A 72,089-nucleotide genomic window follows, 5' to 3' on the forward strand; every position below is an offset into this window, starting at 1 on the left:
GTATGTATGCATATAAACTAGTTCACATAGTGAACTAATATACATATATACATGCAAATATACATACAATCATCATAATCAGTTATCCTTGTATCTAACCAAAACTATTATTTATGAACAAGAGATACATGTTTAGAAGGAAAAAAAGAACATTTACATAGGTACTTCATCTCCCCTTGAAGAAAATTGTAGAGCAATGGCACAAAGATCACAAGGGCACAACGTGACAATGAAATGCAATGATCACAAGGGAACAAAAACAAAATCCAAGATCTCCACTGATCTCCACCAACATTCAAATATTTCCACCCTCGTTTGGAGCTCTCCACCTTCTTTCGCGTGAAAATCTCCACAATCAATCAAAACAAATGGGGGATGATTAATGTTGTGTTTAATTTTCTTTTTTGTTTATAATCCATAATCCACAATCCTGAGATCTCTTTGTATACATACATACATACATACATACATAGACACATGATATATATACATATACATATGTATATATGTATCTACATAGATAGATAGATAGATAGATACATACATACATATATACATACATACATGAAAAAAACAATGCACTTTCTAAGAGTTTACAATTGTTCAACAAAATTAATGTTTTAGAAGAAAATGCACTTGAAGAACTATTAGCTCAGAAGCAAGAACATGGTTTTCAAACAGTACAAAAAGTGCTTGACATGAGAGGTCGACAAGTGAGGTTGTTGACCAATCTTGAAAACTTGAATGTTGAAATGAAAGCTATCAATGATCAAACACCTATGCCAGAGTTACAACACAATGTGAAGTTGATTTTAGATAAGGTAGAGGAAGATATTCAAAAGTTTGATAATCAAAATTTAAGGCACAAGAGTGAAGGAGAAGGAGCAACTTTAGAAAGAGAAGGAGAAGGAGTGACTTTAGAAAGAGACTGCATGATAGCAATATCAGCTAGAAACAACTCCTTACACTTAACTCTTCATTGAAGTTATACTTCAACTCCTTGCATATACAATTTTACCACCTTGGAAAACTATATTTGATCTTGCTAGCTGGGAACAACTGATTATTCATCTTATTGTACCTAATTTGATGACAATTCTATAGGAATTTGTAATCAACCTAGCTAATTAGCAACTGGACCCATTTAACTGGTTTATGGCTAGTTTCTTTCTAAAAATATATTCTATGAAATGTTTTTGTAAAATTTCTTTCAAACTCTACCTATTTTTCCTGGTCTACATTATTTTTGTGGAGGATGTTGAGGTAAATCACTTAGCATGGGTTGAGTGAGTTTTATTGTTTTATTATTTGGATTCTGGAATATGTATGTAGATGGATCAATTTTTCTATTGTGCTAAGATGTAATAATAACTTTAAAAAACATCTCTAAATATACATATTTAGAAGGGAATATAAAGAGATACCTGTTTAGAAGGAAAATACATGAACATTTACATGGCCCTTGATGAAAATCATAGATCTAGGGCACGATAATAATCTAGGGCATGATAATGAAATCGCAGAGAAAGGGCATGACATGGAAAAAAAATCATAGAGAAAGGGTAGGATAACAAAATAATAGAGCAAGGGAATGAAAAAAAAATGTAGAGATTACAAGGGCACAAAAATAGAATCATAGAGCAAGGGCACGACAATGAAATACAAAGATCACAAAAATGAAATTGTAGAGTAAGGGCACATAAACAAAGTGCAAAGATCACAACAATGAAATGCACTGAACAGAAGGGCATGATAATGTTTAGAGATCTCTACCCTCATTCAGAGCTCTCCACCCTCTTTCGTAAAAAACTCTCCATAGTAAAACAAATGGAGAATCATTTATGTCATGTATTTTTTTTTTCATTTTTTTTAATACTCACATGGGTGTTGTAATTACAATGGCAATGTCAGTATTGCAATGCCGTCAGGGAAAATTGCAAAAAATAAAACAAAAATCACCACAAATTACATTACCATCAGAAATTGACCCCAAATGTTGTAGTGTGTGCAAAAGTGAGTAGAGTGTATGCCCCCACATCAAAGAGTTTGTAAATACCCCAACAAGAGTAATGGATTTAACAAAAGCACACATGCATCCACTAGAAATCTTTCCACTATGAATTTCCCCCAAGAGAACACTTCAAAAGAAATAAAAATATGAAAAGAGAGAGAGCACAAGAGTGATCTACCAACTACGGGGTCAATATGATTGTATGATAATATGTATAATATTAATATATGACAAATATGAAATGCCATCATTCCCCAAAGGAAGTAGAACTACAACAAAATGGAGGAAAAATACATAAGAGATTCAAAGAAATGTATTTTTGGGATGGCATCACAAAGACAAAAAAGTAATTGGTGCTACTATGTCATCGACATCCAAATAGACTACACAAGGACACATGTACAAAAAATTGAATATATACAACACAATATGTAATGCTATATAGAATAAAATAAATAAAAGTATAAAAATGTGTACAACATGGTCTATTAATTCATCACCTTGTGTCAATGGAGCAACAAAGATTGTTTAAAGTAATCTAGGCTAAACATAGAATGAGCATCACAACACAGGCGAAAGACAGTACAATAAACAATCAGACAAAGACTAGCATGTTAGAGAAGTCACTCAAGCATAACACCTCTCCATCCTTGTTTTGTATTATTAGAGAAAGGTGGGAAACTTTCAAGAGGGATACTATCCAAAACATTAGGAACAATAACCATATCCAACCAAAGAATCTAGTGGGAGTAACTTGTTGTCGGTAAAAACTATATTGTAGCTGACTAGATTAGAGTTAGTATCTAAAAGGTTGTGTGACAGTTGAGTCACCCCTTTTGAGAAGTATATGTACATTGTTTGAATGGATTTATGAATCATCATTATAATTGGAATTGCATATTGTCTTATATAAATAAAGTATCTTATTCTGTGTTACATTCTAATCCCTTAATGTGATAAACATCTATTTATCCTGTACAGTAAACATTTGGCATCACTGCTAGGGAAATACCCTAACTTTTTTTCTTCACACAAAAAGACAAAAGAGATGACAATTATGCACTCATCCAGGAAGAGAGCTTGGAGGAAGAAGTTAGACAATTTAGTAATTAGGACAAACATGAACAAAAATGTGAAGAATTTTCCCTTGCAAGAGGAACAAGCATATACATAAGTAAAAAGAAGGTCAAACAGGCAACACAACTAGTTACACTTTATCACCACACACCACATAATTTTTCCTTCAAAGGTCTGAATGGAGAAAAATGTAGGAGACACCTAAGAACCATCTGATGAAGAATATCATCTGGAAGGCGAATGGGTGATACAAATGCCAATATTTTGTATTCAAGATTATGAGGGATTTCTACGCACCATGATAGAGACCTACAATCAGTTCTCTCAAACTAGTTCATTTTCTTATCTTGGGTGTGACGTAGTAATCTCATTCAGGGCACCAGATTTCATGTGGGTATTTAGAATACCTGGCCATGTCTAGGGGGAATACAATTGACAACAAGCAAAAAAAGTTAAATCGAATGGTGAAGGCACAACTGATACAACTAGTATGTGGTGACCTATTGCAAGCAAAAAAAGAGGCTCCAATGGACACTTTGAAAGGAAGAGGGATGAAGAAGTCCAACGTTTAGGAAGGGCATTAGCACAAACTCATGGACCTAGTGAAGAGAAGACTCACAAGATTATTTCCACATGTTATGATGATGAATGAGATATTGAATTGGAGAGTGTACGATTAGGCTGCACTACTAATAGAAATGATGTATGAGTTCATGACACTTTAGCATAAGACCTTGTACATGCCTCACTATGTGATAAGGTTATTCCTTGATGCAATAGGGTAGATGATTCTTTCTGACAGGCTAGAGGTCAAGCCTAGCCCACTTGTGCCAAGTGAGCCCTCTATTATGCAATGGGGACACCTAGACACACTTGACAACAAGACCATAGTCAGGAAGAAGTGAGCGAGATAGGATGCATGATATACAAATAGTGGTCGGTAGGAGAAATCTTCTAATGAAAGTAGGATTGATGGAGAGGAGGAAGAAGATAATGAAGAGGTCAAAGTTATTACAACAACAATATTACTATTTCTATGACCTACACTTTCGGTGACCACACATTTGATTTTGGTGGGTATGCAAGGTTCACATATTCTAGGGTTTGGACAATTCAGATAACTAGTGGACAATAGTAGCTTAGCCAATTACAGAGACCCCGACCATTTCAAAGGTCATGACTATAGTTGGGATAGAGTCATATACATCACCAATGACAACCTTTCCAGAGGACATGATGGATCTACCTATAGCGGAGGTTCACAAGAGTTTGGGGACACCACAAGTTAGATTGGAGGTAGTGGGATCTGATATAGTGGTCAGAATAGATGATGCATTATTGGCCACTAGTGAGGATGCTACAGTCAAGGATTTAAGTGAGGACTTGAGTGGGTAATTAGGTAGGAGATTCAATATTAGACTGGTAGTACTAACACTTCTCACTATCTCACCCATGAGAGAAGTACGTGAGGTGACAAATCGTCTAGCCCTAGTAGAGAGTCATCCTACCATCTCAATGGAGCCACCACCACCCCCACCTCTAACATGGAGTATGATTGAGAGGATTTTGGAAGTGTTAGAGATAATAATGGCCACAAATCATACCACATCATTTGACACTTCAACAACTATAGAGGAGGAGAATGTCAAGATAAACTTAGTAGATGTGCTGAGTTGAGGTCGATGAGTAGTAGTCTCAACACATAGACATTCTTTGGAATCAGTGGTATGGGAGTTAGAGAAGGTCTTGGCATTTATGTGGGTTGGTTGTCTAATGACCTTCTTAGTATATTTCAAGGAGAGAGGATGACCAAACATAGAGACCCTAGAGATGTGGTAGGAGTGGAATACTTAGGAGTCTGTGGTGGAGAGAAATGTTGAGCAGCTCATGCAAGGGATAGTATAGGTCTATCAGAGGGCATATTGTGCTCTGCGCAAGAGTGAGGTAGACTAGGTAGTAGTAGTAAGGGCTTAGGAGGAGACAACTACCAAACTAGCCATAGTGGAAGTGAGTGTGGCCACCCAACAGGTAGCTTGGGAGAAGGAGCAAGAAACACTCATTGCTGAGAAGGAAGTAGTTGTATCTTAGTTGGGGATGCGAAGAAAGAGTCAAATACAAAGGAAGTGGAGCTCTAAAGGATAACCAACACGATGAAGAGAGCATTAGAACTCCAGATGCAAGCCAAACTAAATTTGGATTCTCAGACACAACAAGTGCATGAGTTGTAGGCACAACTAAATGAACTTCAGGCATAAAGAACATCTACTAAACCAGCTGTACCAGGGATGTAACACTCTACTTCTTAGTTTATTTTGAGTCTTGATGTACTTAGTAATTTAAGTTGTCTCTATTTTTTCATCTAGAGATGACTTTTCTTTTGGGGGGATGATGTTGTCGATAAAAACTATATTGTAGCTGATGAGATTAGAGTTAATATCCAAAATGTTATGTGACGGTTGAGTCACCCCTTTGAGAAGTATATGTACATCATCTAAATGGATTTATGAATCATCATTATAATTGGAATTTCATATCTGGTTATATGAATAAAGTATCTTGCTCTGTGTTACATTCTAATCTCTTAATGCGATAAACATCCATTTACACTATATAGCAAACATCACTGTGCTTGATACAAGGAGTAATTGTTAACTATTCAGAAATCATGTTATAAGGAAAATTATAATCAACATCAATAGTCTCATAATTATCATTACTAACATGTGCATTATAATCAATAACTTCATCATCAATAGTATCTTCCTAATCAAGCTTAATCACAATAGTATCATCATGTTTATCTATTTTTATGTTATTATTATGATTTACTTCCTCAAAAAGCTCAATCATGGGTCAATCAAAGGAAGGAAATGATTGAGAAGATGATGCAATTTGAGAAGCAAGAGTACACATTTTAGCTTTAGCTTGATGGTTCTTATAACACTTATGTGCATGTTGATTATGAATGGTTTTAAGAGATAATGTAGGAGTGGGATCAACAAACATAGGTTGTAAGATAGGAATAATGATGGGTTGAGATATATTATGTGAATGAGGAATAGCTAGAGTGGGTAAAATGACTTGTAGAGGATCAATCTTATGCTGAATAAGATAAAGAATTGTTAGATTTTTAGGTAGCTCTACAACACCCCAAGGATCAAATCAAAGACCATGATAACTTCTATAAGAGGCTAGAAAGACAATTGTATTAGGATGTATAAATTCTATGTTATTGACAATGGACATGATTGAAATGCACATAATAGGCCTCCTTATATAGGAAAGGCAATAAGAAATAATGATAAGGAGAAGATAAGCTATCACCTACACAAGGTGGAATCACATGTCCACTAGAAGTGGATCATCCTCCATTATTCAATGAAGTATGTGAAATGATGATGATGATAATGTATTATGTGCTAAAGGTGGATTGAGATAATAACTATTACTACCTAGAATGGAATTATCCTACACCATGTGCTTAATTGAGGTGCATACTCCAAGTTGTCTCAATGACAAACTACTATGGAATGTATTATCATAAGAAATATTAACTATGTATAATTAGTGAATATTTAATTACACCAATAACCTCATTAAGCACAACTTAGGGGAATACACTTAAACTCATGATGCAAGATGGATCTTGGCTACTAGACCATGTTAGGTACCCAAGTACATTGTACAATGCAATGCATGAAATTAAATCTCTCATATAGAAAGGAAATAGAGAAAACCTCATTGGAAAAGCCTCCTCCAAAAAGAGAGATAAAAATAAAAATGAATGGATGGATGGATTACTCAAGACCTCCCAAGAACTACATTAATCATGTATATACAAATAATGATTCCCCTATAGGAAGCATGATAGAAGATATGATATCCCCCCCATAATGCAGAAGCTCCTATACGAATAGTGGGTGTTTGAAGAAAAATAAATAGTGCAATGTCTACAAACAACATTTCTCCCATTGGGAAGAAGATGGAACAAGTTCAAATGTAGGAATGCTTCCCATTCTAGATGGGAACTAGGAAGTGGGATCCAAATAAAGTATGATGATGATGCCATAAAACAGTCCATATCCAAATGAAAGGAGGAAGAATATGAAGATGAAGATCTCTCTAAGAAAAAATATTCTATCACATGATCAAGCTAAACCATGAAATATGGAAAACCAAGTGAAGAAGAAAAATAAAGAGTGTCAATCTCCAAAGAAGATGAAGAAGTATCTGCAACTATGATTCTATCACCAAAGAGAAGACAAAACCACTCAAGAATGTCTCCCAAGTATGAAATGTGACTCCACAAATAATGAACCAATAGCTAGCAAGTAGGAATCCCCATCAGGAAGACAAATAGATATTTATTGTAACGAGTCTTTGAAATCACCAACATGATATGAATGTGTGATCTCAACTGGAGAAGTAGAAGCTACAAGAGGAGTCACTAGATCATCCTTGATCTCAATATATTAATTATACTCAATATCATATAATGTATCATCATTATATGCAATATTATCTGCATCATCAAATGGAGTGAGACTGTATAGGGTAAAATATGGTTGATGAATAGGGTTTAGAATAATGAACATGAAAGAGACCCTAAAACCACATTTTACACATAAATATAGATTATTATGATATGAGATGTAAATATAGGATATTAACATTGAAATCAAGAAAATAAAAAGTACTTGCCTCCAAAAAAGAATTGGTCCAAAACCTTGTCAAACGATCTAAAAAATTGTCAATTTTCACATGCCTAAATTGAAATTATGAGATCTTCAAAACCCAACAATCCTTTTATTTCTAAGGGTAGGTCAACCTTGACCTAGTTAGCCGACACAATTGTACCTCAGGGGACAATTATGCCCCAAAAAGTTGACCTTGACTTGCATTGCTCTGATGAAATTTCTATTTATGGATCCTGCAAGTTCAACAAAAAGGTTATCCAAATTTGCACTGATATTCATTGTTCCACATCTGTACCTACAAGGAAAAGGGTTTTGTTTGTTTTAAGGTGGTTTGACTTAGTCAAACCCTAGTTTGGGATCAACCTTGAAATGCAATTGAAATTGTAATATTAATAAACAAAGAAAATGGAACTATTCACCTTGCTTATGTAGAAATTCTTGTGGAGGATTCAAATCCTTGAATCCACAAGTATAGATGATCCAAATAAATGTAGAAATGAATGTAAGATGTCTCAAATCAATGACATTATATATTCAAAACCAATCTTGAATGGATCTTGGATTAGGAAGAGACTTGAATGAAAATGGATGAATCTTCAACAAGAGGACTCCATAGAGCTTGAATCCTTCAATGGCTACTAATGGATCTCCTTGATGAATTAAATGCTTGAAGATGAATGCTTTTTAAAACTTGATAATGGTTGAATTCTTGATGGAAAGTAGATCTTCACTTTATAGAACTTGTGACTGTAAACTTCATAATAAGTGGATGCACAAGATAATGGTTAAATGAGAGAGTAAGGCTTCCTTATATAGAGATCTAGGGCACTAAATCCTAGATAAGGATGACGTAGGAGAACTAAATCCTATTTAACCTTAGTTTCTAGGAATAGAACTAGATTAAATGTAAATTAAGAGTTTACTATTTCAGAGACCAAAACAACCGACCCAGAAGTAGGAAAACAATTCTTTCTGAAACCTGACATCCAAAAATCATGGAACTTTGAAATTTGAACCTAGGGTTAGGGTTGAGGTCAACCCTAACCTAAATGGTTTTCCTTGACCTTGAAGTCATCCTTGACCCAAAAGTCAAGAATCTCAGGATTTTTAGTCCAGAATGCCAGAAAAGTGTAGAAATAAAGTGGAAAAGGGGGTAGAACAGGGGAAAAATTTAGATCCAAGTCAAAGACCCATTCAAGGCACTTGAAATGACCCTAGACCACTTACTTGAAGGAATAACCACTCTTAACATGGAAGTGCTTCCATTTTAAGAAAATATAGAGACAATATGAAATAGGATCATTTGGGAATGGAGGAACATATGGATCTCCGAAATTCTCCCAAATAATTTTCCAAGTTGTGTATGGGCAATAAATATCCTAGATTTTGAAATAAATAGGATGGTGTAAAAATGAAAAGATATCCATACCAATCATTCCTTTAATATGAAAGTGTTATCATCCCAAATATTTTATAATACATTGTCTTTGGATTGAGAATGAATCCATAAAGATAAGACAAGAGATTAAGCCATCTATAATGTGTGGTGATTCCTTTTGTCGATGACTCATAATTATCCCAAGTCAAATATATTATAGAAGCATGTATACCATATCCCATAATCACACCAATGATATACTTCTAATATTACAAATTGAGATCACAAATGATTAATAGCCCACAATCATGCTATAGTAGACTTAGATCACTATGCAAAGGACCAAATAAGGCCTATGCATTACAATTACAAAACTAAGCCAAATTTTGAAAGTACAATAGCTGATCATATTCAATAAAAATGGATATCATATATGGAAAATATAGAAAAAAATTTGTAGTTTCAAAAAAATTGCACCTAAGAAGGAGTTCATATGAGCTTGATCAAGGTCTTAGAATTTATAAAATATAGGATTTACAATTTAAAAAAAATAAAAAACAAAGATCCCAAATCACCTAGACCATGGTGTAGATCATAGAATTATACCCCAAAGAAAAAAATATTTCTTTGAAAAAGGAGTCTGGATGACTAAGATATCATTGTTTGAAAATTGCCTCTGAAATTATATTTTCTAGATCATCGTTGTTGCACTTCCAAATTCAAATAGCTCTAGATTTGGCCTTATATGCCCGATTTGGATGAATTTTTTTTTGATTTAGGGGGTTTTGGATCTTCTCTATATAATTCTAGCCTCTTATCTTCACCAACAAGTTCCAATTTTCACTTGCAATAGAAAGCCACAAAATACAAAAGCCTAAATTTCATCCAAATTGTGATGAAATGATGATGCTCAAATTGTCAAATGATGCACCCACAATTGAATCTACCCAAGATTTCTATCTTGAGAAGAGGTCTTCACACCTTGAGAGATATGATACCATGTTAGCATTTCTCTCATACCATGTTAGAGTTTTATGTGACTCTTGAACATCCCTAGGATCAAATGAAAGACCAAGATAACTTCCATAAGAGGTTGGCAAGACAATTGGATTAAGATGCGAGAATGCTATTATTGATAATAGACTTGACTAAAATGTACATAATAGGCCTCCTTATATAGGAAAGGTGATAAGAGACAATGATAAGGAGAACATAACCTTTTGAAAGTCTATTGGGAAAGTTGGATACTGAGAGAGGTGCTGGGTAAATTAGGATCTATGAAAATTTTACCCTATGAAATAAATATTCAATATGATAGCTTCACCACATATCCTTATGTTAAAAATATCGTGAATCACATCAACATTTATTGAAATTATGTATTAGATCTAACTATTAATCACATCAAATAAATAAGAAAGTAAATGATCAACACATAACACAAAGATTTTGGTTACTCAAAAACCCTCCAAAGTGAAATTAAAAATGGGGTGGGAATAACACCCACAAATATTCACTATTCCAATAATAAAGTTTTCTTGTTAGGGATACAATTTTGATCACTTCTAATGATCTACCCTATGAGGGGTTTGCCCTATTAAGAGCTTATAAGACTTATCTAGTCTACCTTGATTAAAGGATTTCAAACTTACAACTTACAACTAGTTTGTCTTGTGCCCATATCACGTTTCCAATAGTAGGAAAATAATTTTGAACATAAAAGAATATATACATAACAAGTGTTCCAAACTTACACATTGAGTTCTATGCCTTGCGAATTGAAATTAGGTTTTCTTCTAATTGGGTCCATTGCATCTCATCAAGGTCATATTCATGACCTTTCAACAATATTTTCCATGCTTGATCAACTGAAACACAGGCTACACTATTCAGTCAACTTGACTGGTAAAACTTATTTGAAATCACATGTACAAAAAACTCAATGAGAAGATCTTAAATACTTGTTATCGTCATCCTTTGACTATTCCATATTGTCTAGGTGTTTGCCTCAATGACCTCTCTTCTTTGGCATCACATTGTCTTCATTCAAATGGGGTATCCAATCACAACATGTATGAATTCCTTAGTTATCTTGTTTGGTCTTGTCTCCAACCACAATTACATATTGTGAGTTCAACTTAAGACAACTTTAATTCACTTGACTTCAAAATTTATTGGGAAATCAAGGGAAAGAGTTAACCCTTCCTTGGCTATGAATTTAAATTCTTCCTTCAAATTTCCTTCTTCACAAAGCTTCTCATATGCCATCTTGATCTCATACTCACAAACTTTGTCAATTTTGTAAATATAACAACTTCTAACATCATGAATCATAATGAACTTGGGTGGAATTGATGATAGGGAACCCATAGAGTTTCCCTTCATTGCAATCTCTAGCACATCCTTGTACTTTAGAGGTGGACAAACATCATCCTTAACTAGCTATGCATTACTCACCTCAAATTCTTGCTTCTTTGTAGTTGAAAATATATTGGTTTCCATATCATTGATCTAGGGTTTCATTTTGCACTTTTGAAGAACTTAGAAACAAAACTCTTTTATACTTCAACATGATTTGTCCATGACACACTTGAAATATCCTTGAAATTATTCTACTCAAATTTCTTTAAAAGCTCTTCTCTTGAAACTCAAATGCAAGGTGTGAAAAATGACTCCAAAAATTCACTATTTACCTCCCATTAAATTCTTTGTACTTATGTAGGTGGCATATAGTTTTCTCAACTAACACCAGATAACTCAGGTGCTACAATTCACTTTACTTGCTTGGTTAATACCTTGAATTGGTCACAACTAAACTCTTATTCTTAATCAAATCTCAATCAAACATATCCACTTTTTCGATATAGGGCTCAATCCACACTATAACTTAGTCACTACTAACATCAAGATTGATACTCGACACCAATTATGTATATGTATACTTTTCTCAGTTCTTACATTAAACCTATCCTATTGCATCTTATTTTATGCAAATATGGACTTTAACACACCATATGTTAGGAACTTATGCAAGATATAGAATTTAAATGTACAATTACTTACACACCATCTTTGCTTAGTTTGAATTGGTGTGATCACTTGATCCATTGGATTGGCTGACCTTAGCTTAATTAGTTCCATTTCTACTTGTTTCTTCCTTCTTTCTCCATGTTTGATTCATCTAGTTTCTTGTTTATTCTACATCAACAATACCTTTACCTTTGTTCCATTCATTACTAGCTGCTAGTTCTTGGGTCCTACAATTTTGGTCATATGTCAAATCTTGTGATTGCTATAACAAACCAAACTTCCATTAATCTAACTCTTGAATTTATCTCTAAAATGTGTTCTTATACAATTTACAACATCACCGTACTTACCACATAAATGAAAATTGTACTATCTATTGTAATCCCAATTCTATGAATTACCTTGCTGAGGTCTATTTCCTCACTTCTTGGGTGTCCATTTAGGGTTTTTCCTTTGATCTACATTCTTGAGCTCTATGTCTATACTTTTGACAATTATAGCAGTACACTTCAAATAAAGGTGCAATTAGTGTATTGCTAGCTTTGGATCTACACTCATGTTCTTGATGTCCTTGCTTCTTACAATTATAACAATATCTATTGAATTTTGGCTTAGGATTTGGCATGCCAATCTTGTTTCTGTAGAATTTTTTTGCGTTACCTGGCTTTCCACAATGATAACATGTAGGTTTTTTGTTCTTTGGCTTTGCATTCCTTTTTTTTGCACTCTTTGATAATTCTCCTTCCTCGATAGATGATAGATGCTTGGTGTAACCTATCTTAGATGTATCATTAGGCCTTCTTTGCAATCTTGTCAACTTTACATAGTATCTCACAACTTCTTTGGGTTTATTCAACCCTTCAATGAATTCCTTTTTAGATCTCAACTCATTCCTTAGATGATCATCTTTTGATCTCAAATTGGCAATCTCCATATCTTTCCTATTCAGTTCTTGATTTTCACTTAGTAGTTGGTTCAACATATCAAATTGCTTGTGTGTGAGTTTCTACACATCAAATGTCCTTTCATCAACTCTTGTGGCCATTTGTCTCTTGTCTTCATCAACCTTATCTTATCTTATTTAGCTTAATTTTTTTGTTCATTCACTAAACAAAATCTTATTGATTGGATTTCATGTCCTTTCTCCATTCCTCTAATCTCTTCATTCAATGTATTGTTCCGCTCCAATACATCTACAATAGTTGCATCACTGTCACTAGAATTTCAATCATCAAATAGATATTCAATTTCTTCCTCTTGATATTGTGTATCATTCTTTTGGATTTCCATCTCCTTCCTTCTTTTTAATGATTTCTTCAACTCCTCTCTTGCTGCTTCAAGTTGTTGTAGTGCAAGCTTCTCATTTTCAATGATCTTTTCAAACTTATAGGCCTCCATCTCCAAGATCTTGACTCTCAAGTGCTTAGAATTATTTTAAGAGAACAATTCTTTGATAATAATCGTTAGAAGTGTATTTGGAAAGTTAGATACCTAGAGGGGGGTGGTCTGAATTAGGATCTATAAAACTTTTACCTGATAAAATAATTATTCAATTTGATATCTTCACTACATATCCTTATCTTAACAACACCTTGAATCACATAAACATTTACTACAATGATGCATTAGATATAAATACTAATCACATCAAATAAATATGAAAGTAAGTGATCAACACATAACAAAAATATTTTGGTTACTGAAAACCCCTCCAAGGTGAAGGTAAAATTGGAGTGGAGATGACAATCACAAATCTTTAATACAACAACAATAAAGGTTTCCTATTAGGGCTAAAATTATGATAATTTTGATGATATGCCCTATGAGGGGTCTACCCTATTAAGAGATTACAAGAATTATTTAGTCTACCTTGATTAAAGGATTTAAAACTTACAACTAAGTAAGCACTCTATTAGGAGATTTACAAAGGTCTATTAGGACCACATTGTTAATAAGTTTACCCTAATTTTCTTTGCCAAAATGTATCAGCACCCAATCCTTAGATTTTCACTTCAAATGCTGATACCAAATATTCTCTTTCCAATCTCTAATATGATGTTTCTATATTCTTCCTTTCATTGCTATGATTTTTCACTCTATTTACTTTCACCTTCCAAACTTTTCTTGTAGCTTCCAAACTTTACTTATCTTGCATGCATATGAAATTTGGGTTAAGATCCTTCTTTTATAACCAATTGTAGAAGTTTCTAGATCAAAATCAACAATCTAGATCCTTCACTTTTGTTGCTTATACTTTCCATTTTTAAAATTGGTTGATCACCATCCATAGGGATTAATGACCTTAAGAAAAATGTGTAATCATCTCCTTAAATGACTCTAAGATCATTAAATCATGCATCCATTCGGCTAAAATGATTTACCTCAGTGTTTGTGTCATTCCATGAACATTCTGATGCTCGATCATAATTGATATCCATGTTGTCCCTCTGGTTCTTTCTTCTCAACATGAACTGTATGACTCAAGATGAACTAAATCTAGATACCTCGGCTTATATAGTGTTCTAATCAAATTAACAGATATAGGTGTGCTCAATAACCATAGAATTTCTTGGTACTAATTACAAAACTCGGCTTCAACTAAAATATGAACAAGTCCTATATACAATACTCGGCCTTTATAGGATGGCTTGGTCAAAGTGATGGCTAACCAACTTTTCTATATGAATGAGTAAGTGCTTGACACTAATATACAACAAGGCTTATGGATCACCAATAACCTATCACCCACACAAGGTGGAATGACATGTCCACCAAAGGTGAATCATCCTGCATTATACAATGAATTATGTGAAATTATGAGGATTATAATGTGATATGTGCACTAAAGGTGGAGTGAGATATCAACTATCACCACCTAGAGTATAATTCTCCTACACTATGTGCTTAATTGAGGTGCATACCCCTAGGTGTCTTAATGATAAAATATAATGCAATGCAATTCCTAAGTAAGATTAAGTATATTTAATTAGTGAATATGTAATTGCATGAATGAAAAATCTTTTGAATTTTAAAGTTTTGATAGGATCGATAAAGATGATCAAGATTAGTAAGTGCTTTTTTAAAAGTAAATAAGGCCAAAAGAAGTTTGTTTCAACACATCTCAAGGGTGAGAGGGTTGATGAAGAGAATGATTAATAGTGATGACATCTCTATTGTGGAGAAATGTAAGGCATCTATGAATGAGAGACGTGATAAATTTAAAGAGGAAATCAATGAGACACCAAGATTAACTTGAAATCGATCAAAAGTAATGATGAAAACAAAGGTAGTGTCCACAACTTTACCACAAAGAACCACAAGAAGAGATATAGAATATGAAGAATGATAAAGGAAAAAATTACAAGTTTGAATCCAAACTTTAGATGTGTCATCAAATTTTTTATGAAATTATTTATTGTAAAAATATTCTTCCTAATAACGTTGACCATGGAAGAAGGATAAACTAAAATAGATGGGAAGGGATATGAGAAACCCCAAAATAATGGAAAGAGGAATATTGGACACTTTAATAATCTCATAATGATCAAATATGATAGAAAGTAAAGATTTAGGTTCATGTGGAAGAAAATTTAGAGGTTGAGATCAAGATTCAAAATGATTAACCACATGATTATTTTTTTTGCCTTGTCATCATAATTGATATTTTTAACAAGAGAAGAAGGTTGATTAATAAAATTTTTTGAATGAGAGGTTAAAATGTGGTGTAAATTTACAAGTTTTAATTAGGAGGTACAACAATATTTTTTCTACTATTAACCTCAACATCAATGGATCTTGGATGGTATCTTACAAACCATTAAAGTCTTCTGTATCATGGTCAGACTGATGATGGTATTGAAAAAAAATAAAATTTTGATCAAATGATTTGGGCATTGATTTTTTAGTATCTACAGGATGGATGAAAGGAAGCTTAATAATATTAGCATTAATTAACTTCTACATCACAAAATGTAAAGGTTCAAATGCAAATTTTTTCTTAGGATTAGGATGATACATATAAGAAAAAGTAGCATTACCTTTAGATGCGATAACAACTTAATTATCTACTATGTTTTTTGTTTTTTTGATTTTTATGTAGTTATCAAGTTTTAAAAAATTATTCTATTGTGTGTCGACATCACTTTTATCAACAATCATAAGAGCCATTGGAGTGGTTGTCTCAAGCTTGGTCACTTGTAATTGATAATGTTGAAGCACTATATAAAGGTGAGAAGGAAGTATAATCAGTAAATAGAATCTTATCTCTAATATCTTTTTGTAAATTATAATAAAAAATATTGTTAAAGTCTTAGGTGGCTCTACAAAACCCCTATGATCAAATGAAAGATCAATATAACTACCACGAGATTGACAAGATTATTTTATTAAGATGCAAGAATTATATTATTAATAATGAATGTCAATGTATTATTGGACATTACATTGAATTATGTAAGTGTACATAAGAGACCTTCTTGTATAGGAAAGATGATAAGAGACAATGATAAGGAGAAGGTAACCTATCACCTATACAAGGTGGAATTACATGTCCACCAACCTCCATCATACAATAAATTATGTGCAATGATAAGGATGATAATTTTATATATACACTAAACGTGAATCTCACACATAAAAAGATGAGATAACAACTATCACCACATAGAGTGGGATTCTCCAACACTATCTGTTTAATTAAGGTGCAAACTCCTAGGTGTCTCAATGAAAAACAAGTATGCAATGCATTATCCTAAATAAGATTAAGTAAATTGTAATTAGTAAATATTTAATTACAATAACACCCTTCCTTAAGTAAAACTTATAGGAGTGAACTTAAACTCAAAACACACAATGGGTTTTGGCTATTAGGCCATGCTAGACACCCATGTGCATGCAATGCAATACATGAAATATGATATCTCATAAAGCATAGAAAGAGGGAAAACCTCATGGGAAAAACTCTGCGTCAAAATAGAGATGAAAAACAAGATGCATTGATGGATGGAGTAATCAAGACCCCCAAGAACTACATAAAATCATGTATATACAAAGAATAATCCCCTCATAATAAGGATAACAAGAGACATAATATCATCCTCATAATGAAGAATATCCTATAAAAATTGTGAGTTATTGAGGATAAAACATAGTCAAATGCCTACAAATAATATTTCTCCCCATTGGCAAGAAGATAAACCAAGTATAGATATATGAATGCTTCCCATTCTAGATAGGAACTAGGAAATGGAATCCAAATGAAGTATGATGATGCAAAAATCAATCCACATCCAAATAAAAAGAGAAAGGTTTCCAAGTATACACCTCATAATAATGAATATGTCTCTCCAAGAAAAAATATTCCATCAAATCATCAATTTGAACTATGAAATGTGAACTTGTAACAAGTAAAGGACATAATAAAGACTGCCAATCTCTAGAGAAGGTGATAAATTATAAACTTAAACTATGATGAAAATATCATCAAAGAGAAAAATAACTCCTCAATTATTTCTCCCAAATATAAAATGTGACTCTACAAATAATGAACCAATATCTAGAAAATATGAATCCCAATTAGGAAGACAAATAGATAACTCTTGTAATGAATCTTTGGAACCACAAATAAGAGATGAATGTGTGATCTCAATTGAACTAGGAGTTGCAAGAGGAGGAATTGGATCATCCTCACTCTCAATATATGAAAATTACTCAATCTCCTATAAGGTATCATCATCATAGGAATACTATTTGCATCATCAAATAGAATGAGGCAATCTAAATTAGGATTATCTGGGAATGGAAGAATATGTGGATCTCAAAAAATCTCTCAAATAATTATCTGAATTATATGTGGGCAATAAATATCATGAATTTTTGAGTAAATTGGATGGTGTAAATATGAACAAACACTCATGCCAATCAATCCTTCAATATGACCATTTTTATCTTCTCAAAACATTTTCTTCCACTTAGTCTTAGTATTAGGAATGAGATAATAAAGATGAGGCAAGATATTAAGCCATCTAAATTGTGTGATGATTCCTTTTGCCCATGAACCATAATTATCTCTTCTCAAATATATTATAGAAATATGTGTTAGAATCTAAAAAGATTAATAACCCAGAAAACTAGTGCAAAGAGTAAATATCTAAACTATGAATGCAAATGATACAAAATCAAAATAGCATCATAGAGTTAGTCTCCAAGAGAGTAATGCAAATGCTGGAAGCAAAATAGCATTAAGAGGATGCAAAAACAAGAGATGCAAATACAAGCCAGGTAGCATGCTTATATAGGCTAGGAAGAGGGAGGAGGTGACAACACCAACCAATGAGGAGCAACCATCTATCAGACTAAAGATAGCAAAGTATCTTCCCAAGATAGCTAATGGATGCTCACATGTAGGAAGGTGACACCTCACAACCATTCACCTAATAAGACATGCTTTATTAACCTAAGTGAGATTATTAAAAGTGTAGGAAAAACCTAACAAAATAGGAAAAATAAAAAACTACACTAACACCCCCCCATAAGTGAAGCTTAGGTGGATGTAGAAATGGGTTCTGGCAAGTCAAGCCTGATGAGGTACCCATGTACATAAAATTCCCCCAAAAGAGAGAGAAAAGAGACTCCCCAAAGAAAATTAGGATTCTAAGTGAGAGGAAGAGGCCTCCCCAAAAGATGTAGCATCCCGCACCTCCAGCAAAGCTTGCAAATTTTGTCTGGTAGATCCACTTGCATCGAACAAGTTTTCTTCCCTTAGGAAAAAGGACAAGATCCCAAGTGTGGTTCCTCATCAAGGAACTATACTCTTCTTGCATAGCTGTATCCCACTCAAAAATACCAGAAGCCTCATGAAAGGACTGTGGATTTGAGGCAGTAGCAATGAAGATATGTAGAGCATCCTGGAATTGTGAACGATTCTGCTTGGTGTCTGATGGATCCCCAACCCAATCACCTGTAAACTGCAAGGTCTGTCTAGCCCAAAGTGGATTGGAAGATGGAGAATCTAGAGGAGAATCATCAACCTGTAAATGATGACTAGGAGAGGAAGGAGGTGAGTCCTCTGAATCACTCTCTGGATCAGAAGTGGAGGTAGAAGACTGCTCAAGTGAATCTGACCCATTAGAATATCTATCATGTATTCCAAGTGACTCCAATGTCAAAGTAGAAGGCAACCCTGTTTCCATGCTCTACTGGTTAAGCTGATGCAAGTAGTGGAAGTTAAGATGGCCAAACCGCTCATGCCATAATTTTCTCACATCATTAGAGTGAATGAGTGAAACATTCAAAGGAGGATCAGGAACAAAGTGAGAAAACATATAGAGTCGTGACTGATGATCTGCTCTCCCAACTGCAACTATAGAATCATTGTGCAACTCACATATCTCCACTAAACTAGGAGTGAACTCAACCCGCTTGCCTAAACCTGTGTGAGTGATCTGGTGTACCGATTGGAGATTAGTTGATAATGAGGGTACATAAGGAACATCATGGAATGTACCATCCCCCACATCAACAGACCCTCTCCCACACACCTCAACAAGAGTGTTAATACCCATCAAAATAGAAGGCATAGTACACTGCTCCAAGGATGCAAGTTCTTCCTTAGATGAAGCCATTTGGTGTGAAGCACCCGAATCAAGAACCCAAGTGGATGGTGATGAAGCAACTGCAAAAAGGGCCTTGCCCTTTCCTTTCCCCTTGCTGTTTTCTTTTTCCTTGTTAGACCCTTCATTAGAACTTTGTTTGATAGATTCAGGAACACTGATATTATTCTTCTCAAGAATGTATGTCAAGTGATCAAGTTGTTTCTGCAAACATTTATGTTCATCATGACCAGGTCTTTCACAATAAGCACATTTGACCTTTTCTTTCTTAGGCTTATCGCCCTTGGAAGATGGTGTATCAATAGTTGCTTTTGAAGAAATCGGCATCTGATCCTTCTTCTCCTCGCTATTCTTTTGTTTCTTGTCCTTACTATTGTTGTTACTACTTTGTCCTTGTTGTTCTTTTGTGCCTTGGTTAGGATCCAAGGCTTGTGACTTAGAGGACTTAAGAATTCCCATCTGGATTAGCTTGTCCTCTTCTCGAGTGAGATTGACAGCAAAATCATCTAAAGATGGCATGGTGAATTGAGTACCAAGTGCACCCTTAGTAGCATAGAAGGTAGAGACAAACACAGAATATTCTGAACTTAGCTTAGAGAGAATACTAAGAATCAGTTGTTCATCTTTCTTTTCAATTCCACATTGTTTTAACTGCAGCCTTAGTGATTTCAATTTGGTGAAGAAATCTTGGATTGTGTTGAAATTGCCTGGACTCAAACTAATTAATTCATTTTCCAACATATGACCCCTCATTGAATCTTGTGTGCCAAATAGTGTTTCTAGCTTTGTCCATACTTCATTTGGTGTATCCAAAGACTCAATGTGAAATAACAAGTCAGGAGAAACAGACAAACACAATGTTCCAAATGCCTCATCACATTTGTTAAACCACTTAGGCTTATCTTCATCTTTAGCAGGTTCAGTTTCAAGCCCCATAGTTATCCTATTTAATCCAACTTTCTTTAAGTGAATTATCATGCGTGATTTCCACTCAAAGTAATTTTATGGAGTTAGGATGGGCATATTTGTTTGATCCATGATGAAGAAGTGTAGAGAAGAAATCTTAGAAAGAAGAGAACCTAGCCACGACAATGCCCCCCCCCCCCCTCTTTACTCAATCAAAGAACCCCCCCCTCAAAGAAATATAATTTGGCACTTTATTTTAGTGCATTTACAACTACCACTAGAAAGAGATACTTAGTGGTCTTGATTTCAATGCATTACAAACCCTCATGAAGAGCATATGCTAAAAGTGAAACTTGGGCACAATAATCAAGAAAACAAACAACACCACTGCGATCTACTCAAAAAATCATGCACTTTCAAAAAAAGAATCGCCTCGATACGAGGTCGTATGAGAAAGTTATGATCCTCCAAAGTTTCCAAAACGAGAACTGTGCACAGTCACAACTGAGTCTCTGCAATTTCTGAAGAATTCATGCATGAAAATCAAAAAATAACTCCACTAGTGGATAGAGCACAAAAAAAATCCAAGTTCATAATAAGAATCATCAAAATCAGAGTCCGTATGAGCAAGAACGAGACATTTGAAAACTGTATTCAAATCTGCGGCTGCCAATAAAGAGGGGTATGGCTGTAGCTTTGCATGCTCGATTCTGAAAAATATACAGCTTGCATGCAAGATCTAAAAGATACCCAGATGGTTTTTTGGGGCTGCGAACAAAACCCAGAAAGCGTTTTTCTTGCTGATGAACAGAAGATGTTGCTATTGTGTAAATCAGACGCCTTTAAAAGTAAAAAATGGCTCCAAAAATCAGAAAATGACCCCAACAACCAAAATATGACATGCAAATGCTGGATCAGCTTCTTAAGTCCATCAATGGCATGCTGAAACCTGCAAAACTGATTGAAAACTCCAAATATGCAAGTTGGTTGTCAGATTTGAGATTGAAACCCTAGAGAAAAATTGTTTTTGTCAAAACTTTTCTGATTCTCAGGATCATCCAAAGATGCAAGAGAAGAGCATACTTCATTTTTCAAAAAACTATAATAAAGTTTATTTGCCCCCCCCGAATCTCTCAAATAAGGAAACTAAAATCTACTCTTACACATAGAAAAGCTCTGATACCATGTTAGAATATGAAAAGATTAATAATCCAGAAAACTAGTGCAAAGAGTAAATATCTAAACTATGAATGCAAATGATACAAAATCAAAATAGCATCATAGAGTTAGTCTCCAAGAGAGTAATGCAAATGCTGGAAGCAAAATAGCATTAAGAGGATGCAAAAACAAGAGATGCAAATACAAGCCAGATAGCATGCTTATATAGGCTAGGAAGAGGGAGGAGGTGGCAACACCAACCAATGAGGAGCAACCATCTATCAGACTAAAGATAGCAAAGTATCTTCCCAAGATAGCTAATGGATGCTCACATGTAGGAAGGTGACACCTCACAACCATTCACCTAATAAGACATGCTTTATTAACCTAAGCGAGATTATTAAAAGTGTAGGAAAAACCTTGCAAAATAGGAAAAATAAAAAACTACACTAACAATATGTCTACCATATCCCATGATTACATGAATGATACACTTTTCATCTTAAAAATTGAGACAACTGAGACAACACATGATTACACCCCACAATCAAGCTATGGTAGACTTAGATCACTATGCAAATGACCAAACTAAGGCCTATGCATTATAATTGAAAAACTAAGGCAAAATTTGAAATTATAATATCTATTTTAGTCATTTAAAAGTAATATAAAAACTTAAAACTATAGAAATAATTTATGCACTTAAAAATGCATATGAAAAGGAGTTCCTATGAGCCCAAACTAGGCCTTGGAACTTGCAAAAATTAAGTTTTGAAATTTTTAGAAAAATTAGGAATAGAGACCAAACATCACTTGCATCATTATTTAGATCACAAAATTATACCACAAAACAAAAATAATTGCTCGAGAAAAGGGGTCTGGATGAGTGAGATATTCTTATTTGAAAATCACTTGTAAAATTATTTTTTTCCAAATCTTTGCCACTGTGCTTCCAAAATTCAAATAGCTCTAGATTTGACCTCAGATGTTCAATTTGGATGAAACAAAATTCAACTTTTAGGTTTTTGGATCTCCTCTATGTGATGTCAACCTCTAATTTGTACCAAGAAACTCCAATTTTTACACACAATATAAAGTTACAAAATACAAAACCTTAATTTTCATCAAAATAGATTATGCAATGATGATTACCAAATTGCCAAATTGTTTACCCACAATTGAATAAAGTCAAGATTGATATTCTTGAGAATATGTCTTCACACCTTGGGGTCTTTGATACCATGTTTGAATTTTAGGTGACTCTATAAGACTTTGAGGATCAAATGAAAGATCAAGATAACTTCCACAAGAGATAATAGATAATTTTATTAAGATGCAAGAATTATATTATTGATAATGGACATTAATGGATTATTGGAAATTACATTTAATTATGAAAATGTACATAATAGGCATCCTTGTACAGGAAAGATGATAAGAAGAAGACAACCCATCACCTATACAAGATAGAATCACATGTCCACAAGAGGTGGATCAATATCCATTATGAAATGAAGTATGTGAAATAATGAGGATGACAATGTGATATGCACACTAAATGTGGATCTCACACATAAAGTGGATGAGATAACAAATATCACCACCTAGAGTGGACTTAATTAACACCATGTGCATAATTAAGGTGCAAAATCCTAGGCATCTCAATGAAAAACTACTATGCAATGTGTTATCCTAAGTAATCTTAAGTAAAGTGTAATTAAGGAATTTTTAATTACAAAAAAAATTCTGAATGTCATGATCAAACATGTGATAAGAGATTTGAGCATACAAATTTTTGAATCTACCAATAAAGTCACTAACCTCTAATGAAATTTGAAGACCAAATTTTTTTTGAAACTATTAAACGAAAATAATTGGTGATATTTGAAAGGAAATGATAGAATAAGGGGGTAATGAGAAATACCATTGCAAATATTTGACCTAAAAGGTCTGTGTGAACAACTTAACCATGAACCTATAGTCATAAGCACAATATCTATATATAGTTTGCAAAGTCCTTACATGAATCACAAGATCACCCTTACCATTATAAATCTCAAGACTAGGTATCTCAACATGTTGTAGGATAAAATCAGGAAGGATGTCTAGAAACAAAGGATTGGCAATTATGTCACATGTAGGAATATTGTATTTGGATTGAGTGAATGAAGCAACTTGTTGTTGTAAAAATGAGATAGTTTGAAGTAGGATAGTAATGGTAGGATTGGAAGATGCGATAGTAGGCATAGACACATTATATGTGCTAGAAAATTTATTGTAAGAAGTAGAGGGAAAATCAAAAGTGTTATGTGGAAGAGTTGAAGAAGTGGGAAGAGGATTAGAATATGTAAAAGGCACAATGTCATATGAAGGTAATGAAGAAGGTAACAGAGAATGCAAAATAGTTGTGGAAAGTGTGGGATTAAGAAGACCAAGACTTTGATTATTAGAGATTTGTGTAGAATTTTCCATAAGAGGTGGTGCACAAGTGGGAATGCTAGGAATGGAAGTTAAAATTGGAATAGAAGGTTCAACATTTGTGAAAAGAGGACTGTGTCCTAACTCTTGAACACATTATGTCAAAGGCTTAACATGAGTGTCAACAAGATGATAAATGACACACAATTAGAAATTTTATTTTTACCATGGTTAAGAAGTTTCTTTATAGCTTCAATAGTGGTAACACAATCAAGATTTTGATTTTATTGTACAATTTTCTATTTTTTCCAAATTCACGAGTAGTTTTTCAACTTGAGAAGGAGGAACTCTTAGCGATTCATCTTAATCATGTGAATAGTTATAAGATTTAATTTCAATGATAAGTTTACGATAGAGATGAAGAATGTTGGTAGCATGATGGGTCCTAGGAAAGAAAAAAAAAAGTGATAAAATAAACCCATGAGTCTATGACTTCTTATAACAAGAATGCTATAGGTTGGACCTTATGTGATAAACATCATAAAATGGAAGATGACACAAAGATAATCTAATGGGATATAATTGAAAGAATGAAAAAGAATATTTAAATACCACTAATTCAAATAATAACATTACAAGTAGAAATAGATGCAATATGAAAGGGGACAAATTGATATAAACTAAGATAGATCAAAGGATCTAAATCCAAAATAAAAAAAGAAGAGATCTGTCGGGTTCACCAAAATATTAGGGGATAAATAGAAGACATAAATTTCTTAATGTAAACTAGATGAAATGAGTTCATTAGTTAAACATCTTCACTCTAAGTCATTCAATACAAGAGAAAGTGCACTTCCAAAAATAACTCTCAATACGACTCAAGTTAGATTAGAAAAAAATTAGTAAGATAGAAGGATGTCAATGCTAAATCCAAAGTATTTCAAGGAACTATGCAAGAAATTCCTCATTCATGCAATGCTCCTTAACCTAGGTCGATCCCTATGGATAGGGGGAGAGGCTTGCCTAGGTCAATCCCTCATTTAGGACTTAACATTTAAAGAGAAATTTAAAGTCATGCAAATAATTAAGACATGAAATGATCTGCCTTACTTGATTAAACCCTTGTTAGCAAGAGTTTTGTTATGCTAGATGTTGTTGAGTATTCAATAGGAATATAGGAATATCCATAAATGCAATATATATATATATATATATATATAAAATTTCTACCAAATCATGTATCTATGGATGCATGTTGGTCCCAAATGGTACTAGGGGGGGGGGGGGGGGTGGTTGGGGGGTGAATCAATATTGAGTCCAAAACTAGTTGCCCCTTTAATTTCTTTAAACAAACTAAGTGCAAACCACTTAATAGTTGAATCCAAGATAAATATAGTAAAGTAGAAGAAAATAAGTTCACAAAAAAAGAATTCATCAAGTTTAAATAAAGAATTGTACATGAAAACCCTTGTCTAGAAGATGAAAACCACGATGGGGATAATATACCCACTAGCCATGTAAAGGGTTACCCTATTAGGAGCTACAACTATTTCTTCTATAAATGCATCCTATTAGGAATTTATATAACCCATGAGGGTTATACAAGCCTATGAGAACTACCTTGTTAGAGGATTTACAAGTATCCTTCTGAGAGATAACTTGTTAGAGGATCTTTACAATAATATTACTACCAAAGCTTTTCATATCAAGAGAAGCAACTAGATTCAATGGTAAGAAAACAATCTATTGTATTAGACCTAAAATTTGGCACTATCTTTCCATATAGATATTTGCTACATATACTCAAAGATGCACTAATCTCCTACATCACTTGGTGATTTCTTAGATCTCACCTCTCCCCTTAATTTTTAACAACAACCTATCATTATATCTTATTTCTTTGCAACTACTTTTCTCTCTATTCTACACTTCAATCTTCTATGTCTATTGTTCTACACACTCTTCTTTCTCTCTGGCTTCTTCTCTAATACTTCACATTGTCATAGCCACAACATCAATTAACCTACAATTAATTAAAAGAACAATTATATTTTTTATGAGATCTTATATTCATTCTATGATGTCAGACCACAATTATCATAATAAAATTGCCCTACTCATTTTTGAATTTTGTGTTTGGTCTTCTCATAAGAAACCCATGACCCCAATACCTAGGATCTGGTAGACCTTCCAATCTATTTGTGAACCAATAGTAGCCTTCTTCCTTCCTTCCTTTCTTCTTTTTTCCTCTTCTCTTATGTCACATCCATTCTACTCATTTATCTCTTGTCATATCCATGGTGACACACTTTGTTGATGACCTAGATCAACTATCTTCCACACTTGTCTTTCTGTGGTGATGTGGTGTATATGAGTGCGTAGTAGTTTTCTCTTCTACTAGTGACTATAGTACCTTGTGTCATCTTCTCCCTTTAACCATTTTTCAATCTATTTTCCCATGATAACACTCTTTATATTTCTCAATCTTCATGTCAATGAGACTTTTGGGATCAACAATATCCCCTTTGGAATTGATGGAAAAACTTCCTTTCTTCTTTGCAAAATCGCCTTTCTTCTACATTTCCTAGACTTTACATTTGTACCATCTCTCTCACCTATATTTGAGAAGACTATTTCACTAGTAGGTGAATCTAGCATTCTTTTCTTAGATCCCCCCTAACAATGTGCTTGCCTCTCTGCTCTCTTGGATTCATTCCTTTCTCTCTTCCTTGATCTCCTTCCTTCATGTCAACACCTTTGATTTGTGTCTTCTCTTTTTTGTATTTCTCCCCTATCTTCTACCTCATATCTCCCTTATTTTTATTGTATATTTCCATTTTATATATTCATCTCCCCCTTTACCATGTCTGCTTCCCTTTTCTATGTCATTATCCCCCATTTTTCTATCTTCTACATCATTCTCTCCCCATTTTTTAATCTTCTACATCTCCCCCTTTTCTTCATTAATGAAAAAGGGTTCTACATGTTGTCAAATACATATTTTTATTGACCTTGTGTTCTAGTAAGATGGGTAACCCATGACTTCTTCAGGTTAGTGAGAGAAATGGTGTCACTTCTTATGTCTATCAAGATTCCTTTAATGTTACTCAATGTGTTAATTGAAACTCTGGTGACTAGTAAATTTTGATATGCAATATGTGCTTGACTGATGCTTGTCATGGGAGATAGCATGAACTGCACTTCCATTATTTTGATTTTTCTTTTCTCTTGTTCTAATTTGATTTAATGATAAGGTGTAATTTCTCTTGAGTCTAGGATAGTAATGAACTAAAAAATTAGTGACTACATTGTAATTATCTTTTACTTCTTGTAGCTCTTATTGAGCTTGCTATAGGTTTTTTCCTGAGTTTATTGAGAGTGCACTTAGATCAAATATTTTCTCCATGATTGGTGTGAAGGATTTAGTGCCTCATCTTTTCCTTACTTGTTTTGTTCTACCATATTTTTTAGTTTATCTATCCTTTTGGTTTCCAACTTCTTCTCCACTCATTTTTTGATGCTTCCTTAACTATCCCTTATGTTGTCAACCAAAGTGGTGAGTTGGTTGATGAGATCTATATTAGGATCGTATGTAACATCAAATGCTAGCCTTGTAATAATATTTATGGTGATAAATATTATTCTTTCTCTCTAATGATTCTTGAGCTTCTATTGCCTTTTCAATTATTGCCTGTACTTATTGATTTCTTCTAGATCCATATCTTTGATCATTAAATTTTTCTTGGAAATGATAACATCTAGTTTCTCCTTCTCTTTTGTTGTTCCTGCATGCTTCTCAAACAATTCTCCATCATCTTTTGATCTTTAGGATGATGATGAGGACAAAGAAGATGTCATCATATATTTGATTCTCCCTCTCTTCTTCCTAGAGTACTCACCACCTTTCATTCTAGACATTCTTGGCTCTCTCTTTCATCCTATTTGACCACATGTCTATCTCTTAGACAATTGTGATCTTGATGATGTTGGCCTGACTACCATATCTCCTCCTTCTTGTTACTTCTTTTCCTCTTTTTATTCTTCTTCTTCTTCTTGGTCCAACTCTAGAGACTTCTCTTCTGGAGTAACTTCATATGTCACCCATACTATTTTAGGTGATTTCTCTTTTTTACATTTATCCTTCTCTAGAGATAAATCGACAATGATGGTGGTGTCCCTAATAGTTTCATCAATTTTTTGTTGAGTCACACTCATAGGTGACTTGACTCTTTCATATGTGGTATGAGCATCATCATGTGTAACTGATGGAGTATCTACCAGTTATTCAACATTTTAGTTCCAATTGTAGGTGCCTTCTCCTCTATCTAAGGTTTAGTTGACTCTCTTTGAGTCACATTTATTTCCTCCTTCTTTTCTTCATGTTGTGTTTCCTCCTCCATTTGACCAATTATTATGTCTATCACATCTTTTGTATTGTTGAAATTTACTCTATATACTTCTATACATATTGTCTTTTGAGACTCAGACAATTTTGGTCTCATTTTGATCAAGGAATCTTGTGTCATTTTATTATAATATTTCATACCCGTACTCCATTTTTTATTTAATATATTTATTAATTCTGTGTATTAGTAGTCCAATATCATTTGGTTTCCTCCCAATTTCTGTCATCCTTGCTAGTACAATTCTTATGTATTTGTTCTTATTATGCTTAGAAAATCTGAAAATCTATTCTTCAAAATTGAGTAATCATGATTTTTAACAATTGTATTTACAATTTCTTCAATAGGAACCAATTTAGACTTATTCTTAACTTTATTTTATTCCCTTTATGTTTATGCTTTTTCTTGCATAGTTGCCTCTATTATCATAGTTACTTTAGCTACGTCATCATTTGACTCAGAGTCTTTGGTATTTGGTTGAGCTATTGGTGACTCTTCTTCCTCCTAAACTTTAATCATGCATAAGGAATTCATAGGCATCTCTTCTTGCATTTCTTCACTGTTCATTACTTTGAATGATGTTTCTTTGAATAGTCTTGAGGCTTGACTCTTGGTTACCATCTATGGGGTTGGATGTTGGGCATTCTTCTTCTCATTGGGAAATTTGTTCCTTACCTATACACAAGTGATAAACCTTGGTAGGATTTATCTTTTCTCCTCACTACTATTTTTTCTATGTAAGACCTTGCATCTTCCTATTTCATCTCATATCTAGATGGTGTCAACCAATATGTTCTTCATTGAATTGCACATGAAATGCACTTGCCTACAGTTGCTAGAAAGTAAACTTGATCTTTGAAGCTCTCCACTAAACTACTGGGAATCCATTCTCTCTAATTCATTTCCTTCTAGAAACCTTTGAAATACTCCCATACCATGGTATTTCTCTACCTTCCAACTTCTTATAGAGTCCACATATCTATACTATGACCAATTGATCTTTAATCCATTTGTAGAGTGAGGATCCTAGATATTTTCCTCTGAGGTCAAAAAATATGCATATAAGCATTGATCTAAATCTTAGGGCTTGATCCTTGTTTTCATTCATAATATTCACTAGGTTCTTTTTTATCTTCCTATTTTTATATCCACATAAGTCAATTTGAGACTTATTGTGAATAGCTTGAACTATTGTATACGTTGTCTTGTTAGGGATATAATTTTTCCTACTTATGTGGTGCATCTTGTACCCAATCACCATAGCTACAAACATTATCTTTGGACCTAGGATCATGTTTACTATGCATCCTATTCCATCATGGGTTGGCTTCCCTTTAGTGATTGTGGCCACTTTCTTTGTTGATATAACACTCATAGATAGGTTAATGCCAAATGGATTAAAACCAATTACCTTCTCTATTAGGTCCTTTGTAACATTATATGGTTTTTCCAACCATAAATACTACTTATGGAATCTTCTCAGTAGAAACCTCACCCATTCTTCATGGAAGAAATTTGAAATGTTTGATACTTTACTTAATGTGGTAATCTCCAGATCTTTGTGTTCATCTTTCAATACTCCCTCAGAGAAGAATGAGCTATACATCTCTCATATCTCCTTGTTGCCTATGTTCTAAATCTCAATTTTTAGGTACACACTTACATCTTCTATAAGAAAAAAATAATCTTGGAGTGATGAAAATATAGTTTCATCTATTACATCTTTCCCTTTTTCTATTATGTACTTGTAATCAAGATCATCACTTTGTCAACTATTGATTAGATTCACCTTGTTGATTTTTTTCTGCCATTATTCTTTCTTAACTCTTGATTGACCATTGTACAAGATTGTGAGAGATTATTCTTGCAAATAGAACTCTTACAAATTCTCCTTTGAGCTCATAGGGTTTTGTATTGGGAAAACATGACTTATTTCAATATCACCAAGTGTCAAATGATTTATAATTCACATATTTATTTCATGGAATTGTAATGTTAAGGTTACAATAGCAGACAAAAGAATTTACCTACCAAAGGACATATGTAATTAATGATCTTGATTTATCTACAATAGTTAGCATTTTTGTCACCCTTTGATCTTGCATCAATTAGTTACGATTTCTTTCAACATCATCATCTTTTCTTCTCACTTGAGTGGTTTAATGTTTAGACTAGGGGACCAATTTATGATTATTCCTTTTATCATTTAACCCCTCTAAGATTCACGAGATTAGTCACTTTGTGAGGTATCACAATTGACCAATGAGTTGATGACCTCATCTGGATTGATTTCTTTATCATATTTAGTCTTCTTTGTCTACTTGGTGGTGAAGTCCTTTCCAAGTTGTTCCACAATATTACTCTTTTCTTTCCTAACTAGGGATTTACTTCTTGATCTTCTACTTCTTCTGCACTCTCTTGCAAGATGAAAAATCTTGTAACATATAGAGTAGGTCATTTTGATACCTTTCCATGGTCTAGTGTTGTACCTTGGATTTATCTTTAATAACCACCGTGTTGCAGGATGCCCATCATTTCCACAAGTTGTACAAACTAGTGTGGGGAAGATATCCCTTCTAGTGGGACTCATTGCCTTGGGAGATATTTTGTTTTCTCTAGCTCTCATTTTGTAGTCCTTAGCTCCATGTCCATACTTGTTGCAATAGTAACAACAACCATCTATTCTTTTCTCATCAAAATGAGATAACCATTGTTGCATAGTATGCCCATAAAGATGACAATTGTTGCAATACCCTTCAAAGGTAAACCATTGAACATGTGTAATCTTATCAAACCAACATACACTAGATGTGTGCACTTTCTTACCATATCAATGAAAAGTGAGTTTAGCAATACCTTTACCTTTTAAAGATGTGGTTCCTAATTTATTATTGTCTAGGTTCTTTTCTTTAGAAGTCTCTCCTTCCTTAGTCTTGTTGTCACCTTGTTAGCCAAGATTGGCTATTATTTTATTTCTTCTTTGAGCCTTTAGTTTTTCAGTTATAATCTTTGAGCTATCATTGAATCTTCTCATATTTTCATTATGCTCATTTGTCCTTATTAGCTCTTCTATGATCTTGAGAACTTTCTTTGTCAATTCCATGAATCATTCTAGCTTAGGATGGTTTCTCTCCTCAATTTTCTATGCATCCTTTCTTTTGATTTTTTCTTCATCTTCATCTCTTTTTGAGATGGAAACATCACATTTGAGCATGAGCTCCAATAACCTCTCAGGTTAGCTCTTCCTTTTCATTTTTCATCTAAGCAATAGTTTCCTTCAACTGGTCATTTTCAATCATTAAGTTAAATATGGCTTCTTCTGAATCCTCCAAACTACTATACTCTTCTAACCATTCAATAACCTCTTGACTACTCTTGTTAAGATTTTTCATTAGCCTCTTCCTCTTAGTCATCAATTTTCTAAGTTTGTCCTTCAGGTCTTCAATTTCTATTGATTCTTCTAATTATTTTCTTAGTGATGCCATTGGAAATTCTCTTAAGTTGCTAGACTTGTTGCAATAGGGATTTGCACTTTGATACCAATTGTTGGTTCCAATTTGTACTAAGAGGGGTGGGGGTGGGTGAATTAGTACTAACTCCAAAATTGGTTTCCCCTTTAACTTCTTCAAACAAACTAAGTGCAAACCACTTAATAGCCAAGATAAATATAGTAAAGTAGAAGAAAATAAGTTAACACACAAAATATTTCATCAATTTGACACATATATCTGTACATGAGAACCCTCAATTAGGGGATGAAAACCATAGTGGGGATAATATACCTACTAACCCTTATAATTCATATAAAGGGTTTCACTATTAGGAGATACAACTATTTATTTTGGAAACACATCCTATTAGAAATGTGTATAACCAAATAGGGTTACACAAGCCTATGAGAGCTACCTTTTTAGAGAATTTACAAGTCTCCATCTAAGAGATACCTTATTAGAGGATTTTTATAATAAGCTTACTACTGAAGCTTTCCTTGTTAAGAGATATGACTAGATGCAATGGCAAGAAAATAATCTAAAATACTAAAATTGAAATGTATCACTGGCTTTCCATGTATTTATCTATTGCATATCCTCAAAGATGAGTTGATCTCTTAGTTCACTTGGTGAGTTCTTTGATCTCATCTCTCCCCTTGGTTATTTACAAAAAACTAGCATTGTATCTTCTTTCTCTACATCTTCTTGACTCACTAGTCTACACTTCAATATTTTATGTGTGTTGTTCCACATACTCTTCTCTCTCTTTCTAGCTTCTTCTCCAGTGCTTCATGTTCTCACAAAAACAACAACAATCAACCTACTATTCATTAACAACAACTATTAACTTTATTCTAAGTACTTATATTTATTCTGTGACATCAGGGTACAATTATCCTTAAAAAAATTATCCCACTCATTTTTTAATTTAAATTTTGGATTCCATGTCTAGTCTCCTCATAGAAAAATTGTGACCCCTACACCTAGAGTCTATAGACTAGTAGACCTTTCAATTTTTTTATGAATCAATAGTAGCCTTCATCCTTTCTTTCTTTCATCATTTCTCTCTTTGCTTCTGTCACATCCATTCTACCCATTTATCTCTCATCACATCCATGGTAACTCACTTTATTGATGACCTGGATCAACTACCTTTCACTCTTGTCTTCCAGTGGAGGCATAGTGTGTATGAATGTGTATTGGTTTTCTCTTCTACTGGTGACTATAGTACCTTGTGTCATATTCTCCCTTTGATTAATTGTCAATCAATTTTACCATAAATGATAACACTTTAAATTTTACAATTTTCAAGTCAATGATACTAGTGGAATCAATAATGTAGATGTGTACAAAGAAAGAAGAAGACAAATGCCACAATGTAGATCTGTTCCCTTGATGAGCAACACAATTCTAAATGTTGAAGAGGAAATGCTCACAATGGATCCTTGAATCTTGAGAAGAGTTTGAAGATGCCTTGAAAAATTGATGAATGTCTTGAATATGCTTGATTGGATTTCCTCCATGCATGCGTAAGTATATTTGTGACATGCTTATGGCCTAGGCATGAAATCAAGTGTCAAAGATTCCTTATATACTAGTTTTTGGTATTGAAAACAAAGAAAGATAACAAGGTCACAATATTTCACAATTTAAACACCCAAGAAAAATTGTCCCTGAGATTAAAATAGGCCCAGGTACAAGTTGACTTGGTCAACCTATACCAAGATTGTCCTGAGTAAACATAATCCCAAGGTCTCAAAGAAGGTGCAAAAAGAATCAATAAAAATGATAGAGTGGGAAACATATTTTTTTGATCATAAATGCCTCCATGAACCATAAAATCACTAAAGGGAAGGAGCTTAAAGGTCTTAAATGATGGGTTCTTCCCTTTTAATATGATACACAAAGATTCTAAATAGTGAATATCCTATGATCGCTTATGAAATTTAAACACTTTTCTTTCATTACTATTACCCATAGTTGCTATAGATTTGAGTAGATAATCCACACCAATTTAACTTCTAAAGCTTTATTTATAATCTAGCAGTTCCTAAGATCTACCCCCTCTCCTCTTTTTCTCTTAGATATGAAAATCTTATCCCAATCCAATAAAGGGGTCTTGTCTTTCTTTCTAGCTGCATTATAGAAGATTTTCCTCATTCATTGTTCTATTACCTTGAATGCTTTACTTGGTATGTTGAGACTCATCATTAAAACAAATGGTATTTTTGAAATTATTGATTTGAAAATCAATACCCTTTCTGCTAAAATAAGCCATTTTATCTTCCATCCATCCATCTTTTTAAATAACTATCTATGTGATCCTTTCATATCCTAGAACTACTTTCTCTATTAAATAATGAGATAGGCACGTATTTACTAGGAAGTGTGCCTATTTTTTATGTCAAGGATGTTGGAAATTTCCTTTTTTTTTAATAATGGCAGTGCTATTTTTTTTTCTAATTGATGCCACTTCATGCATTGTCCTAAAGCTTTCCCATAATCTTCCATAGTCATTTTCATTGTCTAGTCTTCTGTATATGACCTTCACATATTAGAAAGGTATCATCTTCAAGTTTCAAATGAGATATTGGATCGACCCCTATAAAAAAAATCATAATTTTAAACAAAAAAGGATACATCGGGTCTCCATGTGTAATTCGTCTATTTTAGTAAAAGAATCCTTGTAGACTCCCATTAACTAAGACAAAGAATCAATGAGAGAAAATACAGCTGTTAATCTACGTGATCCAATATTTATAGAAACCATACTTCTCCAAAATTGTTAAAAGAAAGCCCCTATTGATTTCATCATATATTTTCTTAATAGCAAGCTTCACCACCATTCTCTTTTTTTTGGCCAAAAAAATTGAATGGATGGTTTCATGAGCCAAAATGAAACCTTCAAAATTGACCTATCCTATGCAAAACCAATTTTTTTTATTAGAAATCAGAAACTCAAGCACACATTAATATATTTTCTATCACTTTATGAATTACCTTGTAGATCATATTGTAGAAGTTTATCAGATAAAATTATTCAAGGGAATTTTTCTTTGCATTTTTTGAAATCAAAGCTATGAAAGCATTATTAAATTCTTTCAGAATAAATTCTCCTTTTCTAGATTCCTCTACCACTTCCCATCAATTTTTTGCAAAAATATCCCATAAGTTTTTGGAAGAACACAACTGGTAATTAATGTAGAAAGATATTAGTCTAAAATACTCAAAGGAATTTATCTTTGCCTTTTTTGGAATTGTTAGTTTCAAAATTTTTAGAGTCACCATTTTCCTTTTTTGGTTCACTCTTGCTTTAATTTGTTTATTTTTGAGCCATTGGTTTTGCCTATCATTACTTCCTAATATGAGCCATAATAAAAAAATCTCCAAGTCCCTCATAAGTGAACATTTTCCTCCCAGTATCTTATTCCATTTTCCTATCATTAACCAAGTCTAAACCTCAAAACCTTTTTAGCGGATATATACTCCTTACCATATCGAGAGGTTCCAGACTTCTTTCTATATTTTTGAGCCACTATGTACTTAGTTAAAGTGATACAAAGTAGTTCTGAACCATATTGTACCCCTTGAATCAAGTTTAGTTTTTCAAAGGTTCCTCTTGGCTCAAATTCATCTTTGGTTCTCATGTGATGCTTTATGGTGGGCCCTCCCAATGCGTGCTACAAAGTGTGAAGGAAACAGGGTACTTTATAGTTGGATACCACCTAGCTCTAATATGGCTCGTGTGGGTGACTTGATCGATAATGAGAAGTGATGGATAATTAATGCTCTGAGATCTAGCCATCATGGATAATTATGCCTATATCTTGTTCGAAAGAACAAAAATAAAGGTTTGGCGTGTGTAAGGAAAAAAATGTCCTCGAACTCCTTTTTTTTCCTTTAATATGAACTCCTAAGAAATGATTTGAGTCATGAGATCTTTGCAAATGTGATCTATAAGCTGCAATTTACAAGTTTTATAACTTTAATCCAAATACATATTTAATCTTTGATCTAGGCATTAATTGCATGGTATGTATTTTAAATCATTAAAATTACAAGAAGAATTATGCTTAAACACTTAATTAAAAATATGTTTAATGTACATCAAAGAAAATAATATAAAAGAAACTTAAAGGTACGAGAGAATAAGAAAGAGAATAAGGATACACAAACAATTTGACATAGAATTTGCCTGGGTAGGACTACATTTCTAAGTCCATTTCTCAATTAGGGGACCACTTTATTAATTCTGCCAAGCAAAACACTTTGTTATAGAATCCAAGCTTCAAGCATTCCTAGTCTCTCCTATGCACTTGAAGGCAATACACAATACCTTTGTGCTTGCAAATTCTCTAACAAGGAAAAATTATTCTTTCCTTTACAATATTTATCTCCATTGAAATTATTCAAACTCCAATGCCTCTACAAAGGGGCTATCACCCATTTAAATACATAAAAAATATCTGAATTAGGTGACAACAACTTAACAACCTTGTAACTCCCTTTATATGTCGATATTTATCCTTTTTCAATGAAAAATATAATCCCCATCTCATAAATAAAGGTTAGTTTTAACAATAACCCTTATTTAAATAAGTCTGGTGGCTAAATGCAACATGATGTTAAACAATATTTGAATTAACAAATAGTGTAATAGTAGAGAGTAATTTTAGGATTTGGCTGGTTAGAGGTTGGATGGTTTGAATATTTGAATTAACCAATAGGATGTACTATTTTCCAAATAACAACAAAACCATCCCATGCAAAAAATTTTGAGATTAATGGAGCAAATTGAAATCCAAAAAATCAAGGGCACAAGAAGTTTAGTGTTCATATACGTGGTCCCTCATTTCTTGACCTTAATAATTAGAGCTCTCAATCAATTAAAACAAAGTGCTAAAATAAAAATGGCATAGTGATAGTGATGCATAATAGAAGGTGGCATATTTCTTGTTCAAATCCCACGGGTAATATATTTTGTTCTACCAACTTGTCACATCATGCTGACATCATTGATAGCAACTTTATTTATTTTTTATTAAAAAACTTTGTTTGGCCATAACTTTTGCACATAGACTCGTATTTTGTCCATTCAAAATGCATTGGAAAGCTCCTAATGAGCTCTTCAATAAAAGTCAAAATTTACCTTTTTGGTCAACCCTCATTTTACCTATTTGACTTGAACTTTAACCAAGCATAACTTTTTCACATGAGCTCCATTCTCACCCATTCAAACTACATCAGGTTCAATTTTTAGAGCTCTTTGTATGAATGCTAAATTTGAGAGATTTTGAGATTATGATTTTTTCAAGTTCTTTGGATCCACCTGGACCAACATGTTTGAGAAAACTTATAGTTTGAGTAGTAAGTCTCTAGTCTCTTTAGACACAAACCTATTAGGTGTGGATTTAAGGGAATTGCTAAGAGATTATGTGCTAAACTTACAAAACCAACTTCTAATATAATCCTAGATAGTAACTTTCTCATGGCATCAATATTCCCCCAAGCATATCCATGCCTAGAATTAATCCAAGAATGTGTGACATTTTGAACAAGTGTATTTTGAAAAGGGATGGGAGCATATTGCTGAATATGTCTAGGGAATCTATGTTAACAATTTTTCATCTTAAGGAACAAGAATTTATTGACCTGACACCTACTTCATCTCTACCCAAGTTTTATAAAACCCCCAACACTTTTAGGAATGACATTGCAAGAAATTGTATAGTAACGTTCTACAATGACTATTTTAGGTTACCCAAAGCTCTAAAAAAGGACCATATGTCTCCATTCATCCACTACATAATACGTTTTTTACATAGAATATGTGGTTCCCGTGATGTGTTGTTATTTGAGGATTGAATGTACTTCTACATCCAAATATTGTTGGAAGGAATGCAATTCCTGGATTGGGCATAACTCTTCACAAGTTCCATGATAAATCGACTCAAGTGAGCTCTGAATCTGAAGATTTTTTTTATATGTCCTCATACCTGATGTATATGCTAGCAAACACTCAAGATTTGTGATCTCTACCTCATGAACCATGGAGTAAAAACATTTCCATATATGATTATTCCCCTATACTACATAAAAGAAAAGCTTTGGAAAACTTTAGGAGAATTCATGACATCTTCTCTAGAAGATTATACTTCAAAATGACAAATCCTCCTCATTGTATATTCTCCCTCAAATCCTAAAAGTTAGTCCAAGTATATGGTAACTTTTTAATTCAATACCCCAAGTTCACCTATTCGAGGGTAGGAGGTTTCACTGATGAATCTGTGAAACTAACTACATATGCTTATGATTGTTTCATCCTAGCAGACGTGTCCCATCAACTAGTTTATGTAATAAAAATCTTCTTAGCTAAGGAGACCTCAGATGTTTTCTTCCCACTCAAACTTGGCAAACTAACATGAAAAACTATGGAAGATGTTGTGTGCATAGGTTCAGACTTAATCAATTTTGGTTTCAACTTCTAACATGTTAGGTCAGGTTTTGATAATAAGGAGATTGGTCATAGCCTATTTAGCCCCAAAGAAAGGTTTCTACCTACTCATGGTACTGAAGATTTTTGGGAAGATTGTGCTGATGAGCTTGAAGTACATAAAAGAGGATCTTCTAGGTTCACCATTTCACAAATCAAGTTGTACCATCCAAATATTGATATCACAAATATTAAGGAAGACAACCCAAACCTTGTTGATAGTTAAGTGAAGAAATATCTAGTCCCTAATCACGTTATCATAGATTGGGATGTAGAAGAGGAAGAAGATATTGTTGAGATGACCAAAGCTATTGTTAATAGAACCGAGTCTTTGTTAAGAATGAAAAGAAGAAATAAAACAACAGTAACTCACATAGATGAACATGTTCAAGAACCAATTGAACCCCATTGTTCTAATGTTAGTTTTAAACATACAGATATGAAGAGATCTTCAAGAATTAAAAGTATGAAGGGTACCGATTTCCATTCAACACACAAAACCCATTCTCATAGCAAAGTTAACATGTCAACATCTATAGCTTGTAACAAGGTTACTCAGATTAGTAGTGAACTAGACAGAGAGTTGGTCCATGTACCCATTGATGGTTGCTAACAAATCCATGATACAATATATACAACTCTCCTAGGAGTACAAGTTATGAGCACCCCAATTAAAGAGGTCAAACTCCAAAAGGTTACTAGTTTCGCACCTAATTGGCTAGTTGCCTCAGTAAATAGGAAGAGGAACCTAGTACCTATCTCATTTCCCATGACAAACATTGCGAGAAAATATACTACTAGAGCTCCCAAGCCCAAAAGGATCAATAGTATTGCCATAATAACTTTTGATGATAAAATAGGTAAGAGAATTGTAGAGGTAGCCATCTATAACTATAATAAAGGAACAAATGAATTTGATCTAAAATTTTGAGTTTACATGCATTGACTTAGGAGTGATCATTTGTGAGACAAAAGAACACTTGGCAAAGATTTTGACTAAAAAAATAATTCTACAATCTGAAAAGGATGGAATTGAAAAGAAGAGGTTGAAGGGAGAAATAAATATCATGGTGGATTATATAGACTCCCTAAAAGGAAAAACCTTGCCTTTCGATGGTGAATCAATCAACATTTGATCCAAATGCACCAAAAAACTTGCAACTCATGGAAGACTTAAAGAAAGGCAAAGCCGTATTGACAGTTGTAAGAGACTAGGTGGATCAAGTGATAAATATAGCTACTAATTTCATAAAGGATATGCATAAAATATTCTTCTTGGCTGAGGTTGTGTTGGGAAAATACCATCTAGAAATAATAGTGTAAAAAATTGAAGTCAAGAAGTTGTGAAGTGTGGTTTCTCAGTTAGTTAAAGTGAAAGAGTATGGTGCTAACAAATTTCAGGAGGAAAACCCATTACAACATATTGATGCAATCTCAATCTATGTTCTACAGAAGAATGTAGCATAGAGAGTGTCTAATTACAATTCAACCATTTCTAAATTGCAATCCTTTGAAAAAGAGTTCAAATTCATGACAAAAGCTATGAATAGAGGTCTGCAAACAATTACTTCTGACAACTATGCACCTATTAAAGAAGGTGATTCAACTATCAATGTAATAATCAAACAATGTGAAGAGCTACTGAACATAATAAAGAAGGCCACCAATATCATAGTATCAAATTTTTCCAAAATAGAAAAACTAAAGCCATGATAATCGCCTGCAACAGACAACTCCCTATATACTTGGATCATGCAAATAAGATGAAACAAGACAAGGACACCTAGAAAAACTAACTTCAAAGTATAAAGAGCCTAAACACTACTACAATATTCAAATTCATGGGTGTGTACAAAGGATGGAAGATGGAACGTTAACCTATTAGCTTGGATGAAGACGAAGAAGAGGAGGAGGTATCAAAAGGACAAATTGATGATTTTCTTTTATAAGTTTATTTCCTTATCTCCCTTGGGGGTGAGACTTTTAATTAGTTAGTTTTTAGGGTCTATGTACCTATTAAATTGGCTTTAGCAACTATTTTCCTAACTGTCTGAGAATCAAGCTTTAATGGAGATTCTCAAGCATTGCTATATTTAAATGTAAAACTTAGAATCAATAAAGGTTGGTAGTTTTTGATTGATATCAAACTATGGACTATAGGTTAGTTTAGTTTAGTTGTCTTCCATATATGTTGCTAGCATTTTGAATATCTGATGGTATACAAATTGAATTTTTTTTTTGGATGAATGAGATTTTTTTGTATGTCCTTTCATTAGTTTATTTCTGAATCAAAGTGGAAGTGTGATATAACTCTCTGTTGTTAGAATTATTTGTTAAGCAAGTTTAGAGTATTTAATCTACCAAAATTATTCGTTGATGAAGAATTGAGATTTTTCATTGTTTCAAGTAGTGATATGTCTATAGTACTTTGCTTTATTTGACTATCCCCCTATCCAAGAGTAGATGGGATGCCTTCTGATTTTTTTATTGAAAGAAAATAAGAATCATAGTTGTGTTAATTGAACGTCTAATAAAGGAGTTGTACCTTAGCAAAATTTAGAGAAGAACTAAGAAATAAAAGGTTCTTCAACTATTAGAAAGTTGTTTTGTCTTTAGTCATAGGCATAGGGAGTTTTATTTGTTTATTATTTTAAAGAAAAATCTATTTACCAATAGATGTTTGGCGACTCTACTAGGGAGTTAAGCAAAGAAGACCCAGTATTTCACAAATAAATAGAAAATATCATGCTTAAATATGGCACTCCAACATTATGATATCTTTCCCATTCTACAACCCAATCTTGGATTTAATGATAACTTGGAAGATTTCATATCTGATTTGAATTTAGTAGCTTGGAGTAACAAACAATATGTCAAAATTTGATTGAAAAGATAATTGTTGAGAAAGGAAGATTGTTGAAGAAGAATATTTCAATCATTATTGTGTCATTGATGTCAAACCTGCTATTTGATGGAAAGACAATTGCTTATAACATCCAAGTACTATCACTTAGTTGATTAATGTAGAGGATTTAATCAATAAGATGTAACAACAACACCTAGATGAAAGGTTGAGTTATGATTATGTAATGAAGTACAAGGATCAGTTAAGAAAATGGTGAAATAATGTATTGATAATATACTTCAAGATACAAAGGTTGGCTACACTTAAAAACTTTAGAAGAAGAGGTTATACAAAGACTGTCTGCAAAGCTTATCAAAGTTGATAGTGGGTGTCGAGCAAAGTTAGTTCATCTTGAGTAGAATATCAATTGGTGCTGAGTAAAAGAAAATTCTAGTGTGTGTGGAGTAACATAGTTAGTGCTGAGAAAAATGCAATAGGTGCAAAGCATCAGTAAATTTTAGTAGATGTCAAGTGAAAACACAATAGATGCTGAGCAACATAGTATGTGTTGAGCATTAGAAGATAATAGTGCCAAGCTGCTGCATTACTTGAAAAGTCAAAGATTCACCAAATCTGAGCTGATAAGTTTATTATCTGTAATTTTGTGAACTAGGTGGAAGATAAGGATGATGAGCTAGTGGTACAGAATTTGAGGTTAACCATTTTTAGGTGATTTCAAATGGATTATAGGAGAAGCTTCTAGAAGAAAAAAGATAAGGGGTAGATACATTGTATCCTACCTAATCTATCCAAACCCTAATTTGGATGATGGAAAATAGAGTGGGAAAAGTATTCTAATTTCCTACTTAAGGAATGGATGGTTATGAAGCAAAGTTGTTGGAGCATGTGGTGTCAAGGAGAAGACATTGAGAAGGTCAGAAAAGACCAAGGAGGAATAGAGAACATAGACTCTACTTTGTCAAGTGACCATAGGAGTGATTAAGTTGGCACAACAAGTAAGAAGGCTTAAGGAGATAGAATCTTGAAGAGTGAACAAGCTGTCAGAGCTACAGAGATTGAAAGCCAAGTAGAATTGAGATCTAAAATTTGTAAGATATGTTGTAAGTTGTATCAAATCAAAAGCCCTTAATGTTACTCTCTAATAATTGTATCAGTTACGGTAAAATCCTTTGGACTAAGGTTGACTTAATAGTCATTAGAAAATTCTTTAATAGGGTCGCATTCCAAGTGAATGACCTAAAGTCCTTTTACTAGGTTCACTTCTAATATGGTGATTGAAATCCCTTAACTGAGTCACACTTAATAGTGTGTGTTGTAACCTTTAATAGGGTCGACCTTTCACAGGGCATCACTTTAGAAGAGTGAGAAAGAAGTAGCATGTTACTGGTGGTTTTTCCCAAATTGGGTTTCCACGTTAAATCACTATGTTATGTGTGTTAATCTTTCATATTTCATTGCTGCATATTGATTTATTAGTAACTTGCAAGTTTGAATGGTTAGCTTGGATGTATGAATGGTTAATGGGTTTACTAATTTGAATTAAAGAAAGTCTTATTGGTACATCTGGACCTTGAATAGCTGATTCACCCCCCTCTCAATTATTCTAAAGAATTTCTAACAATTGGTATCAAAGCCATTTTTTGATTGAACTAGTTTTAAGGTAATAGAAGCATAAAGATCAAGATGTCCAAAAGAGAAGTGCTCAAGCTCAATAGAGACAAGTTCCCTACATGGAAGAGTCTAATGAGATTGCATCTTGGAGGAATAGGAGACCATGCATAATCTTCAATTACAGTGGAACATGTTGATCCAATTGGTGTGCCTACTACTAAAGATATGACGAATAAGGAGTGCAATTAGGCAATTTTTGAAATTGCCCCTACTCTCAGCTATGTAGAATTTGATGACATCAAATGATGAGAAACTACTTAAAAGATGTGGGAAAGCTTGTAGACCATCTATGGAGGAGATAAAAATGTATAAAGAGCCAAGTTAGAGAGCCTTAGAGCTAAGTTTGATAACATGAGAATGGAGGAAGGTGAGAACATTTCTTAATATGCTGTTAGAATAAAAGAAGTTGTAAGTGATATAAAAGATGCAATTGGTCATATTAATGATGACACTGGTCTAAGTAAAGTATTAAGAACATTATTACTTGTCTATGCTATTAGTGTATCTGCTATATAGGAATTGAGATGCATTCTAGGGAATAATCTAATGCTTGAAGGTCTAGTAGGAAGACTCACTGCATTTGAGTTATCCAACTTTGACAAGTACAAGCCAGAAAGTCTTGAATATGCTTTCAAGGTCAAGTTGCTGCTAAAAGATTCCGATGAGAAGAATCATAGGAAGAAGAGAAGGATAAAACATATGTTTAGTGATAGTAATACTGATGAAGAGGATGTCAATCAATTAGAAGCACTACTAGTGAGAAGATTCCATGAAGGAAAAGGCAAATTTAAAGGTAAGCCACCCATAATTTGTTTTAATTGCAATGAAGTTGGACATATTATTGCTAGGTGTTCAGAAAAGAAAAACTACAAAGAAAATGACAAATACAAAGGCAAAAGAAATGAAGATAGTAAAGAGTACAAAGACAAAGGCAAAAAGTGCTACATTGTAGAAGAAGATGATTAAGATGAAAATGATGATGAGGTAGACTATGTTGCAATAAAGGACAAGTCTGATGAAGATGAAGCAACTGCACTTGTAACCTGTGTGAACTAGAATGAAAAATGGATCATTGAAAGTGGATTCTCACATCACATGATAAGAGACAAAAGTAAGTCTATCAACTTAACCTAGCATGATGGAAATAGTGTTAGATTTGGAAATGATGCCCCATGTCTAATAAAAGGGAAAGGTTCCATTAAGCTTACATAAAAGATCTCATATGATAATGCATATTATGTTGAAGGATTAAATTACAATTTGTTGATTGTGTCACAACTAAGCAATGTACATTGCAAAGTAGAGTTTAGAAATAAAATTGCCAAGATATATGACAAAAATGGAAATTTGATAGGAAAAGGAGACCAAACTAGAAGCAATATGTTTTAACTAGATATAGAGAATGCTACTTGTCTTATATTAAATTTGATGATGTGTGGCTATGACATAAAAGGCTATGTCATGAAACTTTGACAACTTGATTAGTATTAGCAACATAAAGAAAGTGAGAGGTCTGCCTAAACTAAAAAAGCTTGACAATGTAATGTGCAAACAATGTCAATTAGGCAAAATGACTAGGTCAAGTTTCAAAAGTAAAATCTATACTTCTAAAGAAGTGTTAGAGATTGTTCATGCTGACTTATGTGGACCTATAGAAGTACAAAATTACAAAGGAGACAGATATATAATGTTGTTTGTAGATAACTACTCAAAGATGATGACAGTCATGTTTTTAAAGAAAAAGTATGATGCCTTTCAAATGTTTAAGTGGTTTCCAATAAGGGTTGAACAAGAAATAGGAAAGAGTCTAAAATGCTTAAGATCAGAAAGAGGAGGAGAGTTCACATCAAGAGAATTTGAGATGTTCTATAATGACAAAGTAATCAGAAGATAGACTTCTACACCAAGAACCCCTCCATAGAATGGAATTGTTGAGAGAAGAAATAGATTAGTAATGAATTGTACCATAACACTCATGATGGAGAAGAATGTTTCTCTAAAGTACTAGAGAGAGGGTGTAAGTATAGTTGTCTACACCCTAAACCGAGTACAAATCAAGAAAGGTACTAATGCAACACCTTTTGAATTATGATATGGTCACTCACCCAATGTGAAACATTTCAAAGTATTTGGTAGAAAATTCTATATTCTTAAGGATACTAGAAATGGTAAATTTGATGCAAAAAGTGATGAAGGTATATTCCTTGGCTATTTTACAAGAAGTGAAGCATATAAGTGTTTAAACACTAATATTAACAAAATTGTGGAAAGTGCAAATGTAAATTTTGATGAATACACAGAAGTTCATGATGATGAACCCATCAAAAGATCAGAAGAATACAAATCATTCATATACTTCTACAAGGGAGTGCCTGTTGAGGAAGATGCTATTGATCAAGTGGAGATCCAACAAGTTTCAGTAACTACTGAGTCACAACTAGTGAATGCTGAACTAAATTCAAGAATCGAGTTGCATTTAGATGCCAAGTTGTAGAATGAAGAAAATACACATTCTGATTCTAAAGTTAGTACACATGACAGGGATGTTGAGTTACCTAAAAAAAATGTGCATAGTGACTTTGAAGTTGAAAGACCAAATGTAGAAACAAGACTGAACCAAGACTATCCAAGTATGTCAGAAGACACCACCCTGCCAAAAAAATTATTAGAAATAAGGATGCTAGACTAATGACAAGGAATAGACTAAGGAATGAATCATGCTTATTGAGTCAGACAGAACCCAAGATAGTGAGAGATGCACTAGAAGATGATGATTAGTGCAAAGCTATCGAAGAAGAAATTGAGAAGATAGAGAAGAACAAAACTTGGAGTTTAGTTCCAAGACCAACTAACAAAAATGTGATTGGTACCAAGTGGGTGTTTAGAAACAAGCTAGATGAAAATGGTGAGATCACAAGAAATAAAGCCACACTGGTTTGTAAAGGATATGCCCAAGGAGAAGGAATAGACTATAGGAAAACGTTTTCCCCTATTGCAAGGATGGAAGGAGTAAGAACATTACTCACATATACTGCCTACGAAGGATTCAAAGTCATCAGATGGATGTTAAGTCTGCATTTCCAAATGGTTTATTAGAAGAAGAAGTCTACATAGAACAACCAAAAGGATTTGTGGATGACAACAACAAGGATATGGTATGTAAACTGCTTAAAGTACTTTATGGCTTGAAACAAGCACCAAGAGCATGATATAAAAGGCTTCAAAAGTATCTTGTGAAGATTGGATTTGAGAGAACTAATGATAACAACAATTTGTACATCAAAACAAAAAAAGATAAAGACATACTATTATCGGAAATCTTTGTTGATGACATAATATTTGGAGGAAAAGATGCTCTATGCAAGGATTTTGATAATCAAATGAAGCATGAGTTTGAGATGTCAATGTTTGGTGAAATCAAATTCTTTGTTGGCCTACAAGTTTATCAATTGAAGTATAGCATATTTGTTACCTAGTCAAAGTACATCAAGGAGATACTAAAAACATTTAGACTAAAATATTCAAAACTATTAAGTACACCAATGATAATAGGACATAAGTTATCAAAGAATGACGAGTTAGCTAAATTGAATCAGACACTATATAGGTCAATGATTGGTAAGTTACAATATGTTATACACAACAGACCTAATATTGCATTGTCTTTTGGAATAGTTGCAAGATTTTCTACAAACCCAAGATAAAAACATTTAATGGCAGTGAAAAGAATAATGAGTTACTTAAAGGGAACATAGGCCTTTGGCCTATACTATAAGAAGAATGAAAAGTTTGAATTAAGAGCCTACACTAATTATCATTGGGGAGGAAATATAGATGATAGGAAAATCATCAATGGAGGAGCACTCTTTTTAGGTAGAAGACTAGTTGCTTGGACTAGTAAAAAGAAAACTTGTACCTCACAATCCACAGCTGAAGCTGAATATGTTGCAGCTACCATAAACTATACTAATATTGTATGGATCAAGCATCTACTAAAAGGTATGAAGGAAGAGATAACAAAACCTATGATACTTTATTGTGATAATACCAGTGCCATCAACATATCAAAGAATCCAGTAATGCATGCCAAAACAAAGCACATTGCAATTAAGTAACATTATGTAAGAGAGCTAGTGGAAAGCAAAGAGGTGAAGATGGAGTATGTAAATTCAAAGGAACAAATTGTTGACATCTTCACAAAACCATTACCTAAAGATGCATATGAATATCTAAGAGGTAAGTTAGGGATAATACCCCTATCTAACGTTGTTTAAGCAATAACAGAACTGCCCTACATCAAATAGCTTAACTGCTGAATGACATAAATTGATGCAAAGGTTCTTACTTTAGGTTTTGCCTGAAGTAATCAAAGTGCTAAAATTTCAAATCAGTTACATACAAGGTTACAGAGGGAGAAATTGGAGCTACTGCAAAATTCTATATCTGCATGTTAAGATGCTAAAATGTTATGTCTTTGGCATTGTTGTCAAAGAGGGAGAAATAATAGAAACTAATCAAATATGAAGGATCAAAAGAGATAGTGAAGTGAGGGAGAAGTCACAAGCTAAGAGGGAGAAAAGAGATAGTGTATCAACAAAGGAGATGATTACCCTAATACTTTGAAAGAGAAAGCTATTAGAAAACTATTTAGAGGGAGTCATAAGAAGTTGGAAGCTGCTAATAGAAAGAAGAATTTTGAATACAAGATTAATTTTTGGCATTGCCTTACTATTTTAACCCAGTCAGGTTTGATTAGATAAAAATGCTTTATCATTTAGGTGACTTGGTTGATCAGTTTGGTTTGCCATCAATGCCAATGAGGGAGATTGTTGAAATCTGGTTGAAAAGATCTTTGTTGAGAAAGGGAGATTGTTGAAGAAAAATGTTTCAATCATTGTTTTCTCACTGATGTCAAACCTACTATTTTCTAGAAATAAAATTGCTTATAAGATCCAAGTACTATCACTTAGTTGATTAATGTAGAGGATTTAATCAATAAGATGTAACAATAGCACCTAGAGGAAAGGTTGAGTTATGATTATGTAATGAAGTACAATGATTAGTTAAGAAAATGGTGAAATAATGTATAGATAATACATTTGAAGATACAAAGGTTGGCTACACTTAGAAACTTTAGAGAATATGTCATGTCCCCTTTTAAAATAATTAAAAATAATAATCTTTGCTAAGGCAGGCAGGCCTAAGAAGGTGAAGTTTCAGAAAAAGGGGATAATCTTTGGAAGCTAATGGACTAATAAATGAATTATTATTATTAAAATATGTTTTATTAACCCCTCTTGGACGTGAGTTAGGGTTATGCCCTCTTTTAAGGGGTTTGGAGGCATTTTGGGCTCATTCCAGAACTTGATTTTTGCTCATTTCTTTGTTATTCTTCAGAGGCTGCCAAACCTGTGGAGAAGGAGACCCAAGAATGAGAGTTTTTAGGTTTCTAGGAAGGCTAAGGATGGGAGTCTAAATATATTCCATGTGCATGCTCATGCAGAGTTTGCCTTTGTGCTGAACAGTGCAGATTTGTGGTTTTTCAGGTGTGTTTTTTGTAAGAGTTTGGTGTTTCCGGTTGAGTATTTCATATCAGTTTGGGTTGCTACTGTATTTCAGACTTTTAGATGTTAAAATAGAGCTGAATATATGTATTTGGTCAATGATTATAATTATGTGATAGATTATTAGTGTTTTTGTGGTGTTTCCGGGCTATTCCATGTTGTTTCCGGGAGCCCGATGAGCATTGTTTTTATCCTCCGTTTGGGAGCTGTAGTGTAAATGTCATACAGATCTGAAAATATCATTTTTTAGGCTGTTATGCTGCCGAAATTTCTATAAAAATGTCCACTTCCAGATTTACTAATAATATGTGAAGCTGTGAAATTTTTGGCACTATTTCTGGCATCCCCGATTTGGGGTTTATTGAAAAATTGGTGGATCTTTGAAAGATTGGTTGTTTGATCTTAAAGATTTGATTAGAGGCTTGAAATATCATATAAAACTAGAGAAGGGACATTTTAGTGGTATCAAAGCTATGATCTTGCCAGCCTGAGGGTTTGTAAAAGTTTGCATGTCAGTTTTGACAACTACCCAAATCTTGCATGTCATAATTTATGGTTGCATGTTGCTTCTAATCAGCTGCATGTCAAAATTTATGGTTGCATGCTACTTCCAACCATTTGCATGTTAGCTCTTGGTGAATTTTGTGGTTTCATGTTGCTTCTAATCAGCTGCATGTCAAAATTTATGGTTGCATGGTACTTCTAATCCTTTGCATGTTAGTTCTTGGTGAATTTGGTGGTTGCATGTTGCTTCTAATCAGTTGCATGTCAAAATCTATGGTTGCATGCTACTTCTAATCATTTGCATGTTAGTTCTTGGTGTTTGAAGAAGTTATAACCTATTGGGGTTACACTCTACTTTATCTAGAATGGATAGGTATAGTACAAAGTCTTAGAGGAAACGATCTTGGACAATTGATATCCAGAGTCAGAATAGTAGAAAGGATGGTTATTTAGACATTCGAGATAAACTTAGGAAAATAAGCCATGACATGTCTGAACAGTTGGTTGAGCACCACCGTATGATGAATGACATATTGTTTGACCCAGCTAAGGTGGATAAGTTGACTAGATTTCTATTTGGCAAATTTTCTCACAGGGTAGATGACACAATTACCAAGAACTTTCATGAAGATTTTGAGAAACTAGCTTATAGCCAGGTAGAGGTCTCAGATTCTACTCTGCCATAGGAGGTAGTGGGTTTAGATGATGATTATGAGGATGTTTTTGTGCATGATGGTGAGATACCTGGTAGAGATGAGCAGACATTGAACATTCATGACTTTGCTGAGAAAGAGTACCAGGCACAGTTAGATGCTTCGTCACATGAGGTTGAGGCAGGTAGTACTTCACATGATTTGTCCAGCCAGCTAAAGGTGAAAAAAGATAGTATTGTGACTTCATTATCTCATCATGATAGGATGCGAGATATGATAGAGGATCACATTTAGATGATTCAGTTACAGGGTAGACATAAGGGAGTTCAGGCAAAGTCTTCTTGTGTTGACTTATAGGCGATTAGGGAAGGAATGGGAATGATGAAGTTGAGTTATTTACATCCTCTATCAAATCGTGACCATCTTCTTAGCCTTGTCAGAGACTATTCAAATGCCTTGAGGAGGAAGGAGGAGGAAGTTGACAGGCTTTCTCACGAGCTTGAGGACACTCAAGCTTCTTTGGTGAATACTCCATTGACATTACAAGACTGGAAGAGACATGGGGATAAGCATGGCATGGAGTTGAGTTTAGTTTCATCTTGCACTCTTGATACTCAGCTTTCTGCGAATGGTAGATCATATGTGGTCATTGATAATGTTGCGAGTTCATCTTGCATTCACATCTAGGATACAGGGACAATGTCAGACAGGTATGTGGAGTTAGTTGGTATTGGTCATATTACTCAAGTGAGGAGTTTTCTTGAGTTACCAGTTGATTATAGTTTACGGATATGGACTTGAGATTTTTATATTGGCATTTGGGACTCAGTTGACTGGAAATCTTTAACACTTTTTGGTAGCAATGATTGTTTGGGTGATATCATGGATTTGATTAGCAGATTGCACAGTGTTGTCTTTTCTTGTGCCAGGAGCTTATTCGATGTTGGTATTAGTTTTTATACACCGGTGTTGGGCTTTGTTCATATATCCAGTTGACCATTTTTTCTAGAATGTGTTGATGATCTTTCATATTTGGCAGTGTGTACAGATGAGTCCCAGGATCATATTGGCATTGATGACATCCAGGAGGAGGCAGTGGGTAGTTTTGAAGACTTAGTTTCCTTGGTGGTTTCTTTTGGTATAGAGGAGTTGGATAGCAGTGCTATAGTTTTTGATACTCTGTATGTTGATATGAGCTTTGGAGTTGATTCACATGATATGGATGGTAATACTTTAGAGACCACTAACCTTGAGGATACTCCTTTAGATAGTGCGTCAGAGGAGGTTTGTAGGATACAGTCTAGTCAGTGCCATCATGTGTCTAGTCAGTTGAGAGTTAGTGAGTGAGATATTAGTATTTCTTGTCAACATTTTGATTTTGTTTGTCAATTGTTAGCAGTTTATGGATGAGGTTCTCCTACTAGTGATGAGCAAGGAGGCAGTTATCTTTCCTTGATAGAGTTCCACTCTTTATGGGAGGCTTTTTGGATTCTGAGACAATATTATATGCAGTTGGTAGCTGATAGAGATTATCTTATGGAGTGGGGCAGTACAGAATACGATGCATTTTTGGCCAAGGAAGATGAGGTGAGTGAGCTTACTCAGCAGCTTGAGGTAACTTCTGAGATTCTTGAGAGTACATAGTTGGCTTTCAAGGAGTCATAGTTTCATTTGGCTAAGGTGACCATGGAGTTAGAGCAACTACAGTCTTTACCAGATTCTGTACAGTCACAAGCTATGGTGTCTGGTGATTTGAGGATGTCCATGGTTGAGATTTTCAAAGATAGTGGAGATGAGGATGCATCCATCCTTGATACTAACATTGGCATATTGGGTTCATCCCCACTAAATTCAGGTTCAGTTGAGTTGGGTGCTGCAACAGATTGTTGTGGTATGTCTGACATGGTAGTGACCTCTAGTACTAATGGCATGAAGACTAGAGATGTTGCATCAAAGACCATGTGTGATGTTGGTGAGTTGACAGTTGGCATGGTTCCTACTAGTGATACTACTCCCTTGGCGATGTCTTCAGAGGTATTAGTCAGTTCCAACTTGGTTAGTGATCGATTCCAGTTAGTTACATTTGGATTGCAGTCTGAGCCACTGACTGAGATTGGCGCATTCTATCAACATTACATTGTGAGGTATTCTCATCAATTCACCTTTGATGACCATGTTAATGAGATGATGACACAGAGATGTACTTTGGTTCCTAGTGCTTATCATCAATTATGGGATAGTTTGATGCCTCGAGATGAGAGTTGTGATGGGCATGACATTGTGATAGGTTCTGTAGTTGATAGCTTGATAATACATGACTTAGAGAAGGAGTTTTGGAGTGATGCTTCAACGAATGTTGTTATTGATTCTACTCCTTTGGCTATGACATCTCTTGACTTAGCTAGTGATTAGTCACAGTGGGTTGTATCACTTGTTCATGGTGAGCTGTTGACTGAGGTTGGTTTTTTTTATCAACATTATATTGCAGGGTATGTACATCAGTTAGCATTTGATCCTTGTGTTGAGGAGTTGATGGCAGGCAAATTTGGTTTGGATTTCATTTCTTGTTGTTTATCTTGTGATGGCTTTTCACCATTAGGGGTGCATGGGAGTTATGGTTATGAGATAGTGGTCGGTGATCTGAAGAGTTGTGTCAACTGCAAGAGTTGTACAGTGTGTGAATTCTCCATACTTGGTACAGTTTCATTCGGGAGTGTTCACCATTGTTGCAGAGTTGGATTGTACATTTCGTATAAGCTAGTGGGATGCATTGATGGTATTTACTATGTTGGCAGTTTGATTTGTCCACTTTACTTGGGTTTTGATGTTCTAAGAGTTTGTGTCTCATGGGTTTCTGACTGTAGAAGTTGTGACTTTGGAGTTTGGTTGAGCAGTAATTGTCAGTTTGATTATGGACTCCTCTTGGTTATATTGCAGAGGATATTGCAGGAGCCTGTGTTAATTGACAATAGTATAGTTCATGACTACATTTGGGATCCAGGTGGATTGATTGGTTTATTTTTCAGCCATTTCTTGAGGACAAGAAATATTTGGAAGGGGAGGACTTATCATGTCCCCTTTTCGAATAATTAAAAATAATAATCTTTGTTAAGGCAGGCAGGCCCAAAAAGGTGAAGTTTCGGAAAAAGGGGATAATCTTTGGAATATAATGGACTAATAAATGAATTATTATTATTAAAATATTTTTTATTAACCCCTCTTGGATGTGAGTTAGGGTTATGCCCTCTTTTAAGGGGTTTGGAGGCATTTTGGGCTCATTCCAGAACTTGATTTTTGCTCATTTCTTTGTTATTCTTCAGAGGCTGCCAAACCTGTGGAGAAGGAGACCCAAGAACATGAGTTTTTAGGTTTCTAGGAAGGCTAAGGATGGTATTCTAAAGCCATTCCATGTGCATTCTCATACAGAGTTTGCCTTTGTGCTGAACAGTGCAGATTTGTGATTTTTCGAGTGTGTTTTTCGTAAGAGTTTGGTGTTTCTGGTTGAGTATTTCATATCAGTTTTGGTTGCTGATGTATTTCAGACTTTTAGATGTTAAAATAGGTCTGAATATATTTATTTGGTCATGATTATAATTCTGTGATAGATTATTAGTGTTTTTGTTGTGTTTTCGAGCTATTCTATGTTGTTTCCGGGAGCTCGATGAGCATTGTTTTTATCCTCCATTTGGGAGCTGTTGTGTAAATGTTATACAGATCTGAAAATGTCATTTTGTAGGCTGTTATTTCAGCTGAAATTTCTTTAAAAATGTCCACTTCCAGATTTACTAATAATATGTGAAGCTGTGAAGTTTTTGGCACTATTTTCGGCATACTCGATTTGGGGTTTATTGAGAAATTGGTGGATCTTTGAAAGATTGGTTGTTTGATCTTAAAGATTTGATTAGAGGCTTGAAATATCATATAAAACTAGAGAAGGGACATTTAAAAATAGGTTATACAAAGATTGTCTGCAAAGCTTGACCAAAGTTGATAGTGGGTGCTGAGAAAAGTTAGTTCATGCTGAGCAAAATATCAATTGGTGCTGAGTAAAAGAAAATTCTAGTGTGTGCCAAGTAACATAAGTAACATAGTTAGTGCCAAGAAAAATGCAATGGGTGCCGAGCATCAGTAAATTGTAAATGATGTTGAGTGAAAAAACAATAGGTGTTGAGCATCATAGTATGTGTCAAGCTCAGAAGGATAATAGTTCTAAGGTGTTGCATTATTTGAAAAGTCAAATATTTTCCAAATCTAAGCCGAAAAGTTTGTTATCTTGAATTTTTTGAATCAAGTGGAAGATAAGGATGATGAGATGGTGGTACAAAATTTGAGGTTAACCATTTTTAGGCGATTTCAAATGGATTATAGGAGAAGCTTCTAGAAGAAACAAGATAAGGGGTAGATACATTGTATCCTACCTAATCCATCCAAACCCTAATTTGGATGATGGAAAATAGAGTAGGAAAAGTATTCTAATTTCCTACTTAAGGAATGGCTGGTCATGAAGCAAAGTGGTTGGAGTGTGTGGTGTCAAGGAGAATACATTGAGAAGGTTAGAAAAGATCAAGGAGGAACAAAGAACAAAGACTCTGCTTCGTCAAGTGACCATAGGAGTGACTACATTGGCACAACAAGAATGAAGGCTTAAGGAGACAAAAGCTTGAAGAGTGAACAAGTTGTCAGAGTTACAAAGATTGAAAGCCAAGTAGAATTGAGAACTGAATTGAGATCTGAAATCTATAAGCTATGTTGTAAGTTGTGTCAGATTAAAAGCCCTTATTGTTACTCTCTAGCAATTGTATCAGTTAGGATAACATCTTTTCTACCAAGTTTGACTTAATAGTCATTAGAAAATCCTTTAATAGGGTGGCATTCCAAGTGAATGACCTAAAGTCCTTTAACCAAGCTCACTTCTAACAGGGTGATTGAAATCCTTTAACCAGGTCACACTTAACAATGTGTATTGCAACCTTTAATAGGGTTGGACTGTCACAAGGCATCACTTTAGTCGAATGAGAAATAAGTAGCATGTTACTAGTGGTTTTTCCCAAATTGGGTTTCCACGTTAAATCACTATGTTACGTGTGTTGATCTTTCATGTTTCATTACCTCATATTGATTTATCAATAACTTGCAAGTTTGAATGGTTAGCTTGGATGAATGAATGGTTAATGGGTTCACTAAGCTGAAGTAAATAAATTTTTATTGGTACATTTGGACCTTGAATAACTAATTCAACCCCCCTCTTAGTTATTCTAAAGAATTTCTAACATAATACTCACAAGTTGCTAGACTCCTAGAGCGGGGGAAGAATTTGACAAACAACTGAGAGGGGTTCCTGTAGTTCAAGAAGCTATTGTGTTAAATAAGACAACCCAACGATTGATGAGGAATTGAGAAAAACAAAGGGAGAAAGAGCTAGTTGAAAGGAGATATACCAAGACAGACAAATTCAAAGGTCTAATTGATGATGACTTTGAAGCCCTATGATAGATCGATTTCAAACCTGATCATACTCTAAGAAGATGAAAAAAAATCCAATTGGTTAGTTGACCTACCTCTCCTCCCCCATCAATACTTCATTCCCCAACTCTCCAAGCCCTTGTTATCCCTAGAATAGTTGCTCCTCCTTTTCTAAATATCCAACCCTTGGATGCTGTGAATCCAAACATGGCTATCTAGGGTCAATAGAATGAACCTCTCCAAATTGCAATGAATCTTGGAGCCATGCCCAAAGGTGTTAGGGATTTCTTGCCTATGGTAAAGCCCTAGTTGAAGATCACCTGAGTTTCTTCAAAGTGGCATGTGGAACTATAGATGTTCCCATTGAAGATTTTGGTCATTGTTCACTGGTTCACCTATCTTCCAAATGCTTCCATTACAAATTGGGCTACCATGATCCAAGACTTTGAGGCTCGCTTCAAAACCCCCAGTGATGAGAACTCTCTCCTCATACAATTGACACAACTAAAGAAGGAAATGCATGAGCCTATGAGGGAATTTTTAGCCAAATACAATAAAATTCTCCAAAGAATACCTTTTGCCTCAAGACCCAACAATGGAAATCAAAAGGGATTCTTCTTTGGAGCCATTCCCCTGACATATCTTTTCAAATTAGGAGACATGTACCTACTGATTTAGTAGTTGCTCAAACAATGTCCATTGAATTAGAGGATGACCTAATAATTGTAGGTAAATGGAGAAGAGATGTACAAAACCCTAGTAATTAGGCATCTACAAGTACAAACCCCATGGTACAAAGATTGGTAAATGATGTTATCACCCTGAAGAGACAACAAACCAGGCTTAACTTTTATCCAAACTAGTATCAAAATCAAACAAGGTGAAATAACTATCCTAGACAACAAAAAAATAAAATCACTTATCAGTTACTTGGTTTGCAAAATAGATTGTAGATAGAAGCTCCCCCTAAGAATGAAGTGATGTGTTCTTTTCAGCTTACCATATATCATGATGGTGAGACATGCACTTATTAGCTATGGTACTTGTAGATGATAGAAATAGAAGGCCAACACAAGATAGTTACTGAGGTGGAATCTAATACACCTGATTCCAAATATTCAACAATCCCCTTCTTGGAGTACAAATATGATTTTGATAAAAGTAGAGATATCCTACTGGCCACAAATGATCAGTCATGTTTTCTATTGATGAGAAGTTAAAGATCCCCAAGGTTCACCTCTGGGACAAGTTCAAATTCTCAAAATGCCAAAGGAAAGGACCCAATTTAGTTCCATAAAGACTCTTCCAAAGGTACAGAGAATACCCTACCCCAAAAGAATTTTGCAAATTCAAATTCTTCTTCTTCTTTTGATATAGTCCAGTTTTGTAAATCTTCTATTGTTACTATATCTACTGCTGATTATTTGAAATCCAATCCCAATGAATTAAATAGACTAGTTGAATTCATTAAAGGTGGACCTTGTGATAGTTCAAAGATTGTATGACAAAAATTTGATTTTGTTGAACCTACCCCCAATAACACCTTTAAACAACAAGAAATATGAAACTTGGAGGGAACATTAGGGGTTCAAGAGTAGGATTAGTACTCGTTTCTCCTGAAGGAGATATGTCAACATATTCTTTCAAATTAGATTATTCTAATACTAATAATACTATGGAGTATGAAGCTCTTCTTTGAGGGTTACATTAGGCAAAGCTAAAAGGAATAAAATGACTCTTGGAGAAGGGAGATGTAGAGCTTATTGTAAAAAAAGTCTGAGCCTGTATGGAGTGAAGAATGATAGGCTGAAGCAATATCAAAACTTGGTATAGGATAATATTGAATTCTTTGAAGCATTCAACATCCAATCCATCCCTAGAAATGAAAACTCCCAGGCATATTCTTTAGCTGTTTCACCCTCATTACTCCTCCCACATCTAGAGTTTGATAAAAAGAAATACCTAATTGACATGATTTATCATCCAAGTGTTCCTTAAGATGTAAATCATTGGTAAGTCTTTGATAACGATATGAAGATTGAATAGTTTATGTCTTCCATAGGGTGTTTTGTTAACTCTTATTTTGAAGGATCTTCAGAAACACAAGATCCAAATCACATAGAATCTTGTGATAAACAAGGAATAGTCCAATTAAAAGGAAATAAGATTACGTATGGTTTGGTTTCTCTTGAAAATATGTTTTTGCAAAGGAATGAACGTGTTATACCAAAGAAGGGTCCTGATCTTGAAGTGGATAAAGAATATGATAAGATTGATTTTGGTAATGGGGGTGATCCAAAATGGATCTCCATTGGAAAAACATGTTCCCCGGAGGAAAAAGTTGATCTTAGGTCACTATTGAAAAAATTTAGGAGCATATTTTCCTGGAGCTATGATGATTTGAAGAACTTCAAAAATAAAGAATACTAACTTCATATTCCCTTAAAATCAAAAGCTACTCCATTTAATAAAAAGTTGAGAAATTACAATCCTAAAGTGTTCAAAGCTATTGTGAGGGAAGTAGAAAAGATTCTCAAAGCACAAATTATCAATCCAATCCACTACTCTACATGGGTGGTTAATATAGTCCCAATGTGGAAGAAGGATGGAGAAATAAGGATATGTGTGGACTTCCACAATCTAAATCAACCTAGTCTCAAAGATAACTATGCACTTCCCATAATAGAACAATTTCTTCAAAAGGTGGTCAATATAGAAATGATGTCAATGCTTGATAGTTTTTTAGGTTATACCAATCAGTGTGGTAGAAGAAGATCAACACAAGACTACTTTTATAACCCCTTGGGGTACTTCACTTATAATAGAATTCCTTTTGGTCTCATCAATGTCAGTGCTACATTTCAGTGAGCCATGAACTCCTCTTTCAAGGATCTGAGGGATAAAATCAATGTAATTTATCTTGATGACTTGACTATATTTTCTAAGAAGAGGAAAGACCATTTCAAGGATTTATTTATTATACTATAGAGATGCAGAGAACATGGGATATCCTTAAATCCTAAAAAAATAGTTTCTTCATTGAGGAGGGGAAGTTTCTAGGACATATTGTGTCAGGGAAGGGAATTCAAAAAGATCTTGATAGAATAAAATCCATTCAATAGATGAGTCTTCTAGTGAATAGAAGTGATGTGAAGTCTTTTTTTGGGCAAGTCAATTTTCTACAAGCTTTTGTAGCAATTTTTTCTGAACTTACCAAAGACATAATTAAGATGATGAGGAAAAAAAGTCTTCAGGTGGAAAGAAAGCATTTGAAGATATTAAGAGTTCTATTGCCTTTTCCCCCACATTGGTGATCCCTAATTTTAAGAAAGAATTCATTATTAGTTGTTACGCTTCTAAGCAAACAATGCTAAGTATCCTCATACAAAAGAATAACTAAGGTATGGAAGCACCTATTGCTTTATGAGTTTAACCCTAAAAAAGCATGAGTTGAAATATCCACTTACTGATAAACAATATTTTTTCATGGAAAAACTAGTTATGCAGTTTAGGTATTATATCTTATACTCTCATTTAGTATTTTATGTTCCTTAAATAGTTGTGAAGAGTATCCAAACATAACAATATGTGGGTTGAACAAAAGTGATACATCGGTAGAAAATTTACAAGAGTATGATATAGATTATAAACCAAAAAAACTTGTAAGGGGAAAAGGTTTGTGTAAATTGATTGCCAAAAATGTTGTTGTTTCATCAGAAGAGGAAGAACTACCATAGGTGCTACTAGTGAGCCTCACAGATTCAAGTTTTACCAAGTAGCTTATTACTCAATTTATAGAGATTTCCCACTAGGGATGACACCTAATGAAATGAGAGATTTGAAACTAAAGGCTGCAAAATATGTGATAGCTCAAGGCATTTTGTACAAAAGAGAAATGGACAAAACTTAGCTACGATGTGTAGATGAATCCCACCAGAAGAAATTACTCAAAGTGTTCCATGATGAAGTATGTGGAGGTAATTTTTCTTCTACTATCACTACTTATAAAATCCTTAGAAATTTATTTTATTGGCCTAGGATGTTCCATGATGCTTATCTCTATGTTAAAGATTGTGAAAAGTGCAAACTGTTTATTGACAAACCACAACTAGCTACATTTCCACTTAGACCAGTGATAGTCACTGAACCTTTCAAGAAGTGGGGCATCAATTTCATTGGGACCATAAAACCAACCTCCAGTGTAGGACATATGCACATCCTAACTGCAACTAATTATTTCACTAAATGGGTCAAGGTCATCCCCACCAAGAAGGCAAATACCTCGATAACCTGTGAGTTCTTAATGAATCATATTCTAGTAAGAATCGACATACCTACAAATATTTTTGCTGATAATGCTACCTATTTTTCATCTAAAAAAAGTAGTATGTTTTTCTATGATCATGAAATCACTTTAGCTCATGCTCTAGACTACTTCCCGTAAGGCAACAATCAAGCCAAATCAAGCAATAAAAACTTGGTGTCAATCATGAAAAATTTGGTGAGTGATAATGGTAAGGACTAGCACAAGAAGCTTTACGAGGTGCTTTGGGCCAATAAGACATCTCTAAAAAGAGCCATAGGCATGTCCCCATTTGAGTTGGTTTATGGGATTGATGTACAAGTTTCCCTACCCCTAAATATGGAAGCTTCAGAGATGCAAATGATAATAGAAGATTCCTTTTTTTAGTCATCCCTTGAAAAGAGGATTATGTACTTGACAAAGATAAAATAGGGGAGAAAAAAATGGTGGAGAGATTAAGAGGATACCAGATGAGGTTGAAGAATTTTTTTGACAAGAATGCATGACCTAGAAAGTTCATGCCTAGCAATGAAGTCCTATTGTGGGACAAACAAAGTGAGAAGAAAGGGAGTCATAGAAAATTTGAGTCTCTATAGAAAGGTCCTTTCAAAATGCAAGAAGCAATTGGACTTAATAACTAATGCATTTGGTACCAAATTGCAACGACAATGTCGTTGTAGTTTTTTTGTCACAACCTTGTCATCGTCACAATTGTGACGGTCTATTATCGCAATTGCGACAACAACAAGGTTGTGACGAAAAAATTGCAATGGCATGCCATTGTAATATGGTACCAAATGTATTAGTGAATGCTATGAAATTATCTTACCTAAATCGTGAGATCTTTCCATACAACTATAATGGACAACATTTGAAATTATTCAAGTACTAAAGGTTCATCTTGTTTTGTACATATTTAGCTTAGGTTCTAGCTTTTTTTTTTTCTTTCATTCCCTTTCTTTAGGTATGTCTACCCCAAAGATTCTAAGTTCTCTAGTTCTTAGTTGAAAACTAGTCCCCAGGTAGAGCTAATGTTAGTTCAGAATTTTTCAGAGTCACCATTTTCTTTTTTTGGTTCACTCCCACTTTAATTTGTTTATTTTTGAACCATTGGTTCTGCCCATCATTACTTCCTAATTTGAGCTATAATAAATAAATCTCCAAGTCTCTCGTCAGTGAACCTTTTTCCTTCTGGTATCTTATTCCATTTTCCTATCATTGACCAAGTATAAACCTCAAAACCTTTTTAGCAAATATATACTCTTTACCATGTTGAGAGGTTCAAGACTTCTTTGTATAATTTTTGATCATGTTTTCAATTGTAAATATCAATTGTGGTGACATTTGGCATGTTTGAGTATGTTATATTTTGATCCTAGTTGAAGTATTTGGCTTCTAATTATCAATTAGATGTATATTTGGTGGAAAGTTTGGTAACTATTGTTTCCTACTAAATCAATTATGTTTTCCATCAAATACTAAGGATATTTTCAACTTTGGAGAAATATTGAGTGAGGATTTGATTTGCTAGTTGTTGGGAGAGATTAGAGAGATGTTTTTAACTTCTTGGGGAAGATTTCCAAGTGGACACATGGCAGTTGTAGAGCATATCCAGGATTCCATTCTCCTATATCTTTCTCTTTCTCATCCATTGTAAGGATTGGCAGTTTTCAATGTGAGACCATAGGTTCCAATTTTTGATATGTTTCAAGACTATGATACCATTTTCTTCAGCAATTTCTTTTGTATGAATAGAAAGAAATAAGAATACATATAGTTGTGATCTATAAGGAAATTTTACATTTCATTTTCATGAATCTTATTGTATTTGTTTCAAAGAAATGAATGAAAATGCAACAACAAGTTAGTCTTCATTCTGATATCTTGTCTCCCATTCATTTTGTTTTTTATCTTTTATTTTTTGTAAAAAAATGGTATGAAACTCAGTTGCAATCTGTTGGTTGTATATGTTGTTTTATTTTGCTTATGACTCAAGGAGTTATGTAAATTCTTGATTCATCATCATAGGATTGTAGATCTCATGAAGGGATAGGTCAAGTATGAGATTCAGAAAGATGCAGATGTCTAATTCACAAGGTGGATAGATAGATCAGGAAGTCCTGTTGTATGGGATATGTCAATGACTTTTAGGGATGTGTGTTAATGAATTTGTGTAACTACCCAATAGATATAACACTCATTAGCTAAAGGATCAGAGTGTTATGTTGTTCATGTCATGTTTTGTTGAAATCAACATCATTAATCAAATTTGTTTTCCCTTTAAATTTTGAAGAATTGAAAAGGATGCCATCACTTAGCTTAGCAATTTCTTTGGCCATGTTATTAGCTATTCCATGTTTGATATCTCTGCATAAGTATTAGAAAATTAAGGGTTTTTATCTGCTTTGTCAAGATTCAAGTGTATGTTTTAGCACTAGTACCATAGAAGTGAATCTGAGGTACATCCACCTAGCTTTTGCAGAGCCTGAAGTAGAAGAAGGGTATCGCCTTATAGTCAGCCCAAGATTGTAGTCAAGTGCATCCATCATAGGAATTTTCTATCCTTAAAAGTATTGGTCTAGTTTCTTGGTTATTTTAAAATCTATTAAATTAGGAGCCAAAAGGAGAAAAACTTGTATGGAGGATGTATAAATAAAGAGAAAGCAAATGGGCCAAAATATAATTTCACAAATACCTAAATCCTAAGGACCCTGTATTAATCTTCCAAAAATTCTAGGAGGATTCATGGGACATACTCCCTCCACCAGATCCCTACAACCTTCCCCCAACAATCAAAGCTAAGATAACTAATTCTTGGGGCACTAAAGTAGGTGACTATAAAAACATCGATTCCAATAACCAATCTGTAAATTGGAGATGAAAATCTTTAGAGGATACAAGCTTACTAGAAAAAGAGAAGCACCTCTTCAAGAAATTCCTCAATAATCAGACAACCAATCATAAGGATAAGGTGGATAATTTGATATGGGGAGCTTACAGTAATGGATCATATAGTGTCAAGAAAGGATACAAACTCATAACCAATTTGCAAAAGTGGGATCAAAATGATATTCCCTTAGCATTGTGATGGGGTCTGACATGCCTCCCTAAGGCAAGGATCTTCCTTTGTGTAGAATCACAAAACAAAATACTCATGACAAATATATTCACTAAAATGAGCTTTAAAGGCCCTTCTAGAGACCCCCTATGTAAAAAGAAATTTTGAAACAATGAAACACCTCTTATTTCAATATAATTTTGCAAAAGAATGTTGGCAGTGGTTATGCCTCAAACTTAATCGGTCCAATGCCCTATCTAACAATCTATGGGACCACTTGAAAAGTTGGCCCAAAGATGGCCAATCCAAAATCTACAACAACCTATGGAAAATATCCCCATCTATCCATTTATGGGAATTATGGAAGGAGAGGAACAAGAGAGTATTTAACAATGAAGAGATGCAACTACATTCCTTCCTCACTACAAAAAAAAATTGTATAGTTGAAGTCCTCAATAACAACCTCAAAAACTTTAACAAAGAAGAAGGGGCATTCTCAGATTGGGATGCACAAATGAAGAAAATTTAGCATAATCTAATCAATCCTCCACTAACATATTATAAAATCAATAAGCAAGCTAGAGAAAATTGTAAGTGGGAACCCCCGCTCCTAGCTTGGACAAAACTAAAATTTGATGGAGCTTCAAGAGGAAACCCAAGCATTGTAGGGCTAGGATGTTTGTTTTCTTGCTCAGATTCTTGAATTTTAAACTGGGCCAAACCATTGGGTACTATCTCATATAACCTTAGATAAGAGTTAGAATCTCTTATTGAAGGACTAAAACTATGTCTAGAAATAAGAGTCAAGAAACTAGTCATAGAAGGTGACTCTCAAATTATACTAAACATGTTAAGGAAGAAATTGATTCCTAATTGGTCGATCAACTAAAAAATAGAAAATACCCTAATAATGGTAGCCAAATTTGAAGAAAGCAATATCCAACACATTTACATGGAAGACAACAAAGAGGTGACTAAGCTAGCTAATATAGGAGTCAATGGCCATGAGTTGCTAACCAAGAACATGAATGGCCAATAGTATAACATTCCCTTTCGTAATCTATTAGGGATATATTCAATAGGTCTCATATGGTCACCTAAACTTATTCTAGACATGCAGATGTCTAAACTTAGCTTAACTAAAACACGACTCTTGCATTATTTAACCTTTCCCTTCTTTATTATCTTTATCTACCTTTTAACCTTTATCTTAGAGTGACTTAACTTCATTATAATTAACCCTTGTGTCATATTTTCCTACCTTAGCCTTGCTAAAGAAAATTTTACCCATTCAAGTTTCCCCTTTTTTCATAATTCCATAGGTAGATTGACCCTAATTAGCTTCTCACATTCTCTCAACAGGGTTCATTGCATATCCTAAGAAGTGTAATATAAAAATAATCTATATCAATGACAATAGTATTATGCTTCACAAAATATGGCATTGGGTTATATTGGAAGTACTCTTATTATAGCATCAATTTCATTATATCGATATAAGCAACATGTGCATATCATTATGATATGTACAAGCATATGAGGAATAACGATAAATAAAATAACTCTCAGAAAAAGATAAAGGAAAAACCAAATTATGGGGATAGAAGTTTTAAGGATTAACTAAAAACTTAGATAATGCAGATAAGAATATCCATACATTAGTCCAAACGAAGAGAAATAGGCCTAAAGCTACTCCCCTAAAGATCTTATGAAAAATATGGAATATGAATAGTACCCATGTTCAATGATTGTCACTTTAGAAATAATTTGAATGGATGATCCAAATCATTTTTTGAATTTGGTATTAACATTTTTTGCTATTAATAAATCTAAACAATGTTAATTTATCTAAGACTCTCTATGATAAGACTAGCAAATGATTTGAGAATATAATCCTAAAGTGAGAAAGGACTTATTGAAAACATTTCCAAGAGCAGAAAATATGCTAACAATTCATAATTTTAGGAATGAAATAATCATAAATCTTTTAAGACTAATGTTTTTGAGTGAGTTTGAAGATATATGTAATAGCTAAGAAATATAGGACCACATTTAAGGAAGAAAAAAGTTGGCACCCTAGATTGAAAGAGACAATATCATATCTTGGTTTCATTACAAAATAAAATGATCTTTTCAAATTCTTCCTTCATAATTTTGAAGTTGTAAAGGAAGGAATACCTTCCTAAGACCCGAACTATATGCACCTATAAACCCACTCTTGTAAAGATATATTTGATTTTTTTTTAACTGGGGTATGCCCCTTTTAATTTTGTAATCTATAGAGGACCTTGGTCATGGACAAGATTAAGGTTTTCTTTCTCTCTAACTTTTTATTTATTCAATAATATAATTTATTCAATTATATATATAACTGAATAAATTATATAATTGAATGAATATATATATATATAATTTAGCAAATTATATATATAATATAGATATATTAAAATATGATGATTTAAAATAGTTTTAAAAATATCTATTTCAAAAATACTTAAAAAATATTATTAAATAACTACAATATTATCTATGCAATTGATTTAAATTTTTAATGGAATCTCATTGCCACTTGTCATTTTTCAGAATGGAATGATAGTTAAGCTACTTGATTTCTCTCATCTACATTAAAATCATCCCTGCATCATACGAAGAAGTAAAACTAAATTTACCATTTTATTTATTTATAATGGATCTACAATTGATATTGAAACAATGCTTTACTTTATTTTTGAAAATATAATTATTTTAATACTTATTGAAATTTTAATTTTTTCAAATTGTATGCTATGGTAATGTATAATGAAACAATTTTGATTTATTGACATTGAATTTTTTTTTTGTTGAAGGTAAATGTATAATATATTTAACTTTGCTAATTCACTTATGAATCACTTAGCAATTCCTATTATAATAATAATCTTCATTGCAATTTCATATTACTAGCACTTGCACCTTTGATGGTGCAAGGGGTTACGCCGATAGTCTTATGTACTTTTGAGTATTTGCTTGAGTATGTTCTTTATGTAATATGTTTGATTCAGTTGCATTATTTTGATTTCTTGCCATACTCAAAATACAAATCCTTTGTTTGAAGAACTATCTGATGTAGGTGGTCCTCATTTTTTTTGCATATAATTGTAAATGGATTGCATTTCATTTTTGAGTATCTTTCAAAAGTGAAAGTAGGTCGGATACAAAAACCATATTTTTTTTATACTCTGGATATAGTTGTAAAAATGAGTCCTTATCTTTCAATTCCATCGACTCATCTTGATTCCATGGTGGTCCATTGTAGTTTTCAAAACATATAACAACATACATGGACATGTTTGGTGGTTTGGTACCCATTCTGTAGACAATATATGTGATTTCACTAATCACTCCATTGACAAGTCTTGCTTCTATCCAAATGTTTATTGTAAGCATTACATATCTTTTTAATATACACATCAACTCATTTCTCCTTCCTTATGTCTATCTTATCTTACCCCTCTCTTTACCATTCACCTCTGATTATTTATATTTCATTTTCTCTATTTATCTTTTATCTTCTCAGTGTATCTATCTATAATATATTATTTATCACCTTACATATCTCTATCAAATTATATCTCTTCATCTGCCCACTCTCCTATCTCCTCCTCCTATTTGTCTCCTTCTCGCTTCCTTGTTGTTTTCCTTTCCCTCCCTCATACGTGCACTCTCTCTTACTATTTCTCACTCCCTCTAATTATCATTTCGTAAATGATTTGGATAACCTAGCCTTCTAAAATGCACTCAATATATCATCTTAATACATATTTCTCTTTCCAAGCATGTGACCTTGATTTCTTTCTTGCATAAATATGTACGCTCAGTCTATTTTATGTGTCTCTAAACTTTGTTTACTACTTCTTCGTAATCATGAGAAATAATTGTAGCAAAGATCTGAGTTGTATTCAGAAGAGAAGGATCATCTAAGGGAGAATTATATACTATATTATTGTAATGGCACACATTTCATAGATTCCAAGTAGTAACACACATATCAAAAAAAAATTCTAGCTACTCCATGCTAAACTTAGAATCCATTCCCCCTTAATGAATGCCTTAAGACTCCAAAAGACTCCCTAGAAAGTTAATAATCCAATGAGTGACAATGATAATAGTATGATTAATGAAAATGTGTATGAAAGTGAACCTTGGGAAATCTTAGGTAATTCAAACAATAAAATAGTCAAATTTATATACAAGGTGCCAATATATTTTCTGTATTTGATCTTGTCTACCTTTTTAATGTTAATGTACATAGAGAAAATATCTAAATACATAACAAGAAGAAGTATGCAAAAGATAAAACTTGAAAAGGTAATATTTAAAAAAAAATGTTCTTAACATAATAGATAATTTATAAAACATATTAAATTAAAAAATATAAATCTCAACCAATTAATTTTAACACAAAAATAATAATCAACTAAATTTAATTATAAATCTTAATATTACAAAAATCAATTTTAATTTTAAAACTTCTAAATGTAATAGCAAAATATATTTAAATAAAATAACATTAAAATAATTTAGTATTAATTCAAATGAAATAATATGAAATAATCTTTAAAATATACTATAGGCAAGAGCCTACAACATAATGTTAAATTGTGAGTCTCTTATCGAAGAGGTCTTGGGTTCAAATCTACTCATGGTAAATGTAATCGTGTAAGGAAAAAAACTCACAATTGTCACCTAAAATTCAAATCAACAAATAATTATATATTTAATATTACAGTCTCAATCCTATGTTGAATACAGTTTATATTGTTGGCTTCTATTCATTCCTCTATTTCTCGATAACTTGGTAATGGATGACTATGGCTTCCATTCATTCCTCTATTTCCCGACAACTTGGTAATGGATGACTATCACTAAATATTTAATGTGCATTTAATTATTCCTTCTCTTCATTATACTTATCTATGCCTCAAACTATTATTTCCTCTACAAAATGGACAGCCTCAATATTTAAAAAATCAACAATTTAAAATTGTTATCTCATCATCTATATCTTTTTATCTCCATCTTTCTCTATATGTATATTTCTCTCTATTTTTATATCCATATCTCTCTCTAATTTGCACCCTCTCCCTATCTACCTCCATATCCTTTCCTTATATCTTTCTTATACACAAATACACTTCTTCCTCTACCCCAATCTCTATCTTATCATACACCTTTCTTTAAGTTTTAACTCTCACTATGTATATTTTATTTTTTCAATTTCTCTTTGATATTCTATATGTAACTATCTATATACTATCTATCACCTCAAATATCTTTATTATATCTCTTCATCCCCCTACCCTACTCTCTCTCTCTCTCTCTCTCTCTCTCTCTCTCTCTCTCCCTCCCTCCCTCCCTGCCTCTCTCTCTCCTCTCTAAATTTTACTCAGTGCAAAACTTTTCACTTCTCTATCTCATATAATACTTCTATAAAATATAATAAAATAAACACTTACAAATCTGCTCTACTTATTAAATGTATCAATATTTAATTTGTCAAAGTATTTCATCTTATTCTCTTAAGATTTGTACATATATAATTTTAATATTGATTTCTGTAACCTTAAATTTTAATTCATCCCATTCATAAATATTAAAATATACCACAGTTCTTAATTATATATATATATATATATATATATATATATATATATATATTGTTGTTAATAGGTACCTCTAAATTTGAATACTCTTAATGTGATGCTCTATATTAGATGGCTTTGAATTAGGTCTTATGAGTTTTGAATTAAGCATGTCAGCGCTCTAGAATTAATTATAACTATAATATGTTAACATTTTCTATTATCACTATTAATTTTTTAAAATTATAACATTATTACAATTTAAATACTGTTGTAGTTGTAATATATTATGTTATATTATATATATCTTCAATATATTTACATTCATCTTTATGATGTTGCATATATATTTTTAAACTATTGTAATCATTCTTGAAATGAACAAAATTGTAAACCCCAATTTCATGACACTAAATAGTCTCACACAACACTTGAAATGAAACAAAATTATATTTTAAATTTTGATTGTCTTTAAGTGAAATTGGGAATGTTAAGTAATAGAGACACCTAAATAAATAGATTTATATAAACTCTCCCCATCTACTTCCCTAACCTAATCCTTATATCTCTCTTATTCACATACATGGATAGTCCTTTCTCCGTCTCTATGTTACCTTGTATCTGTATACTATTTATTTATTTTTCTTTGATACTCTATATATGTGCTATGTCTACATATTTATCTATGTATATATGATCCATAGATCACCTCAAATATCTTTATCATTCTCTTTCTTTATCTCCCTCCTCTTCTCTTCCTATTTCTCTCCCTCCATCTCCCCTCCTCTTTGTCCCACCCTTTATAACTATCCTCCACCTTGATATTCAATCCTAATCCATCTATCAATACACTGACTCTTCCTATATTTCCTTATCTATTTTTATCGCAATCAATTTGTTCACCTCTCTACCCTTTTTTTTCTTTATAATATTCATCTTACTCACTCGCTCCCCCCTTCTCCACCCCACTCACTCTCTCCTTATCTCTTATTATAATTCTATAGCCCTCTAACTATAACTCCCAATACAAAAATGGACAACCTAGCTATTGTTTCTATCTTATCATCTCTATCGTTTCCTCTCCATATTCCTCTATACTTTGTATATTTCTCTATTTTATATGTTCATATGTCTCTCTCTAATTTTCATATTCTCCTTATCCACCTCCAAAGCATTTCCTTTAAATATATTTCTCATACAAACACACACTTCTTTCTCCATCACTACCTTTATCTTATCGTACCCCTTTCTTTACCATTCACTTCTCACTATCTATTTTCTATTTGCACTACACACTCTCTCTCTCTCTCTCTCACACACACACACACACACACACACACACACACACACACACACACACACACACACACACACACACACACACACACACACACACACACACACCCCAAATATCCTTATTCTATCGCCCCAACTCCGCACTGTCTACCCACTTCTTCTTTATCTTTCCCTTCATATTAATCTCCCTCATAAATGCACACCCTCTCTTTCTATTTTTCCCTCCCTATTTTTTATCAACATTAATTTTTTTAGCTCTCTATATTATCACTATAATTATATTGAATTTACAATTGAAGTATCGAAAAAAATTATCCAATCACTATATATTAAAATTAAAAAAATACAATTTTTTATATTATATTAATTAAAATATATAGTAAAACTAATATACTCTAATATAAGGCAAAAGCTTACAACACAATGGTAACTTGCGAGCCTCATCTGGGGTTTGAATCTACCTTCACTTAAAATATAATAATAATTAATTCCAACAAATAATAATTAATCTAGGCTTTGGCCGTTTATTGATTTAAAAAAAAAGAAAAACTAATATACTCTAATATAATTACTTTTGTATACCAAATTAAACTACTTTTAAAATCATAATATAATATTTCTAATTAAGATATTTAATTTTTTACTTAACCTCTATCTCTTTAACTTAATATAATTTACCATTTATCATCTACATTCATTTTTATGTTAGATATTAGAAAATAACAATATCACTTAAATCAATCCTAATAAATTATTAGATAACTCTAACTAAAAACCCTTTAAAACTATACTTTCTGATTCAATTATAAAATTATCGATAACTTGATCTTGAATTATATTCACTTTTTATGAAAGAGCTTGATAATGATAATTTAATATTTGATTACTATATTGAATATGTTATTTTATTTTATTTTATTCAAATATTGTGAAATCATTGTGAAAAAGTAGTGGTAGAAGATGATTATACCAATGACACTATTTTAATGCTGAATAAATTGATTTTAAATTCAATGAAATAATGATGCCACAATTCAATTTCCCTTGTGTACAAACCTTGCTGCTTTGATTAATTTCTATCAATCATCCACCTATTGCAGTTTTCCATTCAAAGTTGAAAATAGTAGTTAATGGAAAGATTGTGGGTCCACCACTCACCAACTCTTGACAAGTTTGAAAATTTAACATTGAAATATCTTTGTTGGCGAGATACAAATGCTATATTAAATACTATCACCAAATTAGAATATTTATGTTTAATGTACTATCTATATCTAATTAAACTATCTATAATTTTCAAGAATTTACTATCTATCTAATTAAACCATAATATACAAGCCACTATGTACAATCTGTATTTTGAAATTATTTTTATTTATAGTCTAAATTGTATTTACTTATATATTCATGAATTAATTCTAATATAGACTTGAATAAAAAAAAAGAAAAAAGAATCTTAATCAATCTTTAATAAATATCAATATCAATGTTACAAGGAATACAAAATATGAATAATAAAAGAATACATTGATGCAATATGATGTTAGATACATATACTCCAAGGATATCATTTAAATGTGTCATAATATGGATATGGCTACAATAAGAAAAATAAGTCTACTTCTTGATTTGCCTCTCAAAGTAAAAGGCTAATCAAACTACACAATATTTCAAGGTAAAGTTGAGCTAAAGAAAAATGTTAAAATGTGAATCTTCAAGTATTTAAACAACAAACAATCATCTATCAAATATCATTGAAAAAATTAGTAATCTCATTACACTAATATTTGAAAGATCATACATTAGAAAACATAAAAATAAGTTATAATTGTTTCGTCCCTCTACAAACCCAAAGCCTTTTCACTTTTGTATTCTTTGCATGTAATCATTTAGTCAATGAATATTTTCAAGTGATTATGTACTCCAATTTTTTTTCTTCCTATTACTGCTAATATTAATCAAAGTAATAATAGAAATGCACTACAAATATGTTGAATATAAAATTAACAAGGTTGCAAAGCAACATAGTTCCTGCCAAATATGTTTTAACTATTCAAGAAATAAATAAAATAGTTTGAATAGTTAATTTATGAGCATCTTAATCACCTCCTTATTGTCTTTCTAGTTATTCAATATAGAATAAAGTTAAACAAAATATATAAGAAAATGATAACAAATTATGAAATATTATACATATTAAAAAAAAAATGATAAACTAATTAGATATAAACTAATGATTATATAGTTAATTTTTATTTAATATTTAACATAATTTTATTTATTTATTTTGAATAAGTTAAAATTTATAATATGAATACATTTAATTAAAAATGATATACATATTTTTATTCTAAAAATTATTGATCTTATTAATTTCAATTTCTTAATGGTGGTGATATTTTCTTGTTCCAATCATTT

This window comes from Cupressus sempervirens, chromosome 9 (genome assembly GCF_028749045.1).
Source record: "Cupressus sempervirens isolate cs-2001-9-10 chromosome 9, ASM2874904v1, whole genome shotgun sequence".
NCBI classification, from domain to species: domain Eukaryota; kingdom Viridiplantae; phylum Streptophyta; class Pinopsida; order Cupressales; family Cupressaceae; genus Cupressus; species Cupressus sempervirens.